Here is a 72,089-nt window from a genome sequence, read left to right as displayed (position 1 = left end):
GGGATCAGAGCTTCGGCACCATAGACTAAAGAGAACAGTGTTGCCCCCACACTAGATTTTGATGTCGTGTGGTACGCCCAAAGGACCTCGGGCAGTATATCTCTCCATTTCCCCTTAGCATCGGTCAATCTTTTCTTTAGGTTTTCAATGATTGTCTTGCTTGTTGATTCGGCTTGACCGTTTCCACTGGATGATATGGCGTCGATAGAATCCTTTTAATCTTGTGATCCTCGAGAAATTTTGTCACTTTGCCGCCGATGAACTGCTTTCCATTATAGCACACAATTTCGGCAGGCATACCGAATCGACATATGATGTGATCCCAAATGAAGCATATGACTTCATTTTATCTGACTCTCTCGAAATCTTGTGCTTCAACCCATTTAGAAAAATAGTCAGTCAAACAAAATAAACTGAGCTTTACCTGGGGCTGATAGTAGAGGGCCGACAATGTCCATTCCCCATTTCATGAACAGCTATGGGGATAAGACTGAGTGGAGTTGCTCCCCGAGTTGGTGAATCATCGGCGCATAGCTCTGACATTTGTCGCACTTTCGAACAAACGCTTTTGTATCATTTTCCATATCGGCCCAATAATATCCTTCTCTGATAACTTTCTGAACCAATGACTCGGCACCGGAATGATTTCCACAAGTGCCTTCGTGAATTTCCCGTAGGACATAGTCGGTGTCTCCTGGTCCCGAACATATCGCCAATGGTCCATCGAACATTCTCCTATACATTGTTCCATCCTCAACCAACGTGAACTGTGCTTCCTTTGTACGTAGAGTCCTCAATTCCTTAGAATCCAATGGAAGCTTCCCATTCTTTAGGTATTCGATATACTTATTCCTCCAATTGTAGGTCAGCCTTGTAGAGTGTATTTCGGCATGGCCTTATTCAATCACTGACCTCGAAAGTTGTACGACAGTCCCCGAGCTAAGTCCGTCATCTTTGATCGATGACCCCAAGTTGGCAAGGGCATCGGCCTCGCTGTTTTGTTCTTGAGGTACGTGTTGTATGGTCCACTCTTTAAATCGATGTAGAGCCACTTGTAGTTTGTCCAAGTACATGTGCATTCGGTCTTCCCGAACTTCAAAAGTTCTGTTGACTTGGTTTTCCACAAGTAGGGAGTCGTATTTGGCCTCGATGACCTCTGCTCCCAAACTTTTAGCTAGCTTAAGACCTGCAATCATGGCCTCATACTCGACCTCAATGTTAGTTAATTTTGAAGTTTTGATAGATTGTCTAATTGTATTACCTATGGGCGGCTTCAAAATGATGCCAGCCCGGACCCCTTTACGTTCGAAGCATCGTCTGTGAAGAGGGTCAACAACCCCGACGATGTACCCGATTTTAATAATAGTTCCTTTTCGACCTCGGGTACGAGGGCTGGTGTGAAGTTGGCCATGAAGTATGCCAAGATTTGAGACAAGATGGCCATTCAGGGTTGATACTCGATATCGTACCAGCTGATATCGACGGCCCATTTGGCCAATAGACATAAGAGTTCGGTTTTGTGCAAAATGTTGCGAGAGTTCGGGTAGTCACAACACAAATTGGGTGACACTGAAAATATGGTTTTAATTTCCTAAAGGAGCTTACTAAAGCAAGCGCTAATTTTTCTAAGTGTGGGTATTGGGTCTCGGCCTCACCTAAGGTCCGACTAACATAATAAACAGGTAATTGCGTACCTTGCTCTTCTCAAACTAAGACACCACTTACCGCTATCTCCGAGACCACTAAGTATAAGCAGAGTTGCCCGTCCGCTTTCGGGGTGTGAAGCAATACCGGGATCGACAGGTATCGTTTTAGTTCTTCTAAGATTTGTTGGCATTCAGGGGTCCATGCGAAATTTCTCTTCTTATTAAGCAGTGGGAAGAACCGGTGACTCCTATCTGAGGACCTCGAAATGAATCGACCTAGGGCGGCTATGTGCCCTGTAAACCTTCGTACGGCCTTGACATTATCCACGACTGTGATATCTTCGATGGCCTTGATTTTATCGGGGTTGATCTCGATCCCCCGATTTGATACCATGAAGTCGAGGAACTTGCCTGAGCCGACCCCGAATGCACATTTCTCTGGGTTTCGTTTCATGTTGTACTTTCTTAGTATGTCGAAGGTCTAATACAAATGTTTCAAATGGTCCTCTGCTTGCAGGGACTTAACTAACATGTCATCAATATAAACTTCCATTGATTTATCTTTTTTTTTCGAACATTCGATTTACTAGGCGTTGATAAGTAGCACCAGCATTGTTTAGTCCAAACGGCATTACGTTATAACAATAGGTGTCATATTTAGTGATGAATGAAGTCTTTTCCTGATCCTCCTAGTTCATTTGTATTTGATTGTACCTGGAGTAGGCATCGAGAAAACTGAGGATCTCATGGCCAGCCATGGCATCGATCATGCGATCGATATTCGGCAAAGGAAAAGAATCCTTAGGAAAGGCCTTATTTAAATCCTTATAGTCTACGCACATTCTAAGTTTATTTCCCTTCTCAGGGACTACAACTACGTTTGATAACCATTCGAGATACTTTACCTCCCGAATGGATCCTATTTTGAGAAGTTTGGTTACCTCGTCCTTGATGAATGCATGCTTTACCTCGGACTGGGGCCTTCTCTTTTGTTTTACCGGGCAGAACTTCGGGTCCAAGCTTAGTCGATGTGTAGTGATCTCCGGTGGGATACCTGTCATATCAAGATGGGACCAAGAAAAACAATCCATGTTATCTAAAAGGAACAGAATAAGTTTTTTCCTGAGCTCGAGAGTTAATCCCGTGCCCAGGTATACCTTTCGTTCGGGTAGGTATTCGACCAGAATTACTCGTTCTAACTCTTCGACTGTCGATTTGGTGGCGTCGAAATCATCAGGAATTATGAAGGATCGAGGGATCCAGTAGTCATCGTCCTCGTCCCTTCCCTGCCTCCCCAACTAAGTCTAGGATGGTGCATGTGGTTGCTATTTAGCCTCCTGTTTCCTTTGGACTCCGATTCTTTTATTGATGAGAGTGCTGATACCGGTATTACTTCATCGAATGCAAACATCTCTTTGGTGTCATGTTGTTCCCCATACACCATTTTTACTCCCTCTAGTGTAAGGAACTTTAGAGCTTGGTGAATGGTTGAAGGGACCGCCCTCATGTTATGAATCTAGGGTCTTCCGAGCAGGGCGTTGTATCTCATGTCGCCCTCGATCACATGGAACTTTGTTTCTTGAATGGTCCCTGCTACGTTTACTGGCAAGAGGATTTCTCCCTTAATGGTCTCACTCGCCATGTTGAAACCATTGAGAACCCAAGCTGCTGGCACAATCTGATCCTGCAGGCCGAGTTGCTCCATCACCCTCGATCGAATAATATTGGCCGAGCTCCCTGGATCAATTAAAACATGTTTAACTTGAATTTTATTCATAATAATAGAGATTACCAGTGCATCGTTGTGGGGTTGTGAGATTACCTCTTCTTACTCGTCATTAAACGACAAGGTCCCTTCTAGTACATAGTCTTGAGTTCGCTTTTCCCTAGTGATTGACACCTTGGTGCGTTTGAACACGGGCCCCTGTGGAATATCGACCTCACCGACGATCATGTGAATCACGTGTTGTGGTTCTTCCTGTTTGCGTCCCTGTCTCTGAAGTGATTTTTAGCTTTATTGCTTAAGAATTCTCGAAGGTGGCCCTCGTTGAATAAACGGGCTACCTCCTCCCTTAGCTGTCTATAGTCCTCGGTTCTATGACTATGGGTACCATGGTATTTGCATATTTGATTAGGGTTGCTTTGTGCTGGATCGGTCTGCAGAGGCCTAGGCCATCTAGTATCCTTGATCCGCCCATTGGCCAATACAATACCTAATGCGTCGATGTTGAAGTTGTATTCTGATAATCGTGGTGCTTCTGTGGGCTCCACATGTTTATCGAAGCCACTCTTACTCATAAGCCCTCAGGAGATATCTCCTCGATCATTCCTTCGATCATTTCGAATGGGGTCACGTCCTGGACTGCTGTTTTTACGATTTGTGTCGTATGTTGACACTGATCTCTATTCGATCAGGGTTCTCTATCGATGTCCCTTTGAATTCTGCCAACGGGCATGTTTGGATAAACGGAACCGGAAGGGGTCCCCAACTGATCATCCTCGACCCTGATTTTTGACTGGTACCGATTATGTACATCGGCCCAGGTGACGGCAGGATACTCAATAAAATTTTGGTTTAGCTGTCGTGATGCTACCGAACTTCATACGTTCAAACCTTGAGTAAAGGCTTGGACAGCCCAATCATCTACGACCGGGGGTAGGTCCATGCGTTCCATACGGAACTGAGATACAAAATCCCTTAACATTTTGTTGTCCTTTTGTTTCACTTTGAAGAGGTCTGACTTCCTAGTCGCAACCTTTATTGCTCCAACATGTGCTTTGACGAAGTAATCTGCAAGCATGGCGAAGGAATCGATGGAATTGGGTGGCAAATTGATAGCATCCTAGGAAGCTCAAATTCATTCAAGGACAAGAATGAAGCTTTGGAATCTCAAAGAGGGCCTTTAACAAGATGTCAAGCTAAAGAGTTGCAAAACAAGGTCATTAGACTTCAAGTGCAAATAAAGAAGTTGTTAATTGGGATGGAGAGCTCCAGGATAAAGGATATGAGTTGTCTAGGTATTATAATTATTTTATGGTCCAAATTCATGTCCAAGAAAAGGTGGATTAGATCCCAAGAGACATCCTCTGAAGAAGGTCCAAATCAGGCCACTATTAGACCTATTTGGCACCTAAAAATGGGTCCAAACTTGCAGCCCAATAAGTCCTACATGAAGCCACATTTTTATAACATAAAAAGGACTTACTTGCTGCCCAAGAAAGATTCAATAGGCGTGATAGAAGTTGGGTACAAGTTGGTTCCAAGTTGTTTGCAAGTTGCTTTCAAGATTTCCAAGATCTTATCCATGATTGGTTCGGGACTTTCAAGATTCTATCCAAGATTAGTTTTAACTTATTTTCATATATTTTGGTACTAGATTTATTTCTTTCCTAGGTAGTTAAGGTTATGTTTTCCTTTTCCTAAGATTGTTGGAGTTACTTTCCAAGATTGACTTGGTTTTTGTTTCCTAGTGTTTTTCCTTTTCCTAAGGTATTTGGAATTGTTGTCCAAAGTAGTTTAGGACTTTATTTCCTTGTTTTTAGGTAGGAATTTCGTGACCCCCTCTCTATATAAAGGGGTATCTTCTTTGCTTTTAGAGTTAGATTATTATAGACTATTATCAATAAAAATTGTGAGATTTTTCTTGCACTCTTGTGTGTGGCTACTCTTGAATTTATTCTTCAACCTTCAAGATCAACTTAAGGTGGTAAGATTAAACTCTTTCGAAATCTTAGATCACTTCTAGGTATTCAAGAAAGGTGATAAGTTTAGGCTTATTTTGTTCTTGTTATTCTAAAGGGTCGGGTTTCACAATCTATCTCTTGTTTTTAATTCTCTACCAAAGGCGATTAGTTCTTTGTAGCTAATTTTGTTGTTAGGATTCAACTTCAAGAATAGACTTCTTGAATTCAAGAAACTCTTTCTTGAATTCAATCTATCTTTAATTTTCCGTCATTTTTTTTGTTTCTTTATTTTATTTTAGCTTCCGCATGTTTCTTGATTTTCATTAGTAATTCTTGGACCCCTATCATGTTGTTATCACAAATTGTGGTACCATATCATCGCCTCCTTTGATAAAGTTTCTCCAAACTTCTCCAGCAGAACGGACTCAATCTCGTCATCTTCTAAGTCATTCCCCTTTATTGCGCATGTATAAGAATTGACATGCTCATTAGGGTCATGGGTCCCATTGTACTTGGGAATTGCTAGCATGCGGAATTTCTTGGGGATGGTCTTTAGAGCCGCACTTGGAGGGAAAGGCTTCTGCACGAACTTCTTTGAATCCAAACCCTTTAGAATCGGTGGTGCCCCCTGTATTTGGTCAACTCGGGAGTTGTATGTTTCTACCTTTTTGCAATTTGCCTCGATCTTCTTTTCCCCTGATTCGATTCGCTTTGTGATCTCCTGGAGCATTTTCATAATGGTGGGGTCAGTCCTCGATTCGTTGGCATTCGACCTCTCTGGTACAGGTTCGGACCTGTGAACAGCTTCTAGTGAGGGTTTGGGTTTACCCCTACTCAGTGCACGGTTCTGATTTTGTAGTTGCGCTATAGCAGCCTGTTAAGACTGTAACATTTCAAATATCGGTTGAAGGCTGACTCCGCCATCTTCTCTACCCTGCGTACCTCGACCACCTGATCGAACTTCCCTCCGTACGCTATTTTCAGGATCAACGCCCAAATTTGCATTTAGGGATACATGGGAACTGACATCGATGGGATTCGAGATTGGTGCTCCCTTGAGGTAAGCCTGAGGCACTTCGATCCCTGGGGTGGCTATATTGTCATTTTCTCCATGAAAACCAAGGCCGTTGTCGGCGTGTGTGTGTTCTGCTTGTGAGTTCGACATGAAGATCCTGAAATCAAAAACACTTATGAGAACAAGCGTAAAGTTATGTGTGTTATGAGAATTAATACCAGGCAATCACTATTATCCTTAGCCCCGCGGTGGGCGCCAAACTGTTTACCCTTAAAATCGGATAACAATTAAACTTATAATGTGGTTTTAAGGATATGTGATTTTACCAAATATCAATTGATAAATGCGATGATTAATAACAAAAATTAACAATAAAGTAAAGAAAACCAGTATTGAAATGCAATTCAGCCCTCGAGCTAGTGTGCCCTCGAACTGCCGAATAAGAGAGTGTAAGCAAGAGAGAGTGTTATAGTGCTTTTATATGTGAGAAAAATGTGTCTTACAAACGATTAGTGTCTTACAAATGATTAGAACCCCCTTTAAATAGTAGAGAAATTCTACTTATGGTATAATTCTAATTACAGAAGGAAATCCCATGATTAGCTAAATAATCATTCTTGATTTGATCTGTTTCGTCATTTCCGCCATGATCTTCGACCAGTCACGTATATCCCATCTTTCTATTATTATGCTATATTCGGTCTTGCTCGATGTCTATCTCATTTGGTCTCAATTACTACTGGTCTCGATCTCGATAGGTACCTCGACTCCCGAACTCGGTACTTTATCCTTAAGCCTTAATCTGATCTATTATGGGACCGACCTTTCGATTCATCCCCTGGTATTGGTTAATCAGTAAAATTGGGTGGGACCAATTTTAACCGTATACAATATGTAGGTTTAGTTATCATACGAAAATTCAAATTAAATGGTAATATAAAATAAATTGTGATGACCCGATAGATCATCTTATATTTTAGAACCTAATTCTGTATTTTGGGGTCTCAAAAACCTAATTTTAGCCTTCCTCGATTTGTGTGTGCAATCCGTGTATTCTTCCAGAAGGATTATATGTTAAAAAATGATAAAAATAAGAATTGTTTCCTTAGAAATTCATTTATGTTGACTTCGGTCAAGGTTTTGAGAAAACGAACCCAGATTCATGTTTTGACGGTCCCGTCGGGTCCGTACCGTAATTTAGGACTTGGGCATATGCCCGGAATCGAATTCAGAGGTCCCTAGCTTGAGTTATTGATTTTTGTTGAAAATTAAAAGTTTGAAAGATTTATGATTTTTAAGAATCGACTGATGTTTGAATTTATTGATATCGGGTCTGTATTTTGGTTTCAGAGCCCGGCAAAGGTCCACTATAATATTTATGACTTGCTTGTCGAATTTGGTGAGAAACGGAGTTGATTTGACGTGATTCGGACATTCGATTGTGAAAATAGGAGTTTAAAGTTTTCTTGAAAGTTTTATTTGATTTGGTGTCTGATTCGTAGCTCTAGGCGTTATTTTGGGGTATTATTATGGAAGCGAGTTTGTATGAAGTTTTAGGACTTGTGTGCATGTTAGGTTTGGAGCCCCGAGGGCTCGTGTGAGTTTCGGATAGGTTACGGGGTGAATTGGACTTAGAAAAATCTTGTGTTTTGCTGCATCTGGTGTTTTGGTGCGTTGTGCTTCGTAATCGCGAAGCCATTCTCGCGATCGCAAAGGGGATCTGGGCTGGGGAAGATTTTACACTATGCGAACGCGAGACCATGGTCGCGAATGCGGAGCATTGGGGAGTTTGCTCTACGCGAACGCGACCCGTCATACGCGAACGCGTAGCTTTAGCTAGGCTGGGCAGGGGATTTGGGGTGACTTTATGCGAACGCGAGCCCTGTCTCACGAACGCGAAGGTGAGGCAGGTTATACCTTCGCGAACGCGTTGTGTCTCCCGTGATCGCATAAGCCATTAGGGCTCTGCTCTTCGTGAACGTGTCTGTGTTCATGTGAACGCGATGAACACTGACGCCCAGTGATAAAACAGTCCCAATTTCTGGATTTTTCCATTCTTTCAAAAATTTCAATACTAAAAGACCTAGAGGCGATTCTTCCAAAAGCTTTTCTTCCCCAATTTGTTGGTAAGTGATTCTAACCTACTTTATTTCAATTACCCATTACATTTCATGAGTTTTCAACCTAAAATCTTGGATTTTCATGGTGGAAATTGGGGTTTGGGTAGAATTAGGGATTTTTGCATAATTGGAATTTAGACCTCAAATTGAGGTCGAATTTTGAAACAAATTACATAATCGGGCTCAGGGGTGAATGGTTGAATGGATTTTGGTCCGAACCTCGGGTTTTGATTAAGCGGGCCCGGGGTCGATTTTTGAACTTTTGGGAGAAAGTTTGAGAAATCTAAACTTATGCATTATAATTGATTCCTTTAGCAATAATTGATATTATTGAGTCAATTGTGGTTAGATACGAGTGGTTTGGAGGCGGATTATAGAGGAAAAGCTGTGATTGAGCATTAGGTGGCCTTTGGAGCGAGGTAAGTGTTGTATCTAACCTTGACTTGAGGGAATTAGGAACCCTCGAACTAATTGTTATGTGAATTTAATGTGAGCGGCGTATAAGTGAAATGACGAGTACTTATGCGCTGCCAAATTATTTATTTTCCCTGGGTTTTTTTTTTTGCTTTTCTCATGTTGTCTCTTTCCCTGTCCTAATTGTTACATGCTCTATTTGTGTTCCCGTACCTAATTGCAACTTCTTAGACATTGTTTCCTCCTGTTAAAGATATTAGTTCTTCCATAGTCTCATTATCTCCTATTAATTGCTTAAGCTAGTTTATTGGTACCTTTTTGTTGTATATTTTGAATTGGTCTCGCTGTGTAGTATTATTTATGTGAACTTTCATGGTGTACAAGTTTCCTATTTGTTTAGGTTTGAAGTTTAAGTATTGTGAAGGATTTCTGTGATTTGAACTGTGAAATTCTGTACATACTGAGTAATTAATATTGATATGGTGGGATCGGGTTGCACTCCGTAACAGGTGGAATAAGGGTGATATATTGAAGAGGAATAAGGGTGAATTGATATTGTACGGTGGGAACGGGTTGCACGCCGCGACAGGTGTAATAAGGGCGGATTGTTTGGTGGAATAACGGTGAAATAGGATTGTGTTATTGTGATATGGTGGGAACGGGTTGCACGCCGTAATACTTTTATTTGTATTTTGTTGTTTATACTATTATGAGGAAATAAGGGAGGAATATGAGATGTACAGTGGGATCGGGTTGCACGCCGCAATAACCTATGTGTATATGCTTTTCCGTAAACTGTGCTAGCTTTACGGTATTCTTAGTTGCACTTAAGGATTTGTAATATCTGAACGTTGTTGACTTACTCTGAGAGCTGTAGTTATTTCTTGCAAATTACTGCTTTATTCTATTCTGTCTTCCTTTTCTGCCTTTATCATATATACTGCGTACAGGCTGTTATGTGAGTGACCCGTCGTACACTCGTCACTACTTCGTCAAGGTTAGGCTCGGCACTTACCAGTACATCAGGTCGGTTATACTGATACTGCACTCTGCACTTTCTGTGCAGATTTTGGTGCTGGTCCGAGTTGATCGTGAGGTTGGCTTCAGGATTCATCTGATAGGAGACCCAAGGTAGATCTGCCAGCGTCCGCAGTCCCTGGTATCCTCTTCTATACATTACACTTTACTGTTTCTTTCATTTCGAAAACAGTTGTATTTCTTTTAGATTTTTATTTGTAGTGAAATCTTAGAAGTTTATGAATTGTGACTCCAGATTTTGGGTAGTAGTGTATATTGAGGTTGTTATATATTTTCGCACTCTTTTTAATTCGTGTTAGTTTGATTGCTGTCATTTACTGGATCGAACAAGGATTAGCTTAATAATTCTCTAACATTGGTTTGCCTAGCAAGTGAAATGTTAGGCGCCATCACGGTCCCGACGGTGGAAATTTCGAGTCGTAACATAAATGTTGCAAAACAAATAAGGTAGAAAATTAATGCTTATTATTATTTTATTATAATCATTCAAATTTTAATTGGTAAAATTATTTTTCTTCGACCCTTGAATTAGTAAAAGAGAAACGATAACTCAAACAATGGTAATATCACAATTAGTTTAGTTTTGCTTTGAATGGCAAATACTCACGTTAGTTTTGATTTAATAAATATGTTACACGTAAGCTAATTTTATATTTTAATATTTTTACATAGTTCAAATAAAAAAATATAATAAGTAAATATTTTAGCTAATTTTAAAGTCCTAAAATTTTTAATGTGAAATTTATTTTTAAATTAATTTTCTTGATTTCTTTTTTATACTTCTTATATTTGTCAACGGATATCTAATAATGGAAGTATAGCTTTTCTTTGGATGGAAAATAACTCACGCTAGGTTGATAATTAATGTGTTACATACAGGGGCGGCCCTTCCATAAAGCAAGTAAAGCAAATGCTTTAGGTCCCATATTTGTGGAGGGGGGGGCATGTTTTGTTACGCCTAATAGGCTATGTATAAGTTTAAAAATATATTATGTGAAGTGAAAATGTTTGATTTCTTTCTTTAACAAGTATAGAGAAGAAGGATTTGCAACTGCTATGATTTCTGCCAAGAAAATTGCACTTGAAATGAATATCGAACCCGAATTTCGTAAGAAACGTTTGATATATAGGAAGTAACAATTTGATGAGAATGTTGATAATAAAATCTCAAAATCTTTTGAAGAGTACTTTGGAGTTGATTACTTTATATATAGTAGACAAGGCTATTATTTCACTTCAAATAGATTTGAACAATTCGAAGCATATGAACTTATTTTTGGTTTTCTATTTAGCGGTAAAAATTAAGATCACTAGATGATAGAAATTTGAAAAAATATTGCCTTAATCTTGAATGTTCCTTAAAGCAAAATAATAAATTCGATATTGATGGTTTAGATTTATTTTCAGAATTAAAAATATTTTAAAAAAATAGTACAATTAGAAGATAACAGTTTAATTGATTCACTCGATCCAATAAAAAAATTGATTCTTTTTTCAGTGCCTATATTACTTATGGAATAATGTCAATAACTATTATTTCTGACGCTTCCGCGGAAAGAAAATTTCAAAATTAGAATTGATAAAATCTCACATAAGATCAATAATGTCTCAATAAAGGTTAAATTGATTAGCTATATTGCCAATTAAAAAAGACTTATTAGGAGTTATTGATTATAAGAAAATTATTAATAACTTTGTATCTAAGAATGCTAGAAAAATAGACTTCAAATAAATAAATAATATTTTTTTTAAAAAAGTTAAGGCCCCTCATAAAGTTTGGCTTTAGGCCACAAAACTCGTCGAGGCGCCCCTGGTTACATGTTGCTAGATATTATGACTTTTTACATCTATACTTCATATAAGGATTAAGGAAAGACATAATGAGAAAAATCTTAGGTGATTTTAAAGTCCTAAAAAAATTAGGAGTGATAGTAAAATGACTAATTTGTTTAGTATGAAAATAAGTTTTAAAGAGTATAAAAGGCGAACGATATTTCGCGAAGGGGTTTTGTGATTTTAATATAGTATAGATACTAGTCTCTATGAACGTGCTTTGCATGTTAACTTTAGACAATCATCACAAACAGAAATATCATGTAATATTATTTTAATTGCATTAAATTTATTTTATGGGGTACAGAAAATGTTATTAGATCACATCCACTTAATACCTCTCTAAACGTGATGTCTTGGTATATTCCTTTATTCTTCTTGCACATTTGAAAAAATATGTCATGAAAAATAATTTAACATTAGGATTGATCGATCATGTTATTTATTTGTTGTCATTATAAATATAAACATATTAAAAATATTTATTAAATATAATTTTAAAACAACCAGTCATATTTTGGCTTGAGAAGTCAAGTTCTGATGAGAAAGGCACGTGTGATAACTTATTGGTCCATCAAGTTCCACATAAATTATAACAGGCTGACCAAGTCAGCTCATTACATTCGTGTGATGACTACTTATTCTTCGGAGCATCTGGCTCGAGTTTATATTCGCGAGATTGTCAGGCTTCATGGCGTGCTGGCATCTATCATCTCTGACCGAGGTACGCAATTTATATCACGGTTCTGGAGGGCCGTACGGCATGAGTTAGGTACTCGGGTGGAATTGAGAATAACATTTCACCCTCAAACGGACAGACAGTCCGAGCGCACTATTCAGATACTTGAAGATATGTTCCGTGCGTGTGTGATGGAATTTGGACTCTTGGGATCAGTTCTTGCCACTTGCGGAGTTTGCCTACAACAACAGTTATCAGTCGAGCATTCAGATGGCACCGTATGAGGCTCTGTATGGTAGGCGGTGTCAGTCTCTAGTGGGTAGGTTCGAGCCGGGCGAGGCTAGATTACTGGGTACAGACTTGGTTCAGGATGGTGATTGGCTACTCGCAAAGCTTTATCCTCCAGGTCATAGAGTGACTTGGGATACAAAGAAAAAAAGCATTAAATATGGTGATTTCACAGCCTAAGAAAAAATATGGTTGTATATCATTGCGAGCAGAGTGTCTCCTTGTGGGAACGTGTCTGATGTCCCATATACCAGGGCCTTGTTAATTGCTTGCATCCTTGATGGAATTCCTTTGAATGCCGATCACTACATTGTTTGGGAGCTGAAGGAGTATGTACTTCAAGGTGGCACGTCATTGATATTTCCATCATTTTGGTTGTATTAGCTGCATTTAATTGGTACACTATTTGATTTTCTTTTAATAATAGTATTATAGTACAATATCTTGAAATAATTTATTATATTAATATGTGGTACATTATTTTTTTATTTTTCTCTTTATGCATGTGTGTTATATAATAGTAGTATAGTCATATAGTTGCTGGGAATTAACCAGTAAAACTGTATACCATGTTGGTATAGTTATATGCCATATTGGTATCATATGGTAGTTTGAACATTTGTTTTGTTGTTTTAGCTGTATTTTTTAGTGAATTCTATTTTGAAATTATTTATATGAACATGATTTGCAGTGATGGAATTTTTTTGTGTCGATGGACATAGATTATGTGTATTATGTAATAGTTTTTATAGTTATAGGCTGTAACGATCTGACCGGTTGTTTTACTTTCTAGAACCTCGTGCCCCTGAATAAGATTTCTCGTACTTGCTTTTATTGATTTATGACTTGTGGGATGGTTGGTTCGGAATTTTGAAGGGTTTGGGTTGGAATCGGAACACTTGGTTCCTTAAGGATGGCTTAAAAGGCCAAGTTTGACTTCGGTCAATATTCTTTAGTAAACGACCTCGAAATTGGGATTTGACGGTTCCAATAGGTTCGTATGGTGATTTCGGACTTGGGCGTATGTTCGGAATGGGTTTCGGATGACCCGGGAGCGTTTCAGCGCCAAATAGTGAAAATATGATTCTTGAAGTTTTAGAAGTTCTATAAATGTGGTTTGGGATGTGTTTTGGTGATATCGAGGTCCAAACGAAATTCTGAGATCGGGAAAAGTTCTGTAATGTCATTTAAGACATGCACGCAAAATTTGATAACATTCCGAATAGTATAAGTACGTTTCGTCTTTTGGAAGTAGATTTAAGAACTTAAAGTTCAAAAGTTTGATTCAATTGGTTTTAGGATGTGATTCTTGGTTTTAATGTTGTTTCGGGCGTTCCGAAGGTTTGAGCAAGTCCGTTTTATGATTTAGAACTTTTGGTATGTTTGGACGGGGCCTCGGGGACCCCGGATGCCATTCGAACGTCGCGCGAGTTGAGTCCAAGCTCAAAATGAGCTGCTGGTACACCAGTTCTGGTGCGACCGCACCTGTGGTTGGGCAGCCGCAGATGCGAGCTCGCAGGTGCGGGTGAAGCTGCGCAGATGCGGCCCAAGCGGAGCCCATGTTCCGCAGATGTGGTCCCTTTTCCTCAAAAGCAGAATCGCAGGTGCGCTCACCTGTCCGCAGGTCCGATCCTAGCCAGTCCTCCCCTTTCTGCCGATGCGGACGATGGTCCGCAGAAGCGAGACAGCAGGTGCGGTCCACGCGCCGCAGATGCGAAAATCTAATAGTAAGGAATTTCATTTCAAGATCATAAGAATTTGAAGGTTTCAAGTAATTTATTGTTTCAAAAGGATTGAGGAAAAGTATGTTATGTTTATATGTAACCGCTTCACAATTATATTCTGTGAGCGGGGTGATTCTTTCCACTACTCTCATGGGAACGGGTCGTTCGCCTCTGAAGGTTTATAGATGCATCTATGGTACGCGCCGTTCGACCCTTCGGCAATGCACATTTTAGTATTATGTTGGATCGGTCCGTATGTCCTCGGCATTATATGCGCATGCTATTTGCTTGGAACGTTTCCGTGGTTTTAAACTTTTTAAATGCCTTGGAATATAAATTGTCAACTGGAATGATAGTAATTGAAATACATATATTTACGGAAAGACTTATCATTTCTTGTCATTATTTACAGCGATTTTCGCATCTGCGGCGCGTGGATCGCACCTGCGGTCTCGCTTCTGTGGACCATCATCCGCATCGCTGGAAAGGGGAGGACTGACTAGGATCGCACCTGCGGACAGGTGAGCGCACCTGTGGTTCCGCTTATGCGGAAAAGGGATCGCATCTATGGAACCTGGGCTCCGCTTCTTGGGCTGCATCTGTGCAGCGTCGCCCACACCTGCGAGCTCGCACCTGCGGCTGCCCAACCGCAGGTGCGGTCGCACCAGAACTGGTGCACCAGCAGCTCATTTTGAGCTTGGACTCGACTCGCGCGATGTCCGAATGGTATCCGGGGCCCCCGAGGCCCCATCCAAACATACCAACAAGTTCTAAATCATAAAACGGACTCGCTCGAACCTTCGGAACTCCCGAAACAACATTGAAACCAAGAATCACATCCTAAAACCAATTGAATCAAACTTTTGAACTTTAAGTTCTTAAATCTACTTCCAAAAGGCGAAACGTACTTATACTACTCGGAATGTTATCAAATTTTGCGTGCATGTCTTAAATGACATTACAGACCTTTTTCCGATCTTAGAATTCCATTTGGACCTCGATATCACCAAAACACATCCCAAACCACATTTATAGAACTTCTAAAACTTCAAGAATCATATTTTCACTATTTGGCGCCGAAACGCTCCCGGGTCATCCGAAACCCATTCTGAACATACGCCCAAGTCCGAAATCATCATACGAACCTATTGGAACCGTCAAATCCCAATTCCGAGGTCGTTTACTAAAAAATATTGACCGAAGTCAAACTTGGCCTTTTAAGCCATCCTTAAGGAACCAAGTGTTCCGATTCCAAACCAACCATCACCGCAAGTTATAAATCAATAAAAGCAAGTACGGGAAGTCTTATTTAGGGGCACAGGATTCTAGAAAGTAAAACGACCTGTCGGGTCGTTACATTCTCCACCTCTTAAATAAATGTTCGTCCTCGAACGGATCTAGAATTATACCTGGAGTGCTGAACAAGTGTGGATATCTTCTCTGCATGTCCTCCTCGGGCTCCCAAGTCGCCTCCTCGACTGCTTGGCCCCTCCACTGGACCTTCACGGCGGAAACCCTCTTGGACCTCAACTGGTGATCCTGTCTATCAACAATGGCAACTGGCTCCTCTTCATAACCCAGACTCTCATCTAACTGAATCGTGCTGAAGTCTAACACATATGACAAGTCGGGATGATACCTCCAGAGCATCGACACAGTTGAGGTAAATCAAGGTTATAAGCAACCTCCCCAACTCATCTCAACACCTCAAAGGGGCCTATAAACCTTGGGCTCAACTTGCCTTTCTTTCCGAATCTCATAATGCCCTTCATCGGCGAGACTTTCAAGAGAACCTTCTCGCTGACCATAAATGATACATCACGCGCCTTCTGATACGTGTAACTCTTCTATCTAGACTGAACTGTGCGAAGCCTCTCCTGAATCAACTTTACCTTTTCTAAGGCATCCTTTACCAAATCAGTATTGTATAGCTTAGCCTCGTCAGGCTCAAACCACCCGATGGGAGATCGACATTGCTGAATATATAAAGCCTCAAATAGAGTCATCTCAATGCTGGACGGATAGTTGTTGTTGTAAGCAAACTCGACCAAGGGCAAGAACTGATCCCACTACCCTCCAAAGTCAATCACACATGCCCTGAGCATGTCCTCCAATATGTGAACTGTCCGCTCCGACTACCCGTCGTTATGTGGGTGGAATGTTGTGCTGAGCTCTACACGGATGCCCAACTCACTCTGTACGGCTCTCCAGAAATGCAAAGTGAACTGAGGACCTCTATCTGATATGATGGACACAGGCACACCGTGCAACCGAACTATCTCCCAAATGTAGATCTGGGCCAACCTCTTTGAAGTGTAAGTAGGGGCTACTGGAATGAAGTGTGCCGACTTGGTCAACCTTTCAACAATAACCCATACTGCATCGAATTTCCGCAAGGTCTGTGACAACCCAACTACGAAGTCCATAGTGATGCGCTCTCATTTCCACTCAGGTATAGTCATCTGCTGGAGTAGGCCTCCTGGCCTCTGGTGCTCATACTTAACCTGTTGGCAATTTAGGCATCTAGCTACATACTCCACTATATCTTTCTTCATTCGCCGCCACCAATAATGCTGCCTCAGGTCACGATACATCTTTGTAACACCTGGATGAATAGAATACCGTGAACTGTATACCTCCTCTAGAATCCTCCCCCTTAGGCCATCAACATTAGGAACACATAGACGACCCTGGAGTCGCAGAACATCATCCTCGCCAATAGAAACCTCCTTGGCACCACCCTGTAGTACCGTCTCCTTGAGAATTTCTAAATGCGGATCATCTAACTGTCGAGCCTTGATCTGTCCTAATAATGAAGACTGAGCAACAACGCATGCAAGGACTCGGCTGGGCTCTGAAATGTCCAGCCTCACAAGTCTGTTAGCCAAGTAATGAATGTCCAAAACTAGTGGCCTCTCCTCCGCTGAAATGAATGCCAAGCTGCTCATACTCTCTGCCTTCCTACTTAAGGCGTCTGTAACCACATTCACCTTGCCCGGATGATAAAGAATAGTGATGTCGTAGTCCTTCAGTAACTCAAGCCATCTACGCTGCCTCAAATTAAGGTCTCTCTACTTGAACAAGTGCTGCAAACTGTGGTGGTCTGTATAAACCTCACAAGACATCCATACAGGTAATGCCTCCAAATCTCAAGGGCATGAACAATCGCCGCCAACTCCAAATCATGCACGGGGTAGTTCTCCTCATGAACCTTCAGCTGACGTGAACAGTAGTTGGCTGAATTCATAATGGCCATATCTAGTACGGAAGGCAGTTTTCGGAATATCTGAGTCCCGAACCTTCAGTTGATGGTACCCCGATCTCAAATCAATCTTGGAAAACACCCTAGCACCCTGCAACTGGTCAAACAAATCATCGATGCTCGGTAACGGGTACTTGTTCTTGATGGTAACTTTGTTCAACTGGCGGTAGTCAATACACATCCGCATAGTCCCATCCTTCTTTTTCACAAATAACACTGGAGCACCCCAAGGTGATACACTCGGTCTGATAAGCCCCTTAGCTAGCAACTCCTCAAGCTATTCTTTCAATTCTTTCAATTCCTTCGGAGCCATATGGTACGGTGGAATAGATATAGGCTGGGTGCCTGGAGCAAAGTCAATGCAAAGAATCAATATCACGATATGGTGGCTTGCCTCGAAGGTCAGAAGGAAACACATCGGCGAACTCACGGACTACTGGTACTGAATCAATCATCGGAGACTCTGCGGTGATTTCCCGTACATAAGCTAGATAAGCCAAACAACCCTTCTCGACCATATGTCGAGCCTTCAGAAAAGAAATAACCCGACCAACTGTACTAACTGAGGAACCTCTCCACTCCAATCTTGGCAACTCGGGCATAGCTAAGGTAACAGTCTTGGCATGGCAATCTAGGATGGCGTGATAATGAGATAACCAATACATGCCCAGGATGACCTCAAAGTCAGTCATATCAAGTAACAAGAGGTCCGCTCTGGTCTCAAACCCATAGAATGTGACCACACAGGACCGATAGATCCGATCCATAACCACAGAATCGCCCACGGGAGTGGACACATAGATAGGAGTACCCAAGGACTCATGAGGAATATCCAGAAAATGAACAAACAGAGATGATACATATGAATAGGTAGACCCTAGATCAAATAATACGGAAGCATCCTTGCCGCAGACGGAAATAATACCTGTGATAACGGCATCTGAGGCCAATGCATCTGGTCTGGCCGGAAAAGAATAGAATCTGGCATGAGCGCCGGCTGGCTGGCCTCCACCTGACTGAACAGTAGTTGGCTGAACTCCCCCTGCATGGCCTCCACCTCTAGGGCGACCCCTACCAACCTATCCTCCACCTCTGGGTGGCCGGACAGCCAGTGCTAAAACCATAGGCTGATGACTCTGATGCACTGCCTTGCCCCGAAGCCTGGGCAAAACCTCTTTATGTGACCCGGATCTCCACACTCATAACAACGCCTCGGCGCCATAGACTGTTGCCCTGAAGACTGGCCCTGATGGTCGGAACACCCACTGGAGGAACCCTGAATGGCTGGAGGACGATATGAACCCTCTGGCATGGCACTGAAATAAGCACTGGAAGAACCCTGATGACCAGAATACCCGCCGGAGGAACCCTGAATGGAAGGTGGGCAATAAGAACTCTCCGGCATCGCACTGAAATAAGGCCTCACTGGAGCACCTCAAGGAGGTGGTGGTGGTGTTGAATATGGGGGCTTGTTGGGCTGGCCCCTTCCCAAACTGACCTCTGCCCCTAGCCGGGGCACCTCTAAACTCCCCAGAAAATCGGGCCCTCTTGTCCTGCTGCCCCTGCTCAAGCTTCTCAAACTGGTACCGCAGCTCTCCCCTCTCGGAGGGTGGGATATACCTGTCCAAGAATAGCTGATTGAACTGCTCCCAAGAAATGGGAGGAGAATCCGCTAGTCTGCCAAGAACATAAGACTGCCACCATTTACGGGCCCTGCCCTCTAGCTGGAAAGTAGTAAAGTCGACCCCATGAGACTCCAGTATCCTCATGTTGTGCAGTTTGTCCCTGCACCTATCAATAAAATCCTGAGCATCCTCATGACGCTCACCCCCGAAGACATGAGGGTGTAGTCTAGTCCATCAGTCTAATAACTTCTGCGGATCGCCGTCCGCAGTTGGTCTGGGCTCAGGTGCTACTGCTGCAACTGGTTGGGGCCCACCCGCGGGTAGTGTACCCGGAGTTTGATATACCGCAGTTGCATGTCCTGGGGCCTGGGCAGTAGGGGTCTGTGCCCCCCTCCCACTTGAGATGTGGTCGGGTCTGCTAGAAATAAACCAGATTGAGTCATGGTATCCATGAACCGCATCATACAACCCATGATCTCCTGAAAGCCCGGCGATGTCATAAAATCCACCAGGGCGGGCTCTACTGCAGGCACCTCGCCATGCTCTTTAACAATAGGATCCTCTGCTGGATCCACTGGTGGTGCAACTAGGGCAGCTCTGGGACGCCCTCATCCCCTACCTCGGGCTGGTGCCCTCCCCAGGCCTCTGCCTCGGCTTCTAGCAACGGGGAAAACAACTCCCCCCGGGTCTGGAACATCAGCCGTATGTGTCCTCACCATCTATGAGAGAATATAAGAATGAAATTTAGTACACCATCAACTGCACGATAGGAAATGAATAAAGAGTAGTTTCCTAACACCCTATAGCCTCCCGAAGATAAGTATGTACGTCTCTGTACCGATCCGCAAGACTCTATTAGGTTTACCCATTACTTGTGAGACCTACGTGAGCCTAGTTCTCTGATACCATGTTGTCACGACCCAATTTCTATTTTAGGTCGCGATGGCGCCCAACACCGATGTTAGGCAAGCCAACACTAATCGTATAGTGAGTCTCATTTATTTTACCAAAACCTTCCCAACATTTATGTAACTTAAATTGATAAGCATTCGATAATAACAAGTGATTAAGGCAAGTTATATTGTAATGACCAAAAGAAGTCAAATTTAAATAATTACATCCCAAAAGAATAGTCTACCAATGTGTGTACCAGGAACTAGTATCACAAGTATGTGGGCATCGAGTAGAATGTACAAAAGAATATATCTACCCTACTGCCTGAAATAGAATAGACACTCAAAACAAAAGAAAGACTCCAACACGCTGCTGAACGGCATCAGAAAGGAGCAGCTCACCGTGGAATCTCTCGCCAAATATCAAGAAGGCGCTCCGGACGGGTAGCTAGATACACCTGCCTCAAACCTTGCACAATTAAGTACAGAAGTGTAGTATAAGGACATAAACAATATGTACCCAGTAAGTATCCCGCCTAACCTCGAAGAAGTAGTGACGAGGGGTCGACTTGACACTTACTAGGGCCAAACACTATATTTAAGTATGAGGCTAGCATGAATATCAAGATCTAATAGTAAATAATGACAATAAATGACAAGTCTTTCCGTAAATATATGTATTTCAATTACTATCATTCCAGTTGACAATTTATATTCCAAGGCATTTAAAAAGTTTAAAACCACAGAAAAGTGCCAAGCAAATAGCATGCGCATATAATGTCGAGGAAATACGGCCCGATCTAACAGAATAATAAAATGTGCACTGCCGAAGGGTCGAACAGCGCGTACCATAGATGCATCTATTAACCTGCCGAGGCAAACGACCCGCTCCCATGAGAGTAGTGGAAAGAATCACCCCGCTCGCGGAATATAATTGCGAAGCGGTTACATATAAACATAACATACTTTTCCTCAATCCTTTTGAAACAATAAATTACTTGAAACCTTCAAATTCTTAAAATCTTGAAATGAAATTCCATTCAACACAAATAGTGCTTGTAATCAATTAACAGTGTTCATGAAGCATGGTACAAGCCTAAACTACCCGGACATAGCAAGAATAGTCACTACGTACGGACTCTCGTCACCTCGTGCGTACATGGTCCCCCACAAATATTCACATATCATATTAATTCACCTATGGGAAAATTTTCTTCTTACAAGGTTTGAAAGGAGACTTACCTCGTATCAAGCCTACTTTTCGATTCAAGAATGCGCTCAAACCTCCAAATTTGTCGCCCAACAACTCGAAACTAGTCAAACATTACATAAACTAATCAATCCATGCTCAAAAGTTCATAATTTCACCATTTAAGTGACTACCCAAACTAATTTGTACGACTCTTAAAATTCACCCCCGGGTCCACATGCTCGTATTTCGGAAATTCTTAAGGAAAGTTGTTACCCATAACCTTAGGATCAATAATATATGATTTTTACTTGATTCCATAACTAATTTCATGGTTAAATCATATTTTTATCAAAACCCTAGGTTTTACTCTAAATCCATAATTTTCACTAATTTACATATTGTAATCTATCCATAAACTATGTATTAAACTCACATTATGTAGGAATTACTTACCTCACAAAGCTAGGTGGAAATCTCCCCTTTTGAAGCTCCCAAATCGTCCAAGTGTTGAGTGAAGTGAGTCAAAAATGACAAACTCCCGTATTAAATGAAGGCCAATGCCTTTAGCGATTTTCGCATCTGCGGTGCGTGGACCGCACCTGCGGTCTCGCTTCTGCAGACCATCGTCTGCATTGGCAGTAAGGGGAGGACTGGCTAGGATCGCACCTGCGGACAGGTGAGCGCACTTGCGGTTCCGCTTCTGCGAAAAATGGACCACATCTGCGGAACCTGGGCTCCGCTTCTTGGGCCGCATCTGCGCAGCTTTGCCCGCACCTGCGAGCTCGCACATGCGGCTGCCCAACCGCAGGTGCAGTCGTACCAGAACTGGTGCACCAGCAGCTCATTTTGAGCTTGGACTCGACTCGTGCGACGTCCGAATGGTATCCGGGGCCCCCGAGGCCCCGTCCAAACATACCAACAAGTTCTAAATCATAAAACGGACTAGCTCGAACCTTCGGAACGCCCGAAACAACATTGAAACCAAGGATCACACCCTAAAACCAATTGAATCAAACTTATGAACTTTAAGTTTTTAAATCTACTTTCAACATGCCGAAATGTACTTATACTACTCGGAATGATACCAAATTTTGTGTGCAAATCTTAAATGATATTACGGAACTATTCTTGATCTCGGAATACCTCGATATCACCAAAACACGTCCCAAACCACATTTATAGAACTTCTAAAACTTCAAGAATCATATTTTCACTATTTGGCGCCGAAACGCTCTCGGGTCATCCGAAACCCATTCCGAACATACGCCCAAGTCCGAAATCATCATACGAATCTATTGGAACCATCAAATCCCAATTTCGAGGTCGTTTACTAAAAAATATTGATCGAAATCAAACTTGGCCTTATAAGCCATCCTTAAGGAACCAAGTGTTCTGATTCCAACCCAAACCCTTCAAAATCCCGAACCAACCATCCCCGCAAGTCATAAATCAATAAAAGTAAGTACAAGAAGTCTTAATTAGGGGCACGGGGTTCTAGAAAGTAAAACGACCGGTCGGGTAGTTACATAGGCAATTGTTGGAACGACCCCATACAACTATATACCCTGTTAGTATACGAAATGAGCAAGTTGCTTTGAGAATATTTAGCTTGCAATGCGAGCATGTAACTTTCTCATACTTTTATTGTATCCTTTAATGTTTTGGTACAGTAGTATAGTCGCAGATAGTTATAGCAATATTCTAGAGCAATCATATACTCTGTTGGTATACATGTATACCATATTGGTATCGTATAGTACTAGAAGTCTTTTTTTGGTACTTATATTTTTGTTGCATTTTTCAATATTTTATTATCATTTCTATTCTAACTAGTATATATGAAGATTTGGTGGCCGCAAATTATGTTTTCTTGCTCCATAACTGGTTGTGTTACTGCTAATGGTAGAGTGTGTACTGATATTTGTAGGGAAGGAGATCAAGGTTTGCATGGCAATCACGTGGAGTTAGAAAAGGAACAAGAAATAAAGAAAAAAAATAAAGAAGAAGTCAAATTTGAGTGTGAAATAAGTTATGGTAAAAATAACAATAATACGATTTGGGCAAAAATAAATGAATAAAAGAGAAAAAAGAAAAAAAGAAAAAAAGAAGAAAACGAGAAAAAAGAAAAGAAGATAAGAAAGAAAATAAGGAAAAAAGAAAAGAAGCATGGAAATAAAAAAGAATTGGAGAAAAAAGAGAAAATTCCCCACAAAAATTACTATGGGTAAAAAATATAATTAGTTTGATGGGTAAAAATATAAATGGATAGGTAAGGGTAAATAGTTTTGTTTTTGTGGGTAACTGTCATTCTTCCTAGTTTTGACGCAATTAAAGTAGGCAAATAGAAATATTGATATGGCCATCGTGTGGTTTGAAAAATATACGATGTCCCATAATATTTGACACCTTTTCACTTTCCAATACGCATATAAGCTTTTATTAAACAACTTAAAAATATACTTTTACTATTTTGGTATTTAGGAATTTACGACCTATATTACTCCAGGACGTTCTCACTATCTAATTTTTAACTAAAACTAGTCTTAGGCTACGCACGTTGCGCGTGTATCTAACTCAATAAATATAACTTCTTAAAAATTATGCAAATATTATGTAAAATATTACATTTGTGTTATACATAATAGCTTAAAAAGTGTCAGATAAGTGAAGAATAGTTAAATTAATAGTAATTTAATTAATTTGATTCTTAATATTATACTATAACCAATTGTTCTCTCATTTTTTGATTTCTTTTGTTGCCGATTCTCTTCTTAAAGGCATAATTTATGTACATATTATGTGAATATGAAAAATAATTTTATTTATATGATAAATGTGTAAACGAATTAAATTGAATTATTTCATTAATAGTTAATTCAGGCATGTAATTATTTATTCTCACATAAGAAAATATTTTATTTTCTTGTAGATTCGAATTGTTAATCCTAGCTAGCTCATACTAAATTTCAAATATTTAGTAATTATAATTTTATCTAATAATATTCTATTTTTAAATGGTAATGAAATTATCAATATTTTATTTTTGAATTTTAATGTTTGCGGATCTTAATTTTAGAAGATAAAAATATGAACGATATTTTCGCTAAAACTTCTTGCTTTTAATATAATAAAGAGAAATTGGGTGTTCTTTCGATGTAAGCATAACTTAAGATGTAACTATAAGTTAAGTCATCGATATATTTTCATTTTTACATTAAGGATATGGATTCCTCGATCATAATTCTTTATAAATTTCTGTGAAAAATATTTGTATGAGCTGAAGATGAAATTATCATCTTTGCCGAAGACATGTCAAGAGCCTAATACACAACATATCAAAATAACAATAGTCGTAACTTCCATTTAATATTTAATAATTTGTGGTAGTATTCCAAAAGGAATCAATCTTTGGAATAAGTTTTAATCTCATCACAGTTGATACCTGAAAGTCTTTCAATTACTGTAAATTTAACAGATCCTTGTTAAATTAAAATAATATTGTAGAATATTTTTATTACATTTATTAGTCGTTGTGGAATTTAATTTGGGTTACGAACTTAAAGAATTTTGTCGTTGATTTATGAAGTCGTAAGATTCAACATGGAATTACGCTACGGAGGAATAATTTGTGCTTTTATATACAAAGTGTTGGATATATAAAGAAATAATTCAAGAATGTATATGTATAAAAACGTTCCTAAAATTACTAAGTAAAAAAAAGGTAAAAATGCATTCCTAAGATACCTAACCTAAATAAAAAAGAAACATATTAATTGATTCTGAATCCTAAATATTAAGAAAAATTATTAAATAATATACTAATTGATTCGAAGTCCTAAATATAAGGAAAATAATTAAATGTCTGTTTTATCTAGTGTGAAATCTATTTACAAAAGGTAAAAAAAAAAAAGTGAACGACATTTCGCTAAGGACATTCGTACTTTTAATATAATATAGATAATTTAAGCTCTGGAAATTTGTCAAGTGCCAAAACAAATTAGGACGAAAAGAGTACTTAGGTCACAGTAGACAGTTATACCCCCCCCCCCCCCCAGGTCACAGCCACCCCTCACATCGTACTGCCTACAGAGTGATTTGGTTTATCATTGAGTCCTTCTGAAGAAAACAAGTCACACGAAGGAGTAAATGGTTAACCAAATGTTAGCAGCATCTATAACTATAAGAAAATATGGAATAAGATGATAGATGTTACATCCTATTTATAAAGCTCATTATTTTGGTGAGTTTAGTGTTGAAAAATATACACTCATAAAATACACTCTAATCCCTGAACACTTAAGGTTTGGAACATATACCAACCGCATTGTACTTCATATACACAAGTAAGCTCTACAGCATTGAAGCAAATTACCCAAAGAAAAGTATCTCAGACATGCGAAACTTCAAACAAGAAGTATATCGAGTTTTCAGCAGGCTGTGATTCGTATGAACAATGTCTGAGTTGAGACTGAAGTAGACTGCTGGAAGAAGATTCTGATTGGATCATTGGGGTCGACATAACTGCAGACTTGACAAACAAAAAAAAAAGGATTCGTACATCAGCTAGCATATTGAGAAATCGGATCTTCAACAATTTTCATGGCAAGCAATGTGACATACACGTCTGATCATCTCATCAATGGGAGTTTGTGCAGTCCACCCGTGGCTCGGCCCTAGACAGCTGCTGACATCAGGCAACAACAACGACGACCTAGTGAAATCTCACTAGTGGGGTCTGGGGAGGGTAGTGTGTACGCAGACCTTACCCCTACCCGAGGGAGTAGAGAGGTTATTTCCGATAGACCCTCGGCTCAAGAAGACGAGAAGAGGGAAAAAGGGGAAAAGAGGAAAATATGTAACGTACCATCAACAGAAATCATAAGAAAAGTTCATCCACAAGAAATTGTATACCTTGCATGAAGTTATCGTACCAAACTCTGAAAAAAGTTCCTTGAGCTTCTCATCATCAATGGTGTCATCCAAATTTTTTACATACAAGTTAAGACCTTGGTATTTATCAACCGCCTCCTTGGCAGTCTGCTCAAACTTGCGTTTCAATTCTTGCTCTCTTTCAGATTTCTTCTGTGCTTTCCCAACATACCTATCATCAAATTTCTTTCCATTTAAGGATTCAACAGCCTTAGCAGCATCCTCTGCAGTTTCAAAATTGACGAACCCAAAACACTTGTACTTTCCATCTGCATCTCTCATCACTACTGCACTAGTAATGTTCCCGAACTCACCAAAAACTTTCTTCAGCTCATCATCAGTCGTAGAGTCTGACAAATTTTTGACATAGACATTTTGGAATTTTGTCGTGCCAGTTGCAGATTCTCTTTCCTGTTTGCGGAGAAAATGCCCAACATATACTTGCTTATCATTCATGAGCATACCATTTAACTTATCTATGGCACCTTGAGCAGATTTCATTGTCATATTGTACAAAACCATAACCCTTTGACTGGCCATTAGAATCAGTAGCTATCTTGCAAGAAAGAATGCCAAAGCTTGAAAATGTGTCATGTAAAGGCAACTAAATTGAAAAATAATGGGACGAAAGTCCCCCAACCACCTTCCTAGAACAAATCTTGATTGCATGGAGTGCAAGGCCCTGTTCTCATTATCTGGAACAACCTGAAGTTGTCAGAATCAGTTATCTAAAGTAGCACATGTAGTCCAACTATGTGAATTTATCTATTCTACTTACCGGATCCACATGTCAGAAATGTTGTTGAGTGGAATAGTAGTTGCTTAATTTTTTAATCATCAACAAAGAGCTGCACAATGAAGTTAAATCTGGTCAAGCAAAAGTAGCTTCCATTTTTCCAATTTTGTTTTTTATTGGTCACTACCAACTAAAAGCAGGATTATTTTCAGAAGTAAGAGTTACAAAAATTAACAGAAGAGAAAGCAACAATATACAGGTTCAGAAAAGCATAAGATGCAGAAAAAGGGTCACCATGACATGAAGCAACAGAACAGAATACCAGCAAGCACAAAAGCAACCTTATCCCACAAAAAGAAAAAAGGCACAGACAAGATCGACTAACACTGGACAGAAATTTAAGGTGTTAAACGCAAGAAGTAGTGTTTACATTACATAAGCTAGCGTTAACCAGACAAGGAGATCATTAGATATGTTATACACATGGGGTCACAACGAATGCAAAATTCAAATGTTTAAATCCTCTACCACCTGCAGCCAGGTAAGTTGCTCTCGAGCTGCTTAAGCAACTTGGTATCTTAAGAATATTTTTTATACCTTGAAACCAATATCCTAAATTGCACGTTATGCATTTGTTGGTGCAGTTGTATAAGATTTTCAAGGAATGCTATACAATGTTCAAACTTCATTCCTGACTGCCGCTGCCTGCTTAAGACTAAAAGCTAGAAGTGAGACTTCTTTTCTACTGCCTTATCTTGTAAGCCTCTAAAGCTGTGTTTAGCGTAATCAATATAAATAGTTGAGTTAAGAAGAAGAAGAAGAAGAAGAAGAAGAAGAAGAAGAGGCGAAACCTCAACTACCATACACCTTTTAACTTTTGGAGAATTATCAAATGAGGAACCACAGATCAACATGTTATCCCTTTACTTTGATTGACCGCTATGTCCTCTTTGTTTTGGTTTTTCAAAATAACATCTTCATGTCATAGAAAAAGTAGCAGAAGAGGAATTTTGTGTCTCTTTTCTCTAATTCGAGAAAGAACTCCATCAGTCCTGACCAGCATTAGAGTTGGTAAAAAATTTGATGTGGACAAGGAGTTGGAATACAATAGATGACCCTGTTAGCAACAGCAAATTACAGATCTACGTCAATCCTCCACCACCTATTAGTCCAAACAAGCTTTTAAGAAACAAAACACCAAAAGAAAACAAAAAAGATGATTAGTTACAGAGAAATCTTTTAAGGTTTTTCTCCACTGTACTCACACTCAATGCAATATTATATAAACCTCAATTTAATTTTTCAGTAACTAGAACACATTATCTGTATGAGTTGACCAACTTGCCCCTTGATGACAATTGTCCAGGGAAGAATTAAAAAACATCATTTACATAATCAAGCTGCCTTTCATATTGCATCATATCCGGTGTTCCATGAGAAACTAAACACATTGAGATTGATCGTCACTTTGTCAGAGAAAAGATACTCTCAGGAGATATTGCTACAAAGTTTGTTAAGTCGAATGATCAGCTTGCAGATATTTCACCACGTCCCTCACTGGTCCTCGTATTAGTTACATATGTAACAAGCTCGGTATATATGATTTGTATGCACGGGCTTGAGGGGGAGTGTTAGATAGTTATGTAAATAACACTAGTCCCACGTGGAATAGGAGTAGAATAAGTATTGTGTAAAAGTTATAAATAGGGCTATTGTAAAACACTTGATAGATGATATCAATAATATATTTTTTTCTCCCGTACCTTCTCACATGATCAAAGTACCAATAAGCAATACCTATATTATGAGTTAGAGATAGAACATAACATCCAAAATCCTCTATAACCAATCTGCTCTATTAACAATTTTGCATTGAGGTGATTCAAATAATTAAACTATTCTGCATTAACCACCATAACCCACCTCCTTTTTCTTGTTGTTTTTCCCCATATTACTTGTCGGCGGATAAAATACAAAATACCTTTGTGTTCTGTTATTTGCAAAATTAAACGAAGAGCACTCGCAAACAGTTTTGAACACCTTGCATTTTAACTCTTTACATGTGAGTGCGATAATAAGTAGAAGCATAATTTCCAAGCTTAAAAAGATTAATAGTGGTTAAACTAATTGCATAATCTCACTTCTCTCTTCTCTGAATGGAATACTCTTTAGGGTTAACTATTATAAATCCGTAAAAATATTTCCATAAAGGTATTGCGAAAAGATAAATTTGAAAATTTTCCACAAAAGTATTGTCAAAATTATAAGTTTGACAACTTTTCGTACACATTTCACAAATAAATGCTATACTTTAGTGGCAGTCATGATTATTTTTCACTTCTAGCTTGTTCATAAGCGACACAACAGATGTTCAAGTTAGAGGAAATTGGTTCTGCTGAACTGTGAAATTACCACATACTGTACATTCAAAAAGGAAAAAGGATCAGCAAAATTGGGGTAAAGTGATAGTACTACTTCAAGCTCAGAATTAAGGTTTCTCATCACTCTTAGGGGTCGTTTGGTACATGTAATAAGAATAATAATCCCAGGATAAAGTTTGGATTAACTTTATCCCATATTTGGTTTGGGATATTAGCTAATTCCGGAATAACTTTACTCTAAAATGATGGGATTAGTTCCCATATAGAAGGTGGGATAACTAATCCCATGGGATATCCCACCCCATGTCCCGCCATTATACCAAACGATCCTAAAGTAACATGTTTGTTCCAGTTGCAAAGGAACCATATTTTACTCCAAGCCTATCATTTTAGTTAACATCATATAACCCTTCGATTCAGTAAGTCCCTATTTTAATTATCCTTCCTAGACAAGAGAAGGCTAAGGTTATCAGTTTCACCACACCCCTAAGAGGTCTCTAAGAAAGGCATGCATTTACGTCTTGGATTAATGAATACCATCACAAGAATGAAGGATCTAATAAGACTTAGTACCTGCTGTGGCAGGGGTTGTGAGAAGCTGAAATTAACTTTCAGCTGAACGGCAAGCTTGATATCATCAGAGTCAATGGCAACCTTCCCTGCACGCATGAGTAGACTTGAGCATCCGTCAGTAAATCAATTAAATATTGATGGTGCAGTTCTAAAACTGATGCACAACTCGAGGCTCATAGTCACCAACACCCATTGATTTTAGCAATGTTTTGACAACCTTTGCATCCCTTGGCAAGTCCTCTTCTCCACCTTCACAGCCATTGTTTGCAAATTTCAACCTTACACAGAGCCAAAATTCACCTTCAAATCGTTTCCCACACATCAGTAGTGCCTATTAGTGCCAAGTCCAACAAAGAATTGCAGAAACTACATCTCTACTGTAGATTCAGGAATCTAGTTCACAAATGGCCCCAATTGTGCTACTAATCATCAAATACCAAAAAGCTTGATCAAGCAAATGAGAAGCAGCGCAATACCACCTATTTTAGTTATTAGTATTCCTGGAAAAGAAAGCAGCACCTGTAACAAAATCCAGCAAACAAATTTTTTTTTTGTAAGAATACTTATACAGCACCCCGACCAGTTTAGAATTGGGGCGTTGTTGTTGCAAGAGTATTTCATACACGCAAGCCAAAGTAAGCGCTTAAGAGGACAAACTCTTAAGCCATCCTCAAGTCACTTACATCTTTTTGTTTATACTGAGAGACCAAATGCATAGACAAATATGCTTCACACTATTCATGAATATTCCTTCAGAATATCTTCTACTGCACTCTTGCCATAGTGACCATAGTTTACCATATAAAGAGAATCCATACAGCCGACCACAACTAGTTTGATTGAGGCAAAGTTACAGAATGAGAAATAGAACACCCTATACTTATCCAAACTAGTTGCAATAGCATTTCATTCTATATCAAATATAAATAAAATAGATGGTTCAAGGTGTACAAAATGATCACGATTCACCGTGCCACAATTCTCTGTGCCACAGCAGAGGAAGGGTAGAGAAATCTGAGGACAACACATATTACAGAGGCAAGAGATGAGAAGGTAGATGGGGAAAAAGGGTGGGTATGGGGGGGGATAATGGGGGAGACACCCAGAGGAATAAATGACGTGAGGAAACTAGATAAAGATGGAGATACGATACACTATTAGATTGAAAAGGGCCTTGAAGTGGGTCAAATGATATGTATCAAATTGGGTCTTCAACAGTCACTAATAATATCTTTAGAAGGAGCATTTTATTGTTCAGATAGCAAAATAGAAGGAAAAAAGAACAAATTATCTAGCAGTTAAGGTTAAGCTAGCACCTTCCAAATACATTACAAAAGTATCTCCTCATTGTTATCAGAAAATTGAAAAAATATAGTACAAATAAATATTCCAAAAAAGCATCAGAACAAAAGCTAAAGCAGAAAGAATTCGTCAAACAGACAAGCTATTCTCAATATAAGAAGCAAAGCGATCCAGCAAATATTTAGAGGTCTAAAGTAAGAACACCATGAACAGGACAAGAATAAAGATAAATTATAAATATAAAATGACAGCTAAATTCCATTTATTGAGACACAAACACTCATGCAAAGGATTCTACCCGCCGCTCGATGGAAATTGTACTTCAAGGCGGACACCGCGGCTCTTCCGCCGCGATGACTTAGCCAACGACATGTGCCCTTGGGGGCCAAAGGCCCCTACTGCGGGTCGGCAAGCGGACGGCGGGCGCATGCGTCGCTTCTAGCCCTAGCTCAATACCCAAAAGTGCGTTAAATGGAATAAATTAGGTCACCTTTATCCGCTTCAAGAGGCGTGGTAATGGAACCTTTCATCTTTTGTAATTTATGAGATGGAGGAACACGGTGTTGTTGGACCCTCCGTCTTGCCCCCTTGAATTCAGATATAAAACCATTTAGGGAGAGAGCCAGGGAAGGAAAAGCAGAGATAAGAACTATTATTTCTCGTTTTTTAGAAAAGCAAATAGAGACAAGTGGTATAACACGTATTTGGCGCAAAAATATCTCTCTCGCTTCCCAATACCAATAACACATGAAAAGAGCTATCTTTTCACCTTCTTTAGCTTCTTACTACTAATTTTAAGACCAAATAAAAGCTTCCACTTCACAAAGAAATTGAAAATGTAATACCACTACAAAGATAACCAGGACAAGGAAAATAGGTAAAAACTAAGTTGTATATCTGGAAGATTTGTAACGCCAAGAAACGGAGAAGGGAGAAGGCAGAAACCTCCAAGTGAGAAACACAATAATGATATCAAATGAACATAAAATGACATCTTACCAGAGCCTTAAAAACCAATTACTAAAGCTATAAACAGGAACTACACAAAGTAGTGTAATCCTTCATAATTACAAGTGAAAGACAGACAGAGTTCTTAGCCCTTAACATCTCACAGACCATAGAAATATATTAATCACAAAGGTAGGATCCACAATAAAAGGCCACATAACTAAACACCACTAGCTTGTCTATACTCTACAGTAATAAATCAAGCATATAGGGAAAGTTCTCAAAAAAAAAACTACATCAGACTCTTTCACTGTCCTCTTTAATCATTGCCGTTTTAACATCAAGTGTAAAAATATACTCCTGGTCACAACCCAGATAAGAATCGCACAGGAAATAGAGTGTGTAGGTCCTCGTTCCAGCTTCTGCAGGTGCAGAAAAATTGAGCTTGACACTGGACTTCCTTTGCAAGGTAACTCTCTTAATGGCCAGCAGTTGGTTGCTCTTTGCATCGCCGACAACAAGCCACCATCCTTCTTCCTTGGTTGTGGGATATCTAGGTGCAAAAACAGGTCCAACCTCTGTTCTACCTTCAAGATCTCGCTCAAGGGTTACCTGCACACTCACATTGTCTCCAGCACTCACATTATCACGGTTCAACACATCATATGTCAAATCAATGTTTGGAAACCGATTACAAAACCGGGCAACATCCATAAGCTGTAAGTCCGACATTTGCAAGAGCTCACGCCTCTCGTCATCTTCCATCTCCACTAAATCAAACACTGTCTCTACACTCTTTCCTGGATTTTCTTGGCACTTCTTAGCCAATTCATTTGTAAAGTGTGGAACCTGAAGAAGCATCGAGTCATGTTCCCACATTCCCTGTGTCACCATCTGGCTCACCTCCATTGCTAGAAGTGCTAGACTAAGCCATTTGTTACTGGAAACAACATCAACCATTGCTTGAAGCAGCCTAATAGCAGAAAGAAGCACCTCTTGCTGGTCAGAAGCAAGATTTCCACCCACCACTTGCCTAGAGAAATGGGCTTGTAAAAGAGCGCTAGCCTTGGCGTGAGGATCTGTGTATTTCGGATTCTCAAAGGAGAAACGCTGGTGATTAATCAACCTTCTTGTCAACTCCTCTTCACCTGGTCTTATCGGCAACCGTTCATACTCTGACGCTGAAGCCAATATTTCCAGTAAGCCCTTCAACTTCGTTTTGGAGGTCAGGGAAGAGCTAAATCGCTCTATTGTTGTGTAACTGATATAATAGTATGACGCTATCATGCCAAGGTTCAGAGGTGAAAGCAAAAAGTCATCCTCAACAGCAACGCATTTGCTTGCCTCCAAGTCACTGATAGCATTCTCCACCAGCTCTGAGAGGTGGTCCGACAGATGCCTGTGACTAACACCCTGCAGATTGTAGTAGTTTGGATTCTGTGTCAGCCTTCTATACATGAAGGTCCATGTTAGGTAATCCACCGCATCCTGCTTGTTCTGAATAACTCCCACAACCACCTCAGCAATCAAATTGTCATGGACATAGTGTTGCAGATGGCTTTCAACAGGGAATGCATCATACAAGAACTTCTTGTAGTAGTCCTTGCGTGGTGCATGGCAAAGGATGACACACTTCCCACAGCTATCTACAAGAGGTCGACTGGCATGACCCATCATCTTCAACAAATCAGGAACTGGATAATCAGTGTGCATATTTTCCCTACCATCATAGTACTGTGTTCCCGTCACCACCACCAAATGGGCAGATAGTGGTACTCCCCAACACATTGTACTGTTCATTACACATACTTGAATCCATCCAGTTTCAAACAACGTCTTCACTATTTCCTGATCAGTGCCGCTCAATCCGTCATGCAAGAAGCCCACACCATACTTGAGTGTCTCTTTCAGCATAGGTTCATTGATCCTCTCCACAAAAGGCTCCAGCTCTTCTGCAGATCGTAGCAGAAACATAGGTGTGTCTTCTCTGTCCATACTAGAATAACTCATCAGATCAACAGCAGTCAGGCGTGCATGCTTCCTCGTGGGAACGTACACAATTGCAGGCTTTCCTTTCCTTGCATGTTGGACAATTGCAGTATATGTGTGTTTTGTCATGGCTTGCATCCTAGCTTCAAAGTTGGCAATATCAACACCTTGAATGTGAATATCCAGTGGCACGGGCCTAACACCAGAAGGAAAGTTGAAGAGCCCATGAGATGTAGCCCCAATCCATTCTCCCAAATCCTTGGCATTAGCTAGGGAAGTTGACAAAGCAACGATGCGGATCTTGTTCTCAACCCGGCTTGAAATATATCTCATCCGAGAGACAATCACCTCCAGGATTGGGCCACCTTGACCACCAATCAGGTGCAATTCATCAATAATGAAAAGACTGACTTGCTGAACATGCTTTCGCTGTTTCCAGCGACGAGATAAAGCATCCCATTTCTCAGGCGTGCTGATAATTAACTGACCCTTCTCTAACAGCTTCAGATCTTTGGCAGTCTCCCCAATTAATTTAACAACTCTAATTCCCAGAGAGTCTGCAAATTTCTTCTTCCAATCACTGAACTGCTCCTTGGCCAGAGCCTCTAGTGGAGCTATATACACAGTACGACCGATATTATCAGGTCCTTTCTGATGATTCCTCAATATGGCAAATTCAGCGCAAATGGTCTTCCCACTACCAGTTGGAGCTGCAACCAAGACATTGTCATCTGAATTGTACAAAACGGTGAATACCTGAGTCTGAACCGGATTGAAATGCTTAAAATCTTGATAAAGTGCTTCATATGCTGGATGCCTCAATGCAGTAACTGGCAGAGGTTGTAAGTCTAGTAACTCAGTGGGAGGAAGATATTTTTCTGGCAAAGTCAGGTGTAGGAAAGAGACTGGCAAAACAGTCTCAGACCCTAACCACCTGTCAGAGACAACACGAATGAAATACTGAAGGGGCAATGGCTCATATATTGGGACTGTGAAGTTCAAAGTCTGGTCTTTATCAATATATTGCTTCTTCAGCATGAAATATTCATGATGAAGAATATATTCCCCATCATTGTCTTCAACAATCACCCAGAAAGGTTCTACAAAACCATGGACCGCGTCCTCCCACTGGAAATCCGGTGTAATGGTCAATTCTACCCTCAAGACTGACCGGGTAATTGGCTGAACATGTGCTGCGAGGTTCAGCTTCGGGAACTGATGAATACACTTGTGTAACGTTCTACCCTTCTTCGGGAACCGGATAAGCTCTCCCAACTCTTGTGATGAAAGATCGTAATAACGCTCCCAAGCAAGATCTTTCTTCTCCAACTTCATCAAGATCTCATTTGAAATGTCGTGGAATTGGCGGAGTGGTGTTTGTACGCTCCACATCCTCTTACTTATCATTTTGCACCATTTCAAGGTCTTCTCAGCTAACTTAGCCCATCCTCTCTTCAGAACAATCTCAAAAAGGGCTCGCATCAGACGTGCAGCACTTTGAGATATATAAACCATGTCGGATGATAGAGACAACCCTTCAAGCTTCAGCCGTGAAATATACGCCTGCAGTAGAACATTGATCTTGGCGCTAGGCTCCTCAAGACTCTCTTTTATCGGAATAGGGACACGATCTAGAAGCTTTGCCAATTCTATTTTCTCATCTTGTCTGACTGTTACATATTTGAATTCCTCACTAAGAGAGAAAAGCCTACAAAGTTCAATATCACCCGTGATGGGCTTCAAATGCTCATTGTACGCGGAAATTGTCCCATGAGTTATGTAATAATAGCTCGCAATGCGCCCCAGGTCAGTCACCTGGAAATATCCACTTCTCTTATCGTACTTAACCAAGTTACTCTTGTCCAGCAACGTAGCAGCAGAATAAACCAAGTCAGCACGCCTTCCCTCCAAAGCATAATCAGTTTCGAGGGCATCCGCAGCTAGACCATAAAGTGTGGGATTCTGTACCATGCGAACATAGAGGTAAGTATATAGGAGCCACTTGCATGCCTCTTTGACATTCTGTACTGTCCCAAGAACAATCTCTGCATTCAATTGATCAGCCAACTTGGATATAAATTGACTTTCAATAGGAAGCTGTTGATTCATCAAAGAAAGATAATATTGCAGTTCACTGTGTTCAGTTATGATGATTCCTTCACCATAAGTGTCATATTGAGGCCTTCCAGCACGGCCAAGCATTTGCATAACATCAAGAGGACTGAGTTCAGTCCATGCTCCTTTTTCAGGATTGTAAATCTTGGTACCTTTTATAATGACAGTATGTGCAGGTAAATTTACACCCCAAGCTAAAGTTGCAGTTGAGACCAACACTTGCACATGTCCATCAGCAAAAAGCTCCTCCACAAGCTGCCGATCAGTTCTGACCAAACCCGCATGGTGAATTGCAAAACCATATGGTAAAAGATCTTTGAGATCATTGCTCTTGATAAGCTCAGTTTGAGACTGTAAAATTTCCCGAGTTAAACCATCCTCCTTCAAAAACTTAGTAAGGGTGTCATTACCAAGTGCAGCATGCCGGATTGCTTGAGCTGTTTTAGTTGTTTCCTTCCTAGAATGAACAAAGATAAGCACCTGATGCTTTCCTGCAATACTAATCACCTTCTCATAGCAAATATCATTCATCAACTGGAACCTCTGCAGTGGCTTCTTAACAGTAATTCCAATATACTGTTGAGCTAACGGTACAGGTCTATAGCTATTGTCAAAATGGAAGAGTCCTTTATTCAGATCAACTCGCAAAAACAAAGCCACATCCTGATAATTTGGAAGAGTTGCTGACAATCCAACAAGCCGAATATGCTCTTTTGTGATTTCAATCTGTCTGATAGTTCTTGCAATGATACTCTCCAAGACAGGACCTCGATTGTCATGCAGGAGATGTATCTCATCAATAATAACAAGTTTAACAAGCTGCATATAGGTGCGATCGCCTGACTTTCTAGTTATAATATCCCACTTCTCAGGGGTAGTCACAATAATTTGAGTCCCTTCAATCTGTTGACGAGTTAATGTTTGATCACCGCTCAACTCTTTCACCTTGACACCGTAATGTTCCAAACGCTTGGAGAGATTGCCAACCACTTCAGAAACAAGGGCTTTCATAGGTGCCACATACACAATCTTATAATTGGTGTGGTTGAATGATCCATCTAAGTTGCGGTTTAGAGCGATTTGCTGAAGTATAGTGAGCATAGCTACATTGGTCTTCCCAGCACCCGTTGGAGCACAGAGCAAGATGTTCTCTGGGGAAAAGAGGGCAGTCTCATATACTTTACTCTGAACCCTATTCAATTGGGTCATCCCACTGAACGCTGGTTGAGCCCACACCGGAAAGGAGGAGATCTTCACAAGCTCTTCTCCAGGGGCTAGTGGCTTTGGCTTCAGTGCTGGCACGTGAACTTCCTCATACCCCTTCTTATGATTCCTATAAGACCCCACTGGAAGCTCGCATTTTTTATTTGCCATCGACAGACTACCTTGATGAAATGCAAGGCTGTCAAGATCAAGCAGCTGGTGTTTCCCCATTAACCAAGCATTATCATTATCTCTGTCACCATCTTTGAGATGCCGAGCTTCTTCCCTAATGCTTTTCTCCAAATGCAGCTGCCTCTCTTTTGCAGTAGCCCTAGTAGCGTGCAACTGCTCTAGTACCGCGGCATGATCCGGCCCCAACCGCAACATCTCTTGTTCAATTTCCTTCCTTTTCGATTGGTCTTCGGCCCGTGCAAGACGGGTACACCATACTACCTTTAGCCGATTCCTCAGAAGATATTTGATGAGACTGAACTTATCAAATTGGAGATGCAACAGTAGCTTGGTTTCTACTTCACGATCATCGCCTTCAGCAAGAGTTTTGAGAACCTCTTCAGCAAGCTTTTGGCTCTGTTGCGGATCGATCTGGGGCTCATAAGCTTGAGAGATCTTTCTTTGAAGCCAATAAGCATCTACGTCCTGAACATTCAAGGACATTCCGTCATCCGCCTCACGCATCTCATAATCAGCAATGATAGGCATAGCACTAGAACAGTCGGCATCCAGCACATCATTGTCCTCATCCTCTTCATCATCAAGGTCACTCTCTTCTTCTTCTTCTTCATTCTCCTCAAACTGAACAGCTACACCAACATCATCATCCATAGGTGCATCGCCATCATCTTGATAATCAGTGATGAGTCGCCCAATCGACACCAACTGGTCAAACACCTCATTTGATACGGAATTTAACAGGTTTTCAATCTGGTTTTTCTTCTTATCAGGGTTGGTAAAGTAGTCATTTTTTAAGACAGCCAATATCTCATCAGCTGCAGCAGTAACAATATTCAATGGTTGGTCACCAAGTTGCTGCTGAATGAGGCTGAGCAGGGCCTCATAAGCAGCCCTCGTTTGCTTGGTTTTAGGCTGGTAAACACCTTCTTCCTCAGTTGAAGTAAGAACACTTTCAAGTAACCGTCTCTTCTTGCTTTGTCTATGCCAATCAGAGACAAGTAGTGGTTCGCGCTTCCTAGCAGCCTTGTCAGGTCTACCCTTGTAAGCACGATCACCAAATGTTTTGGGGTCTATTTTCCCATAAAGAGACTCAGGTGAGTTGGCTCCGTATTCATACACTGCTTGTGCTTCCAAATGGCCCATCACAAAACCTACACCTAGTTTGAATTTGAATTTGAATTTGAATTGGAGGGAGGGAGAGATTCTGATGTGAAGTGAATTGGAGGGAGGGAGAATATAAGGGATGGAGTTGGACGGAGATCAGGTTCAATATATATACTAGTTGGCGGAGGAGCTCAATCCCAATTCCAGTTGGCCTACATTGCCGGTTTCAATCCCAATCCCAGTCGGAATTGGCGGAGGAGCTATGCGGTTTCAATCCCAATCCCAATTCGATTTGGATTAAAAATAAAAAATAAAAAGCTTTTGAGGAAATGTTTGAAGGAAAAATGTTTTCTTGTAAGTTCTAATTAATTTTTACGGTAATGTTTTACCTCTAATAATATCACTTCTTATTTTAAATGTAACTGTGAATTAATAAAAAATATTAATAGATAGTCTTTGAGTTATCTTATTTTTATATTACGTGTAATTAAATATAAAAGTTGAAGGATATGTAATTTATATATAATTCATATGTAATATATGTATAATCACGTATTGTCGGTATATCATCTATGTATATTAGCTATAAAAACTAAAATATAAATCTGGCCAGATATTTATGTAAATATTCCATAATATCTTGGTTACTTGATTTTATCCATGATATGACTTCTGTTATAATAATTTAAAAAACTCTCTACTAAAATTCAAAAATATCTTATCCTTTTATTTTTAAATTATGTTATATTTTAAATAATAATCTCATTTCGAAATAATTTATTTACATTTTTTAAAATACAATTCACGTCATACCAATTTTATTTTTTTAAAATATATATTTTGTTACACTTGAAAATCGATATAGAAAATATCAATTAGAAACTAATATCCCTCTTGTTGAAATTCGAGAAAAAAAACCTTTCATATAATCTAATGATTCACAACTAATATTCTTCAATGAAAAAAGTATTATACCCTTGCAATGTTAGCTTGACTGCAGCTAAATGAAAAAATCTCAGCTTATATCCTTCAATTCCTATAAGGTGCAAAATTGAAATTAATGATATCAATTGTATAGCTAAAGTTTTGCTATTTGTTTGATGTCCATTTATACAAATTGACTCGTCAGGCAAACATTCTTCAAAAAGAAAAAAATAACCTTTTTTGAATAGTGACTTATTTTTGTGATGTTTCTTTCTCTGGCATGTAGGTTTACTTCATTATATATGTAAGCAAAAGTATGAAGTAAACTTTTATTTGATTTTTAAACTCTTTTTTGTTATCTGGATAAACATAGACGTGTACCTTATATATTATATTTATTTTAAAAGAAATTTCCTTTATTCAAATCTAGCTATAGTATTTTAAAAAACTTTAATTATATGATTTTAGATGTAAAAGAGTTTTATAGTTATATGGAGTAGTTTTATTATTATTATTATTATTATTATTATTATTATTATTATTATTATTATTATTATTATTATTATTATTATTATTATTATTTTGCTAGAGGCGAACTAGTATTTAAATAATTAGAAAAGATAACAAAAGTTCCTAACATGATTGCATATGATCATTAATCGAATTAAGTATGGTACCAAAAGATAAATTTATTTTTTATTTTAATTCAAATTTAAAAACTTTATCTATAAATTAAAAATTATATATATATATATATATATATATATATATATATATATATATATATATATATATATATATATATATACCGAATGCTTTTTCATTTTGCAGCCAATGGCTTATAATCAACCCATAAGCGAGTTGATTATGCGCCCACTCGTGGATAATAAACCAAGAGTCGTTGATTTAAGGGAGCTGATTATCAATCAGACGTGAATAATATACCAATAATAGTTGATGATTGATCAAGAATGTTTGATGATTAACTAAGAATGTTTCAATAATTTTTTGGGGTTTGAAGTTTAGACTTTAGAGGTTGATAATCGACCACGAAGGTGGTTTTATTTGTATCAATGATTACTTAATCGACCATGATGGTGGTTTATTGCGCACTGGTGATTGATTACTCAATTGATTTTATGTAGTTGGTTAATGGTATCGTTAGATCATTAATTTTTTTATTAAAATATTCTTTCTAAAATATATTAACTTTTAAATTATGTGACCGTTGGTTGATTTCATCATCATGTAAGAGAACCATTAACAACCATTGGTTGAAAATCGATTAAGAAGAAGGTCAATGAGCGATCTCTAATTTATAATCGACCATGAGCCACTCAATCACTTTGCTCTAACAATAAACTAAATGCAAACCATGTCAAGAAAAGTTCCATAAACCAGCACCTTTGAGCTGATACCATTTAACATTTGAACCATCCCAACGTTACACCTTGTCAAACATAGCAAACTAGCTAAGACAATAAATTTAGGAATTTTTTATCCAATAAATTAAATGTTTAAGACAAATGATATTCAATCCATTACATCAAGTGGACTGCTGAAAATTTTAAGACTGAGGACTGGCAGCATAATTCCACGGCATACATCTAGCTAAACAAGGGCTGTGCCCATATCTTTTCTTCCTGAAGTTAACAGCACGAGAAAGCAAGAGACAATAGCATTTACAGCAAATCATCTTAATCTGGTTGTACTTCCTAGCCATAGCTATCAGAGAAGGCTCAATAATCCCTCCACCAAATGCAAAGTCGACTCTTTCTGGATGCAAGAGTATGTCCATCTTTGAGCTTCTTTCCAGCTAAGATTAATCGCCGCTGCTCTGGTGGAATACTTTCCTTATCCTGAATCTAAGCTTTGACTTTGTCAATAATGTCGCTCGATTCAACCTCAAACGTGATAAATCTCAACCTCTAACTTTTCAATTCCATATCTATCTTTTTCTCCATCTCTATCTCTAACCATTTTCATATGCTTTCAATCTACTCTAAATTCCTCGCAATCCCAACCGACTGCCTGGAAAAGCACGAATGCACACCTGGATACAACCAATTAGTTGTAAAATGCCTCCGAAATCAATATCCTGACAAATCATTGTTGTTTCTATTGAAGAAGTAACAAGTAAATAGCATAAACTGTTGTAAATAACTGCTAGAAGATGTAACAGGGGAAGGGGAAAAAAGGAAGAGGACCCCGAAAAACATAGTTTATCAGCATATAAATCGAAAAGGAAATACCAAGAGGGAACTCAAAGATTAAAGACCAGTAGGTTTCTTATCAAATGTACGGATAAAACCTTAAGACTTATAGGTAATCAGCAACCCCGAGGAGATTTGCAGAATAGCATTGCTGCTATTAATTTAAGGCTATATTAGATAACATGAAGACATGGAAAATGCATTCTTATTTTAGAGAAATTATTAAACAGACGAGATTACCAAAATGACTGAAAGAGCACTTGACATGCTACAAGCAAAATGCACCTCTTCAACCCAACCTTTGACATGGACAAATAAGTTGGCCTGCAGAAACAACTAAGTACAAGACAAGTACTTAGTTGACTGATAAACAAGCACTGCACAGCGTTGCTTCGCAATCCGTCTCTTTCACTTTTCATCATCAAATGGCTGCAAATAAATACATTATTCTTCTATATAGAAATAATGAGAAAGGCAGTAAGCAAAATTCAAAACAGAAATGTGTAGGATCCCTACGAATGTAATTCATTGTCATCTGCTGTAACAAATTGCATTGCCGAATCTGCTATTTTAAAAAGCTACCAGAAAACCGGGCCTAAATTTACAGGCTTAACCTAGGATAATGCTAAATTATTCAGATGCTTAGGGCTACACAATACACAGTACAAGCCAACAATAATGTATCACACTAATGGAAACTAACTGCAGACATATTTTAAACACATATTTTAAACTATAATTTTTTGTTTGAACTATGATTGGAGCACATGGAATAGGGATGGGGAAGGAATACTTTTATTAAAGCAAAAAAAGAAGCATTTTCCCCAATTGTATTAGCAAATCTGTTCACTTAGCTAGCTTGAATCATCTTCCAAGAAACAAGATCATTTTGTCATTTCAATTAGATACTATATAGAATTTCAGAATTGTCGTCTTGACTAACCTGGGTGATCCAAACAGGGAAATTTGCAAGAGACGAAGAAGAATAATTTGCAGAAACCACCACAAGACCAAATTTTTATGGGGAAAAAGGTAAATACACAGAGAGAAGAGAACGATGTGTGCCGGCGATTCCAGCTGAATAAATACATAAAGCGTGCTAAAGTGCATAAGTTAGCAGAACATATGCGAAACCAGTATATTACTTTTGAATCTAATAACTTAAACAATATTTGAAAAACTTCTCCTAGTACTTTGATAACCAAAACATTTAATTGTATAAAACTTCTCCTCGTACTTTACATATCAGTTACGCTGAAAATTAGAGTACTTATTTCTGAAAGTTACTTTTTTAGTCCTTAATAAGCTTAACCAAGGCCAAACACTACCTAAAATAGAATGAAATAGAATTATGAAGATCCTCATTATCTGTTTTGAATTAGATAATAAAGTGTGAAGTCTACTAGACAGAGTTACGGGAACCATATTACCAGCAACGGCTTCGCAAGCGAAGACATAGATTTAAGGGGAGGAGCGATAATCGAGAGAGTAGTTGAGAGGAATGCTGAATCGGTGATTGCGTAATCAAAGATCAGGGACCAGTGTACAAAGCTTCTGTATGTGGTTCGATGAGAGTTGCCAGCGAACGAAGGTCATAGAGAGTGTTTGCATAAGCTTATAAGCTGATCAAATTGGCTTATAAGAACTTTTTGACTTATCTACCCAAAGTGCTTATAACAACAACAACAACAACAACCCAGTATTATCCCACTAGTGGGGTCTGGGGAGGGTAGTGTGTACGCAGACCTTACCCCTACCCTGGGGTAGAGAGGTTGTTTCCGATAGACCCCCGGCTCCCTCCCTCCGAGAACTCCCCACCTTGCTCTTGGGGTGACTCGAACTCAAAACCACTTGGTTGGAAGTGGAGGGTGCTCACCACTAGAGCAACCCACTCTTGTCATCAAAAGTGCTTATAAGTGAAGTGTTTATAAGCCAAAATCAGCCAAAAATCATAAGTTGGTTACCCTTATGACTTTTCAGCTTATAAGCACTTATAGGTTGACCAAGACTTTTATTGTTTTATCCTTAATAATATTTTTCTAACTCAAAAAATACCTTTCCCAAAATAAAACTCCTAAATTTTCTTCATTCCATTAATTTGCCGCTCCTCCTTTTCTTTACAAAGCTACTTTTAGATTTATAATTTTTTGTAAAACAAAAGCTTATCGACATTTTTTTTACCAAATATATCACTTGCTTATTATCAATGTCAGTATTTCTATCCAAATACGTAACTACTTATTTATAACATCAGTTTAAGCACTTAAAAATTCTTTTCAGTACTTCAAGCCTATCAGTCATTTGCAATCAGCTAACCCATATAGGCTCGTGGTATAATCGACGAGCATGGTGATTAGTTTTGAGAGTGAAGGAGCATTGAAGGAGTAATAAAAGAGCAATTGTGTTCGAACTCGAAGATGACGAAGAAGTCAAGATATCTGATTTTAGAGATAGGATTTTTATTGTATATTTAGATTTAAAAACCCAGAAGTCTACTAATTCTAAATAAGGCCTCCATTTCACTTAAACCCCTCATTTAACAATTTCAGGGATGAAAAATAAAGAGAATATAAAATGGAGGTAGTAAATTAATTTAACACTTGAAAGGTCCTTTCGTTTCAATCTCCTCAAGATACTATGGATATTTATGTGCTTTGGTTTTCCCTGCTAATCATTATATAATAGTTCTTTGTTTTTGTATGTATAATGTTTAAGGAATAGTACATGGTTGAAGGATAAGTAGACCCGTCAACATTACAAGGTATGTTCATCTATAAATGTTGTTTGAAATTTGTTATGTTTTAGTTCATTTGCATGTTATGCCGGATGGTCATTTTAATTTTAAGAGATGAAAGACATACACCAGGTCTTATTTTCTTTCAAAAAAGAGGTACTCATCATATGGTCTGATGTTAAAATACGACAGAATTATCTAAAAGAAGATAAAAGTCAAATTTAGAGAAAAATCAAACAAGAGATGGAAATAGCTGAATAAAAAGTACACCCTTTATTTAATTTGGATGCAGCAGCTTCAATTCACTCTTTTGTTTCACTCCATCCTCATCAGAAAAATTACCATGCTTGATGTTAGGTCTAAGATAAGTTAGCCATCTCAATCTGCAACTATTCTCACATCTCTTTCATACTGATCCAAATATATATCCCATCAATACACACAGAGACACACACATTTGATTAGAAGTCTTTAATTACCAGCTTTTTGAGTAAGAGCAATCCAATATCCACCACTTCCATATTTACAATAAAATCTTTGAGCTTAGCATCTTCTTCAGGTGACTATCGCGGTATCGCCCTGTCTTCACATTAGCCTTATCACAACAAGGAGCTCTTCCCATTTTCCTCTTCTATTACGTCTTCCCCCCCCCCCCCCCCTTCATACTCTCTAGTTGTGATGCCCATGATGGAGGACGGGTCAAAGAGAAGGACTGGCAAGCTTCTGAAGAAGGGGTGCATAACACCTTAAGCGAATCTCACATCGGAATGGAGAGGAAAGTGAAGAGTGTTATACGGCATAACACAAATTCACACGGTATGCGCCCTTTTGGGCACGATGATGGCGTAATCTGTGAGGTCTGTTGCGCCAAAGCGGATGAGACGTGCCATTAGGGGTGTTCAGAAAACTACATCTAACCGAAAAGTCAAACCATACTGATTGAAAAACCCGACTAGGTTTGATTTGGTTTGGTATTGAGTAAAAAATCCGAATCAAACCGACATATAAGTATATAATTTTTATATATACTTCTAAACTTTTATTTAGGATTTATACTAAAAATGTCTAGAAATATTTGTGATCCTTTCATGAATGTAATATTTCATAGAAGTATAAAGTGCATCTATTTTTATTTACTTTAAATAATACTTGATTTTAACGTGTATCATTACTTTCTTATCTTGTGTTATTGAATTGCGTCAATCTCTTTGTTCTCCCATCTTCATATGTTAAGATCTATTAAAATCTTATATCTTTTTCAAATTTGAAATGGTGTTTTATCTGTAAGTTTTAAAATTAAACAGAACATATCATTACTTAGGCTTTATATGATTTTTGTTTTAATTATTAAAATTCGGTTAAGCTTGAAACGTACATCAATGAAAATTATTGTTAGACTAAAAAAATAACTATAATGTGTTACCAAAAAATTATCTCATAAGAATATTTTAATAGATCATATGTTTGTTAATTTGTTTAATTCATACCAAATATATATTAACTTATTAAAATTTTATCTATAACTTTAATAAAGTAATGAAATAATATTCATGTGGAAAAAAACGAAAAAACACGATAAAACCGACAAAATTGATAGTTCTTTGGTAAAACCCAAACCAACCCGACTCATGTGCACCCCAATATGCCATCAGCTTAGGCTGTGACAAATATAGTATCAAAGTCTGACACTCCCTCAGTACGGTGGTGAGGAGGACGCTGAGCCCCTCGGGGGAGGGGGGTGAATGTGACGCCCACGATGGAATGCGGGCCAACTTGACTCAAGTTTGGCTAAGAAAGAGTGTTGGTTGAATGCACATCTAGAAAAAGCAGGAAATCTGTTCATAAGGGGGGGTTGGCCAAGCCACAAGTCTCGCCAAAATTTAATCTTTCTTCCATCACCTACTTTTAAGGAGCATTGTTCCCAAAAGTAGCTCCAAAGGACTCGGATATGCTTCCGCACACCTAAGCCAAGAGGTGGAGAAGGGGATCTTGTCCATGTCATATTTTGTGCAAATGACCATTTTCCAGAGAGCTCTGTCTGGAAGATTGAGACACCAAATCCATTTTGCACAATAAGCTTTTACCGGGAGATTTCAAGCCCTCACACAGCTACCAATTTCTTTAATCAAGAATGAATGTATTCCATTTCACCAGATTAAAAGCTGTTTCTAGACACAAAATTTGCATTCAACTACAGGTGAAACTCATCCAAAAATGAAACGAGATGGAGATATAAAAAAATGTTCATGTCTGGTCCAGTTTTTCCCTATCAAAGAGTCTCTGGATCAGTTCAAATCTGTGGTGGACTTCAACCAACCAATCAATAAGAATTTCTCTCATTCTTCCGCTAATGTCAGGCCCTTTGAGGGTTAGGACCAACCAAGAAGCCATAAACTGATCAAACGCGGAGGGGATTTGCACCAACGTGAAGTGTCAATTATCATCAGTTCAATGAGCTCTTTAATCTAGATCTTACACAATCAGAGTAGACAAAACTTAGTGTATCTAGCAAAAAGAGGTAATTCCAATCATAAAGGCACATGTCATCTGACGGTAACCACTCCCAAAATAATTTATTAGGTCTTTTGAGCTTTGAAGCCTCTCTGCCTTCACTAGGTAGGGGTAAGTTCTGCGTGCACACTACCATCCCCAGACCCCACTTGTGGGAATATACTGGGTTTGTTGTTGTTGTTGTTTCGAGCTTTGACACATTCTTTTTTAGAGAAAAATTTATTCATGCTTCGGTTGCCCAAACCTTATCAAAATTTTATTTATTTCATGTACTATACTTGAACTACTGATTCTTAACGACAAAAAGGGAGCAACTAAGAGTAGTATAGGCACTTGGTTGAATATAGGTGCTACTTCCAAGTTCCAGCTTATCTTGCTAAACTCCCAAATTTACCAGTCCTTCAGAATAGTTCATAATTGGATTAAAAACAGCTCTTATTACTCCTATCAACTTTTCTCTTTCTGTCTCCAAGGACCACAAATGCATCATTATGAAGTCCCGGGTATACATATGACGGTTGAATTCTCAAAACATTGCTTTAACAATCACTGCAATCAAACAATAAATTATTCTGGTCACAGCTGAAAATTCCATTATCTGTTTAAAACATTAATAGTACTCTCTTGGTTCCTGTTTATATGACACTCTATCCATTTTGAAATGTTTCAAAGTATTTGACAGTAAATAATAAATATTACATATAACTATCACAACTTTCAAGAATTCATTTATTTTGGGACAATAGTGGTGCCCCACCAACCTGCACGCATCTGGACTATTTTTCACCACGAACTTGCATTCTCCTACCAACATAGGTATCGAGTAATAGTGGCCACTAAGACTTAGGCAGAAGAGAAGAAGTCACGTAACTCTTTTGCCTTAATGGGGATTTATACATAGCTTCGTCATTAGTGGGCCTCAATCTTGGTGCTATTCATCTAACCATTCAAATTTTAACTTTAGTGTATCAAATTAATTTATCAACCTTTACTTCAATATCAGGATTGAGTACTAAGCAATTCAATTGTTCTCGTATAAATGAAAGACATTAAAACAAGATCCTAATCTCACATGAAAAGAAAAGGGGGATATGGAGAAATTGGTAGATGCTACAGACTTAATTGGATTGGTTCTCGGTATAGGAACTTACTTTTGATCACTTTAAAATTCAGAGAAATCCTGGAATCAAAAGTGGACTTAACATCTTGCATTCCATGTCCAATCAAACACGCTAGGATAATAAAGTGGATGAAGTTTTACCATATGAAAACTATAACCAACAAAGACTACAGACGCTAAACACAAGGAGTAAATCCAGCAACACAAGGAGTAAATCCAGCCAATAAATTATAGGAGTATTTAACTACCTCTTCCGTCTCCTGAAGAATCACATTGCGTTGGCGATTTATCATATCATCCTCAAACCCTGAGTTCTGCAAAATATCAATTGCCACCGCGAGGTGAGTGTTCAGCTAATCGATCGTAGATCATGGCGTCTGGTGGAGGTGATGACGGTGTTTGTGGAGCTTTTGGTGATTCTGGACCGCGGGGTGAGTGTTCAAGAGCGGCGCGTGTCATTGATAAGGTGGCGCGTCGCCCTTGAAGATGGAATTGGCAAGAGAAAGAGTGAGTGACGATCCAATGAGAAAATTGGTAAAATCTGTAAAAAGCCCCTGCATTCTTCTGATTATGGCAAAGAAGCACCTAGATTTTCAGAAACACTGCAATCAATCCGAACTACTTTAGTCTATCCATATTTAGTTATTTACTAAAATGTAGCTAAAATGACACTATTTCAAAGGTAAATACTTATTCACAACAATTATTTGTATTTAATGAATGACTGAATTTTAATTATTCAAATATCAATTATTAAGTGTGTTTATTCTTAGTCTGAATTTTAATCATTTAGAATTCAATTGTTGAACGCATTTGTTTACTTTCTTTTATAATCACTTAATGAATATGAATAATTAAGATCTATAACAAATTCTCTTTTATATTAAAATGCTATATATTCAAGAATTTTGTAAGGAAAGCAATTCACTACTATTCCATCCATTTGCATCGCTGGCCTCTACCACTGTTGTTACTTACAATGAAATTAATACAAGGAATCAAAAACTAGAAGGAAATAAAAAGATAGATAGAAATTAAGAAACTCGTCCGCCACAAATATAGACTTGTAACCTACTAATTAGCATTCAATGATATGAATAGAATTCAAGGGGAAGAGAACTCATATATTGAAATTTTATAAGAAGAATTCGAGAGGATTCAATTGAAGAGGAATATGACAATTTCAGGGAGTATTTTTGAGAGTTCTTCATCAACTAAAGGTGGGAAGTGGGTCGGTCCCGGGCCTAAGTGGGCTGGTCCACACGGTCCTGGTCCCGGGCCGGTCCCAATTTAAATGGGCCAACCGGTCCCGGTCCTGGTGGTTTTTTGTAGGAATCGGTCCGAGATCGGGCCCACGAACTAATGGTCCCGGGCTAAACGGTTTCAGGCCGCGGGCTAAGTGGGCCCAACGAATATTTTTTTTATAGAAATTAGAGAAAAAAAGATGTTAATAAAAATATCTAAGGCAATTCCTTGTAAATTTTATTATAGAATTGTGACCTAAATTTTTTAATTCAAATTTAAAGACAAAAATATTGTAAAGAGATATTCAAAGCAATGCGTTATAATTTTATTATAATATTAAAAAAATATGACAATATCTTTCTTAGTCTTCCTCCCCTATATGGAATGAGTACAACACGGTGCTAATATCACCATTGAGAAGAAAAAGAAACTAATCAAGATGTGCCAAAATACAAGTTACATAATACATACTAATTTTTGTTCATACAAGTTACATGTTAATCTCTTACAAACTTCATAAATCCATCAAGGTCCGGAGGAATTTTCGTTGGTGGTGGTGGAAAAGAAGCTTGGTCATCACCGCTTCCGGGCGAAGCAACATCCTCCGCAAGTTCAACTAGCATTTCTTCGTAAGCTTTGTCTACCTCTGGTTGTGATTCAGCAAGTCCAAAATTTCTTCTTTCTGAACGGATCCAATCTCTGAAAAGTACTAATTTTTCCAAGCTCTCCCTCATAAACGCTCTATAATCACCGAGTTGAAGTCTTGCTTGACTGAAAGCGCTCTCCGATGCCACTGTTGAAACTTGAATAGTTAAAATGTCTCGGGTCATCCTTGAAATAATCGGAAAGTATTTTTCTTTGTCCTTCCACAATTCCAAAAGATTAAAGGAGTTGTCGGGATTCACTTCCTCAATTCCCTGTGACAAATAAATTTCAAGCTCATTTAATTGTGAAAAATCACTACTACTAGAACCTTGAGAACCCCTAAACCCTGTCCAAGCACTAAGTGCTCTTACTCCCGCATTTCTTTTAGATGATTGAGAATCAGAAGAAGAAGGAGTTGGAACATTAAATGGTAAATATGACAAATACATCTAACATGAAAAATGTTACTAAATGCATGACTTAGTGTAGTGGTAAGCAAGGCTATAGCATTTGTGTTACTAGTAGCATTATCCATTGAAACTGACATTATTTTATCACTAATGCAAAAATATCTACAAATATATGTAGCTGTGCTAGCAATAAACTGCCATGTGTGACGTGAATTAATTATTCTATAAGCAATAATGCGCTTTTGCATTATCCAATCCTCATCAATCCAATGATTGGTAATAGTAAGGTAATCGCAGTCGTTGCCACTTCTACCAATATCAGTTGTAATAGCAACACGCCAATTTATATGAGTAAATAAATAACGCAAATATTGTTCATATTCATGTTTATATTTATAAATATCGCTCTTTACGGTTGTGCGAGAAGAATATTTATAAGTAGGATTAATTATTTTTTTAATATAATGTACAAAGTTAGGGTGAGAAGGAAAACTATAGGGTAAGCACATAACAATAACCAATTTTGTCAATTCTTCCCGATCTTTTTTTGGATCATAATATAAAATATCACTAGTAACAGTGTTAATTTTTGACTAAAATTGATTTGACCCGGTACTAGGGTCAGCCTTACTAGGAGTAGATGTACACTTGTCCCCTCGGCCAAATCTTTGGAACGAAGATATTTGACTTTATCTTGAGGGTATATCAATATGTGTCTAGCCAAAGTTCCCGTCCTCCCACCCACCCCATCACACGATCCAAAATATTAAAAAGCTAACTCCTTGCCATAAGTTTTATACTTAGCCTTATTTTATGAAATAAGTTGAATAAAAAATGGCCAAACAAGAGATGTTTCCGTCCGTTTGGTACTTTGTCTAGAAAAAGTAGGGACATTAACAAAAGTATGAGACATCGCATAATTTGGATTATCACTAGTTGGGTTAACTTCAGGAGCAGGACTAGTGGGTGTATCGTCATCCGGTTGAGTTTCATCAAAATCTATTTTCTCCTCATCATTTTCATCAATAATTGGATTAGAATAAAGAGCATTCATTAATTCATGGTCTAATTGTTCACCAGTTCCAATATTATGGCAAAATTGACTCTTAGTAAATTGTAATAAACTATAATCGCTATCAAGAATAGTAGGTGTGGGACAGATATGGGGTTTGGGTCGGGGAGTCGGGGGCAGTGGAGGAGGAACAAATTGGCCACTAAATTCTCCACTCTTGAATTTTCCCTTATTTTTACCAAAATGTTTTTTAAGGAAGCCATCTTAATTAATCAAATAATAAAAGATAAATAAAACAAACAAAACTATAATATTAAAAATTATGAGTTGGAATGAGTTTACCGAATTGACGAACAACTTGTTGAAAATTAATTATTGTTGAAGACTTGAAGACTTCAATTCACCAATTTCATATTTTTTTTCGCAAATTGTAACAATAAAGTAAGCAATAGTAGCAATTATAGAAGAAAATCAGAGAGAGATTGATGGTTTTGTGAGAAAAATGAAAGAATGAGGGGGGTATTTATAGTTGAAAATAGGGAAAAAGTGTAATTATAAAAAGTTTAGGGTTAAAACAATGTTGGGAGGGGTGGGGGAGTTAAATGGCTATTTTGTAAATAGCCAACGACTATTTTTTAAAGGCCAACAACCAGATTTTTCAAAGCCCAACGAGTAAGTTTTTTTTTTGTTTTTGAATTTTGACCGTTGGGACCGTTTGAGCCCGCCAAGGACCGGTCCGGTCTCGGTCCCAAACGGTCCCGAGCCTAGCGGTCTTAAAGTGAAGAACCAGCCCGGAAGATCGGACTAGGCCCAGTCCACTGTTCTAACTGGTTCAGGCCCGTTTAGTCCCAAATGACCGTTTGGTCCGCGGACCCTGGCCGATCCCGGTCCTGGACCGGCCCACTTGCCACCCTTATCATCAACAATCATTGAAATTAGGTAAAACCCTACATTACTGATGTACTTCTATTTATACCATTAGCTAAATAATGAATTTGAACCCAATTCCAAGTACTTTAAATTAATAATGCGCGCCTTAATAAAAGCCCAAACATAACATAACAGAATGAAACACAAACCTAGTGGGCATGTGGGACCAATGATTTATAGAGAAAGGTATCATTGGATTAAACCATTCGTTTATGTAAGCTTTTCGACAAGAGTGGGTTGCTCTAGTGGCGAGTACCCTCAACTTCCAACCAAGAGGTTATGAGTTCGAGTCACCCCAAGAGCAAGGTGGAGAGTTCTCTTAGAGGGAGGGAGCCGAGAATCTATCGGAATCAGCCTCTCTACCCCAGGGTAGGGGTAATGTCTGCGTACACACTACCCTCCCCAGACCCCACTAGTGAGATTATACTGGATTATTGTTGTTGTTGTTGTTGTTGTTTATGTAAGCTTTTCAAGTTTCAAACAAATTCATAGGTGGCTAGTCTCTTAAACATTCAATTTAGAGCGAACCAAGGAAAACCCACACATAGTCGTATCTAACTTAAAACGAGATCCTTTAATTTGCTAAGCACAATTATTGCCACGTAGTCAATTCCAGATTCAAAAATATTTATAAAAAACTAGTTAACTCACTCACGCTTCGCGCGGTGAGATATAATCTTTTCTTTTTAATGGCAAGAAATTAGGTTGTGCTTGAAAGAAATCTTCTCAATCGGAATAGTAGTTGACACACCTTTGTTTTTCTTGAAAAACAATATGTAATGTATGTCCTATTGCGTCGTCTTCCTACTTAAATATTATTCACAAATAATAGTAATATTTGTTGTAAATAATATTAAGTATTAACTTTATATCTCCTATGAGATTTTAAAATAAGTGGGGAAAAAAGGTTGATACATCCAATCAATTTCGTAATGATGTTAGTAATCGTGAACTTTGAAACTTCCCAAATAAAATGGGAATGAAGACTTGAAAATATAACCTTTATAACTGTATAGGGTATGCTATGACAAGTGGTTGCTAAAAAGATTGACACGTGAAACCGAAGGCAATTATCCTGTTTGGTACCAGAAGGAAGGACACTCATAAAAGGTAATAAATACCCTCCGCCCGACGGCATTAATGAAGAACATTCAACATTGAGTGCTCTGCTCGTTACAAAGAATTTGTCATTTATGCTCATCGTTACATCTCCATCAATGGCCCTCATAATTGATATTAAAGAAGGGCACGATCCTAGGATCTTGTTCCCTAGACATAACTATAAATAGTGATCTCTGTTATCATTATAAAGGACACGAATTTTCTGGCAAACTGATACTATAATCTATACTAAGCTCTATACAACTTTGTCTTCTTATTTTTTGTTCTTATTATTGTTGCGCCCGAAATTACTACTTCTGCTATTTCATCTTCACATCATGGCTAAGTATTACATATTTCTTCAATTATTTCATTATTTCAGGATCGAATTAATTCACTTGTCTAGAAATCACGTATAAATTTAATTGTACCGTTTTATGGGTAAATAGTTTGGTGCCCACTGTGGGGCCTAGACATCGGTGTAATTAAGTTGATCCTTGCCTTTTTTACTGACGTGTTTTGATTATTTATCTTAGAACAATTCATAAGAAAATGTCAGATAATGGTGTTAACAACACATACAATCCTAAGGTTCGAGGAGACTAACCTCATTTCGAGGATTCAATCAGTGACATCTATAATGAGGGGAACGATTCCACGCCGGTCCACGACAGGTGATACCCGCGACATGTTCGCGAGGCAACTCTCGATGATGCTGAAGAGGAACATGTTGTTGATGCGGTAAGGGTCCTACAAGAGCAACAAACAATCATTTTAGGCCACCTCACACAACATGATAAGGTTATGACATAGTTGAAGTAGGCGTTGTCGGGGACTTCCAATAATGCAAATAGGCGAGATCCAGTTCTTCTCGGTGCTCCCGTAAATCAAATAACATAGAAGGTCGATAACAACACCCCAAGGGGCGAGGTTGGTTTCGATGGAGCTGGGGGGAGTGGATCCGGCCCCAATAATGAAAATAATCCCTTCAAGAATGAACTTTTATGGTTTATGAGAGAAGTGAACGCACGCATGAACCAAATCCTTGGCGCACCACCGATGCTGAAAGGACCGGACTCAAAGAAGTATACTCAGTTATCGTATAAACCAAGTGCCTCACCAGAATTAATCCCAAAGCAGTTTAAAATGGCCGACGTGCCAAAGTATGACGGGACTTCAGACCCTCAGAAAACCTATATAATGGCGGTGAAAGGGAATGATTTAGCTCCTCACAAGATTGAATCTGTTTTGCTAAAAGTTTTTGGAGAAACTCTCACGAAGGGAGCCTTGACGCGGTATTCACTGTTACCCGAAAATTCCATAGATTCCTTTGAGATTCTCGCGAATTCTTTTATTAAGGCTCATGGTGGGGCTAGAAAGGTGCAGGCCCGAATGTCCAACATACTGAGAATTGCACAAGGAGAATCCGAGTTGCTGCGTGAGTTTGTTACCCGGTTCCAAAAGGAGAGGATGTTGTTCCTGGCTGTTCCGGACGAATGGGCAGCTGAAGCATTCACCAAGGGATTGAATCCGAGAAGTTCATATGCTTCCCAAAAATTGAAGGAAAGTTTGCTCGAGTTCCAAGCAACGACTTGGGCGGATATCCACAATCGGTACGAGTCAAAGATAAGGATCAAAGATGATCAAGTTGGTTTCCCGTCGTCAGAAAGGGATGGAAGAAGAACAAAGAAAAATCAAAAGACGACTTCTACACGGACATACGGTCTTTGAGGGGCCGGTTTTTGCCCTACGAACGGACCGAAGGCTGCGATAAAAGTTTCCGATCAGCAGATAGATTCGCTAACGATAGGAGGTCTGATCGTGGTCGGAATAATAAATCATTGCAGGACAAGGAAGCGTCAGGTACGCTGGATCCTTCCTACCCCAGGCAATCAGAGTACAATTTCAATGTCAGCATAGTAGAATTGGTCTCAGCTATGAGAAACATCAAAGAAGCACGATTTCTGAAGATAATGAGATCTGATCCCAGCTAGAGAGATCCAACTTATGGTGTAAATACCACATAATGAATGGACACCGAACTGGGGACTGCCGACATCTCCGGGAAGAAGTGGCGACTCTATTGAAGAATGGACATCCTAGAGAATTCTTGAGTGACCGAGCTAAGAACAACTATGTTCGTAACCGGGACAATGCGGAACCCTCTAAATCAGGGGAAGATCTCCCGTGCCAGATGATTAACATGATCTTTGGGGGGGGGGGGGAACGAGATCAACGGGGTCACCTTCTAGGCAGTAAAAAAGATGAAAGTATCGATTACCCATAGCAATAGATTCCAGAACGTTGCTAAAGACGACATCACTTTCATGGAGGAGGACCCAGATGGATTGTTGCTACCATATAATGACGCACTGGTAATTTCTTTAAATGTGCTAGACTATAAAATTAAACGTGTTCTAGTAGATCCAAATTGTACGGTCTGCACAACCCAGTCTTCAGTCGCACTTGCAATTGTGCGGACCGCACTTCCATACCCTGCACTCTGATTTTACACTATGATCACTGTCTGTGTTCAATTGAATTACATCTGACTTCTCCTGTTGCTTGTTATAGAAAATGATCAGATCTCGAGGTTGTGGTGACACGTCAAAGGGGATGGGTGAGCCTTCTAGAGGCAGAGTCAAAAGCAATTTACCCCTCGCCCTCCATAGGGTAATCAGCAAGAAAGCCACAGTAGGCCGAGGAAGACAGCCCGAGCCCTCCGAATCTAGTTCATATGCCCCATATCGGGAAGCATCAGAGGGCGACTTAAAGCAAGGGAAGCCTGCGGTTCAATCACCCCCACAACAACCGTAGGGAAGGTACCAACTTAGAGACGAACCTTCCTCCTCACGTAGCACTTACGAGGGTTTGGAGAGCGCAAGTAAGGCTTTAGAGCCCTCTTCTACACCTGCACCTGAAGCACCAACAACTGTTGTGGGTGATATTCCGGATGATGGCAGAGGAGGTGATACCACAATTGTCGGCCTTGAGAGGTCGAAGAAGAAAGAGGTCTGGGAGGACCGGTTTGTGAGTCTGGCTGCCTTCACTAGTTTTCGTGAGTGGTGGCCGGTGAGATCGCTCACTCTTGAGCGACAATTCCAACTCAGAGATCTTGACAAGTACAATCCAGAAGTGTTGAGGCAATTCCGAGAGAGAAAGGGATAGATGTGGTTGACCCAGTCAGTTGTGGATGCAAAGGAATACTTGGTCTGGGAGTTCTATGCCAATGTGGCACATATCAAGAAAGGGACCAAAGTTACAAAAGTGAGAAATTTGAAGGTGCAGTTCGACCAGATCACACTGAACCCCTACTTGGGGTTTGAGGATGTAGAGCCAGTGTAGTACTTGAAAAAACTGGCGATGGGACATGCAGCTCGCCCTTGGCTAGATGAGCTTCTTGCAGCCCCAGGGGCACCACAACCATGGATCACAGCAGGGGTTCCTATTCAGTGGAACACCCTAAATTTGAAGGCGAAGGGATGACAGACCTTCGTATGTAGCAAACTAGACCCGTGCCAAAATAAGACAAACTTTCCTATTCCACGGGCTGTTCTAGTCGGCTCTATTATGGCCGGGTACCCGATCAATGTGGGTGCCGTGATGTCGGGCAACATGTTAGTGGTCGCCAGGTAGGCTGATACTTCCTACTCGTACCCCAACACCATCACTAATTACCTTACTGATGCATAGGTAGAACCTAGAGACTATGGCACAAAGGTTTAGGCAAAGAAGCCATTCTCTTGGTATTCTCTAATAGATGCACACAACCCCAAGAGAAAGGGTCAGCCGACTACCACCGTAGGCCATTCTGATGAGTCATCGGTGGTGGGTACAGAGACAACTGATATACCATCCACTTCAGCAGAGCCTTCTACCAGTGTAGCTGCCATTCCTCCACCTTCAGCCTCAGTACCTCCCTCCTCAGCTTTGAAGTCGGTACCGATGCCATCTTCTCCACTCTCTATGTTGTGAGTCTCCCAGACACTAGTGAGCCTCAAAACTGGATGAAGACAACTACTGCAAAGGTGACTGACATATCCAGTCAGGTTGTAGCACAGTCATCCTCTCTGGCACCACAGATTCCTCCCACAGTCGAAGAAACATTGAAGAAGATACTAGACAACCAGAACACTATCATGGCTACTCTGGTAGAACATGGGTCAGTGATTGAAGAATTGGGCAAATAAGTAAAGAATATGTAGAAGTCACAGTCTTCGAAGAAATCGGTGGATAATCTTCAGCGACAGGTCACCAAGCTTGCAGCAACTAGAGACATTCCATTCGATGTGTTTATAGACCTGCACCACCCAAGCATAGTTCCCACCACAACATCTAGCCAGTCTAAGGAGCCAGAACTTGCTGCTAACACTGCTGAGGCAGTCCGTCAAATGTTCACCAACCCAGCTACTCCCAGACTTGAGGATGATGAGATCCAATTAGAGACTGAAGTCGGTGCCACTGCTGGGGATACAGAGATGTCCACAAAGCCATAGAGAGTTTTCTTCACTCTCACTCTTCTTATACTCTTATTAAATTAAGCATTGGGGACAATGTTTATTTTTATTCCGGGGGGAGGGGGGGAGTTTCTTTGGCATTTTGATGATTCTAATGATGTATTTTGATAACTATGAGACAAATTAGCTTGTAATTAAATTAGTAATATTTTCTCCTTACTTCTTGTTATGTATATATTCTCTCTTATCCCTCTTATGTATATTCGTTTAGCTTTCAATAGCTTTTTGCTTTATTAAATTCTTTATCTTTATGTTTGTCTTCTTTTTGACTTGGCAGATTCTTTTTTATTTTCTTTTTGAAGTAGTAGTTTTTTTTGCTTTAATAGATTCTTTTTATGTTTTAGTGGTTAATAAGCCTTTGGTTTTATTAATACCACGGTTCTTTCCAAATGTGGTTTTTTGTGTGAACTTGGTGACTATTCCCAATGATGGATGACATGTCAACCTTCTTAAGGGATTGAGTCCGTTGTTGGTAGTTGGGTGATAATAGTAGTAATAATGAATAAAAAGACCTAATTGAGTCATGCTCGAAGAGTCAAACATGCTTCACTTGGTACCAATACACTTAACTACGTGCTTATGGTTAAAAATAAGTTTGTTAGAAAGAAATAGCTCTAGTTAGTGATCTTTTGACTCTTGTGTTGACTTAGGCAATCATCAAGTGGTTTAGTAGAACCATAGTGATTCTCAATTTTGAATATGGTCGTTGTGGGCCCTCGACTCTATCCTCTTTAACAATCCAGCTGCATGAGAGGTGAGATGTTGTTTTTGCCAATCCAAGTACCTGTGCAAATGGTCTAGAACTTCCCCGAATGTGTTTCTAGGCAAAATTTTAAGTTTTGCTTGCTTGAGAATTGATTGTAGGCTCTCATTGACCCGCTTGAAATTTTTCATGGCCCACCAATGTTGTTATCCCTAGTCAACCCAATTGAGCCTAAAAACTTTTTCATTTGATAACCACGTTACAAGCCTTTACCTATCTTATTGTGACCCTCTCTTGGCACCCGATCTTTCCTTAACACTCTTGTAAAATAATTGGCTAAAAACGTAAGTATGGGGAAAAGGCGAGGAGTTTGAAAAAGGTATCAAGACAAAAGAGAAAAGAATTGAGGAAAAGGAAAGGCAAGAAAAAGAAAGAACAAAAAGAAAAATACAAAAAGAAAGTGAATGCGTTGAAAAGTTGAAGGGATTAAAAGAAAAGTAATGATGCGAAGCATGGAAAAAAAGCAAGGAAGGAGAAAATGAATATCATGACCAAGAAGAGTGATGTTAAGTCTCTCTAGTTCCCTTAAGGAAAACAAAATGCCTCAAAGAGTTGGCAAAAATATGAGCCTATAAAAGAAAATGGAGTGCTTAAGGAAAGGTAAACTCGTTTTATCATAGCTTATCCAACCTTAGTCCAAAAGCCTTCATTGCATCCTGAAAAAGCCCTACATGATTTCAAGCCCAGTGATCTTACTTTAGTGGTGATTTACATGAGGGGCAAGCCTATGGTACTTAAAGCCGTACTTGCGACATTCTTTTGAGAGAGATGATTGAACCTTTCACAAATCTTTGAATTGAGTGTTATATTCTTAAGTGAGATAGGAAAACGGAGAGTAGAGGAGGAGGAGTTTGGAATCCGCAATGACCTACATGAAAGAGCTAGCTTCCTCGATGAATAAAGTCAACTCTTGATGCTCAAGTGTCACATTAGAACCATTCGCGCTTAAACGTTTAACTTGTTGCCTTGTGGATAATGCATAAGTATCGTAGGTAATTGTTGGTCCCAATTGATCTGTGATTGATTCACCTTTGATTAGCTGGAATGGCTCTTAACTTGTGAAGGATGGAACTACTTTATTTGCTCGAGGACAAGCAAAAGCTTAAGTTTGGGGAGTTGATAAGTGGGGATTTTGACTACTTATTAGCACCTTTTAGCTTTCGTTTTAGTCCAAAAATGCTTAATCGTGTTCCCAAAAACTGATGAAATATACTTAATTGCAGGAATATTGGAAGATAAGCCCTCGAGATGAAATCCAACTCAAGAAGAAGTAATTTGAACTCAATGACAAAATCAGGTACAAAAGATCAAAGTGCGGACCACAGAATATCATCTGCGGTCGCAGCTCGTGAAGCAATTCCATCAGAGAATGTTGCAAGATGCGGACCGCACACGAATTGTGCCTCCGAAGAAGCTGGGTTAGAGCAAAAGTTCAGAGAACCTACACCTCCAGTCCAACACAAGTGCGGACCGCAAAATTATTGTGCGGCCGCAGAAGAAGAGCTATGCGGCCGCACAATTCCATGTGCGGACCACATAAGAACAAAGTGTGGCCGCAAACATTATTATGTGGACTGCAGAAAGAGGGCAGTGCGGCCGCACTTCATATTATGCGGCCACAGATTTTCAACCTTTTCAAGCTAAAGCAAATTCGATCGCACATGGAATTGTGCGGCCGCAGAACCTCCGAAAGGGCATTTTTATCCAAAACTTTCAGCTTTGTATAAATAGAAGAGTTTTACTTTTTTAGGTCAACGTTTGACATCAACTGCTATAGTAGACGATTTCTTTTACTTTTTTTTAGTAGTTTTTGCTATTTTGAGCTTTTTGAATATTGATTGCATCATTTTAATTATCAATATGGGATTAATTATCATTTCTTCTCCTGTTTCTTCTAGTTTAAGTGAGTAGCTAAATTTTTGCTAGGGTTGTGACTCAACACTAGTGTGTAAACTTACTGAATGTTTGATTTATTTCTTGTTTATGGTTGGGTATTTATTATCTAGCCTTGTTCTTATTTTTATTTGAAGAATTAATGGTTGCAAACATTAATTCATGTCTATTTGACTTAGTCTCTACTTGAGAAAGAGAGACTTAGTTTAGAAAAAGTTGGCTAGCAAGAAATTGGGTCAATCGATAGATTGATAAGCCGAATTAAAGAGTTAAACCTAGAGATAGTAAAATCCGACTTGAGCTTCTTATCACCTATTTTGTTCAATACCCATTTGGACTTGAGAAAGATAAATTGGGCAAAATCACTCTCTCACCGACAGGTATTGAGTGAGTACTTGAGTGTTGATAGCTATAATATACCCCGACCAATAAAACAAGCTTTAAAGTTTACAACCCATTAGGCCAACACATGTGAAGGTCATAGCCCTATGCCTTTTATATCATTTGGAAAACAACCAAAATAATTTCCTAGTTTCATTCTTTGAATCGCAATCGTAGTTTATTTTAAATTTTTAAACAAAACCAAATATTGTGGAAGTGCAAATTTAGATATACAAACTCACGCACTAAGATATATACTACTAACACCCATTCATATAGCTCCCTGTAGAATCTGACCCCGACTCTTGTTGGGTATTACTATTGCATCGACCGTTTTCATAACCTCAAAGAGAGGAGTAAAATTGGACGAGATCATCCGCCAGTTACAAAGAATTTGTCATTTATGCTCACCGTTACATCTCCATCAATGGCCCTCATAATTGGCATTAAAGAAGGGCACGATCCTAGGACCTTGTTCCGTAGATGTAGCTATAAATAGTGATCTCTGTTATCATTTTAAAGGACACGAATTTTCTGGCAAACTGATACTATAATCTACTAAACTCTATACAACTTTGTCTTCTTATTTTTTGTTCTTATTATTGTTGCTCCCAGAATTACTACTTCTGCTATTTTATCTTCACATCAAGGCTAAGTATTATATATTTATTCAATTGTTTCATTATTTCAGGATCGAATTAATTCGCTTGTCTAGAAATCACGTATAAATTCAACTATATCATTTTACGGGTAAACAATAACCTTGTAACATTTATAACAAATAGTCATCGCTCACCTTTCCATTCTTCGCTTCACTCTTCATAGATCCAAAATTGATCTCTTTCTTTCTCGAGTTATATCAATATATTCATGCAACAAATTGCAATTGCATTCGAAACGTCATTATGCATGAGTATTATATAGTACATGTTTCTAAACATCCTGAATCTGAATAGGTCATGACTCATGAATGTACATGCTTGTGAAATTAAATACATATAGAGGGAGAAGGCAGAGAAAGCGTGGAGTGTTTACCTATGTCAATGTATGGTAGAGAGGAAGAGGATAGTTGAAAATGGCTTTGGAGTTTCTATTTTTATTTTATGCTGATGTCAAAACCCGCTATATCATATGATTCAAAATAATGGAATGAGAAATCACATTAAACCCTCAATTGAGGATTAGAATATATATGGAGCATAAATACAACAAATACGGAAAAATTGGAAGAAAGAACCAAACCTTTCAGCAAAATGATCATAGTTCATAGCCACTTCCTACTCTACTTTGATTCTCCTTTCTTAGATACATTGTAAAGAATAATTCTTTTCAATAACAAAACGTTAATTAAAGTGCTCTCAATTATACTACAAAGAATACAGTTATATTCCAATTATGGACTATGGAGTTAAAGATACACAAAGGTGCATAGAGAGACTCAAAGAGGAGTCATGTAAGAGAAATCAGTGATGGGACCAACACCAAAGAAGTGCCTTTAACTTTTGTCCTAACGATGGTTGGACTTTCTGGTGGATAGCAAAAGGACTGTGTTTATTCTTTTTCTCCTTTGATTGAGATTTCAGAGATTCTTATTGAATGAGGAGTATGAGAGGTATATACACATGTTGAGTAAAACTTTTTGAGGAATTAGTAACGGTAAAATTATATTTATTGGATCATTACGATATATTGAGTGATTTTAATTTGAAAAATGGAAAGAATGATAGATTTGTGGGAAGATATACTACATTCTGACCAAGAGAAAAAGATACTACATAGGAAGGGAACATGAACATACGTGTTCATGTCTCTTCATGTTTTGTTTTATTCAATGTCTTCCCTTTAATTGTCATTATATTTAAGACACTTTAAATTTTTTAAAAATCAAATAAACAAAGGATTAAGAGAAAAACCCAAAAATATGGAAGATATATGATTTTCCTAGTCACTGAGAGCACCACGTCCATCAGATTCATTCTCCAATAGTCAACATATTAATAATTACTCAGTTTACAGAATAAGTGTATAATATGTTGCATTACATGCTCAAAGAGTTCAGCTATCAAAAGTGGATGACTCAGCACTGTTATAGTCTTCGTTATTCTAACATTAGCAGCATCAACCTGCATATGTAGGCAGAGAAGATTGTGTAAGGTCAACAGTAAAAGAATAAGAGTAAAAATTTTTCCTTCCGTGTTTCAAGAGCCTATGCTGACAATTTCTTTTTCTGATTATGTTTGGCCAAGAATCATGTCAGTCAAATTCGTCATTCTCTAACTATTTGGCCTTAAATATATTATGAATGTTGAATATACCAATATTAAAAATAGTAGGAAAATGACAACACATTGTTCAACCAATTAACATGTCCGTTAAAAGACTATTATGCGGCGCAACCTATTAAAGACAGCACAACGTTTGTTTGTGAAAAATGCTTCTTGAAGTTCTAGTTGATTGAAATTTTAAAATAGAGAGGGAAGACATAGACAGAATAAACCTAGTATTGTCTGTCGTGAGATAAACTTCGAGTGATTACTCCTGTTCTTGTTGAATGTTTCCTTCGTCTAGATGGAAGTACCTATATACATATATAGATTGTTAAGCTTTGATATATCTAGCCGGAATAGCAATTCACTTATCCCAAAATACCAATCACATCTTTGTTTTTACTCTTATTGAGGAACTGACACTCTTTTAACACTTTAAAATTTTAGGTGACATCATTTGGCAGGAAAAATAAAAGAAAATATCTTTATATAATAAAGTGGAGAAGTAAATTGATCATTTAACACAAAGATAATCAGTAGTATGCCAGCAATTTATAGAAGATGCATTACAAAGAGTTGAAGTAATGTATCTTAATGTTTTTCAATTAAGAAAATAAACTAAGAGAACAGAGCATGAGGGAGAACAAAAAACACAAGATATGTTGAATCTGATGCCATATTTGCTGAAGAAGGAAGACAAAGAAGGATTGAATTGGGCCGGGTGAAAAGGAAGAAAATAAACCCAATTCATGGCTTGTGAATAGTGCCACATCACCTCCCTTTGTTCCTCAATTTTTTATATATATATATATATATATAAATTTTTATGTATCTCAATTTTTAATTGAAGTGGCATCATTTCTAGTGTTTATAAAAGTGAAGCTTAATCAAGTCTTTAACATATACTTTTATTAGTTCTTAATCCGAACTCTGTTTCTTTATTAAGAATAACTTTATACTTATTCTTTTTTCTTAAGTACTAAAATTTTTAGTGTTTGCTAACCGACACAAACTATAGTTTGTTTTAACCTTTTATACCTTTAATATTAGTAAGCAATAAGATAGATAAGGTTCCCGTCATACCTCTCGGGTGTCCTTAAGCCAATGGCCTGGGTCACCATACTGGTGATAATTTCATCAATATTCAATTATCTGCACTAATTAAAGTCTCAAGCAATATGTCTATATTTTCATTATATATATCTAAATATCTTTTGACATAATAGCTTCACTATCATATTATAAGAATACAGCTTGTCGCCACAACTCTATATCTAATAATAGATTATTCAGCCATTATATCTCTTTAGCGGTTAAAACAATAAAAACATTTTTCCATTGTGAAATGAATAGTGCACTAGTTATCTTTTTGTGTTGCACTTGTTATCCATCGCCTTACTATATTTTTAATATTAAAGAACGATACCTCTCCAATTATCATTTATCACTACTTGAATTAAAAATATATTTTGATAGTTTTAAAAACAACAACGATAATATTATCCTAGTGCAATGTATATCATACATTAAAGTTTCAATTGCACTAGGATAATATAGAGATATAATCTATATCTCTATATTATACTATTTATATTATTAAAAAAGCATGAGTACAATATTGATCGACACAAATATCTTTTGAAAATTAAATTATCTCTTCAATACAGTGTGCAAAACTTAAAATCAACTGATTAGTTAAAAGTCAAGTAACTCTAGTCTTCCACATAAAAAGGAGTTGTAATTGACATCAATATACTCCCTCCGTTCACTTTTACTTATCAAGTATTCTAAAAATAGATTATTTGTCATTTTCTCAAATCCATTAAAAATAAGCATCAATTAATATGAGGATCATGGTAAATTATGCACTTCATTTATTATTTTTTAAGAGGTGTGCAAATTCCATAGTGGACAAGTAAAAGTGAACGGAGGGAGTACTTAATACAATTCAGCGTGAGCTATAAATAGGGGTGGCAAACGGGCGGGTCGGATCGGATATGGACAAGTAAAAAATGGATAATGCAAAAAATAAAATTACTCGGCCCGACTCATATTTAATACAGATAAAAAAATAGGTTAACAGGCGGATAATATGGATATTATCCATGACTTCTTGAATATGATCACTTTTGAGAGAATTCTTAGTCTCCCAAACTTGAGAAATCCCCAATTTGAGGCTTTACAAATGTAAAAGTTAAACACATTAGTTATCCATTGGTTATCCATTTTCTAAGTGGATAATATGATTCTTATCCATATTTGACTCGTTTTTAAATAGTACATTATCTAACCCATTTTCTAATGGATAATATGGGTGGATAACTATTTTTTTAAACCATTTTGCCACAATTAGCTACAAACATTTATAACATTTAAAACAGAGTGAAAATTTCCAACTACCCTTTAAAGTCTTAATTGATAATGTACACAGTGTTTTAAAAGGTTTTCTTGGGACTCGCCTCGGGGTTCGCCCCAATGCGGGGCACTATGAAAATGCCTTGAGGCTCACGTGTGAGACTTAGTTCTGAGAGGCTTACGTCTCAAACGCTCGATTACGTGTCCGAACTAACGCTCAGGGCTCGCCTAATAGTTCCTAATACAAATCATATGTCAAATTTCCTAATTAGTACTGCCGACACTCAAAATTCTTTAACATATGAATGATTAAAATTCAATTCATCTATAAAGATATAAACATTGAAAGTAACTCAAAATAATGAGTCATGGTATTGCATATGTACTAGTTGAGAACATCGCGATGGCGAAAATCATTTAAATATTTTATCTAAAATAGATAGTCAAATTTATATCTTCACTTACTATAGGTTTTCATATCTTAGTTTTATGTCTATCAAAATTTTTACCATTTATTATTTTGGTATTTGCAAGCAAATTTATATTTACTCATAAGGAGTAATAATTTAAATTACATTCATGATGAAGTTTATCGATTTTAACCTTTTAGAGAGGTAAATTGTATAGTTTGATAATATTTTATGATAATTTTGTAAGAAAATATGCATAAGTTCTCCCCCGACATATAGCCAGATTTTCAAATATCCTATTAACCCCCTGAACCTTTTTAAAATGAAATAAATATATCCTTAATACTGGACAACTAGATTTCTGATGGAGAGTGTTGTGCACGCAATGCCAGCTAATATATATATTTTTCTTTTTCCCCTCCTTTTTTATCTTATTATATTCCAGTTTTATGTACATGGACGTCGGTGAATGTGAAACTATTTTCCGATTTTTGAGCCGGAGAACGTGAATTAGTAAATGAAAATCGTAGTTCGAGCCAGAGTAGTATCGTTGAGTCGTCGCCGGCGATAATGGTGGAAAACTCGCCACCGGTAGTGATGTTGGACTCATTGTAGTTGGATCTCAGCCTTGGTGGATCCGGTAATTTATTTAGCAGCTGTATGGGCAGGGTTTTTTGGCAGAACCATCTGTTTTACGATTTTCAGATTGCCGGAGGAATCGACAGAGGTGTGACGCCGATGAATCATGTGTACTATTTGGAAGCTTTGCAACGAGCGTGTGCGATTTCTTCATATCAAAAAACGGTTGCTGGAAAACGGCGGAGTTTATTGTCGATGTTGGTGGAGGTGGCTCCGGCGAGTCGGATTCGTCGTCGGTGAAAAAGGAAAAAGAGACTTGATTTAAAAAAAATACAATTAGTCTAAGTTATAGTGAAAACTAATTAAGTCTAAAATAATGATATCATTTTCAATTAAAAATTGCTATTAAGTCTAAAATAATGATATCATTTTCTATTAAAAGTTGCTACTTCTATAAACTAATCAGCTAAACTTAAATTTTGTCTCTCACTGCTTTCAAGAGAGTGAATGTATTCTCCTTGCCACATCATCATTTAGGGTGTATCAATCAAACTGGGACAAAAGTACTTCTATGTGACTTTAAATTCAATAGTAATGAAATAGTGCAATAGGATATGGCCAGGTAACTCCATTTTTATGACGAAGATAGTACATCAAGAGCAACAAATTTAGTGAAAAGGTTCATGATAGGTAAATAGTTTGTAAGGTTTATGCTTTTAAAGAGAACAAATATTTTCAAGAAAACCAGGAATTGGAAAAAACCAACAGAAAATTAACCCAAACAAAAAAATAAATAAAAGAATTGGCTCGGACTCCGCTGTTTAAAAAGAAAGTAAAAAAAAGAGTAGTATGAAAGACTATGAGCTGTCAAACTGTTTTTGGCAGGAGCAGTAAGGAGTGGCAGGGGAGACGAGCAGCATATGGATGTATTAAGCACTGTGTCAGCTCTAGGCTATTGATGAAGAAGCATAGCATTGCAAATAGATCTTTTCACCTTTCCTTCATTGAACTTCTCATCTGTATGTGTACTATGTGATTAAAAGATGGCAGTGAAGGGGGGAAACAAAATGCAGCAGCAGTGAGAATGAAATACAAGCTTAGAAAAACACACCCCTAGAAAAATTACATTTTTCCTCTGAAACCTCCTCTTCCAACAAATACAAGCTTCAATTAACCTTTGACCTGGACCCAGCATGGAGAATGAGAATGAAAAGATCATTGATATGAGAGGTCCACAGGTTAGAATCTTGCAGAATTTTGAAAATTTCAACTCTGATGAACAAGCATGGGAAAATGATCTCCTAATGCCTAAACTTCAACGCAACATTAGGCTGATTCTTGAACGGGCCCAAGCTAAAAGGCGTGACATAGAAAGTATTTTAAGAAATGAAATTGAGAAATTGGGTGAGTTGCAGAAGCTCCACGCTGAGGGAGTTAGCAAGAGAAGGAATCTTGATAATCTGAAAGTTATTTTAGCTGTATTAAAGCGCATAGAGAGTGCATCAGGTACCCTTACTCTTCACTCCCTCGCGAGCAAATTTGAGCAGTTGAGGGAAGATTACCTCATGGAGTTCTGGGAGCATGATTTTTCTGCCGTCGCATTTTCCCACGCTCACCCTCTGTTTGAGCAACTATTTGACGGATGGGATCCACTTCAAACTCCAACTCATGGGGTGGAGGTGGTTTCATTGTGGAAGAATCTTCTTGACGATGGTGACCTTTACACTCACCTATTCATGGAAATTGTATTCCCTGCCATATCAAAATTCTGCACCAATACCTGTCATGAGACCGACCCTACACTCATGGTTCGATTCTTGGACTCTTGGGAGAAACTCTTGCCCCCAGCCGCCCGTCATATCATACCGAAGAAACAAGTGCGCCCCCCAACCGCCCGTCTGAGAGGAACTCCCCCCTTTTTCCTCTAGTGGTGACACTTAATATGTTTAGTTACATTGTTTCCACTAGTGGTGACATATGTTTAGCAGCCGTCTGTGTTTTACATACTTCTTGTTGTTGTTTTAGTTCTTAATTTGTCGATTTAGTACTGTTGGTTTGACACCACAGCTTAGAGGCTTAGTACGCTTCATATGTTTAGCAACCCGTCTATATTTTACATATTTCTTCTTGTTCTTAATCGTTCTTCCTTTTCAATATGAAGAAGTACTAGTAGATTTTTAGTAGTCTGTCTAGTAGATTTTCTTACTAATGTCATATGTACGTGTGTGTTCTTTTCTTGTTTCTCATTTGAATTCGTAAAAGGTGTTTTATGATTGTTATAGACTAATATTATTATAACATAAGTGTATTCACTTGAACTTGGAATTTGTTTAGCAGTTATGGGCACTGGAACTTAGTGGAGCTTCAACATGTACAGAACTAATGTATATGGCATTCGTGGTTTGTCTTTTGTACATGCATAATTGGGATAAAACTTTCCTTCATTGAATTCATGAGCTAACTTCTCATCTGTATCTGTACAGTTCCAAGAGACTTATCGGATCTGTTCATTGCAAGTTATAATGAGCGCTTGGAAGTTGGAACAGAACAAGAAGAACTATGAAAATGAGCAAATAACAATATTGCCCAATGGAATAGACACATAAAATGCTACGCAACAAATAAAACAAACCTTTTTCTTCATCATAACTAAGAAACTGTGACCTCCTCGCACAAGTTGAGAGAAAACTTCATGGAAATATTTAGATATGCCCTTGAACATGCACTCATTCATCTTTCCTCGTATCCAAATCTGATATAAGTTCCTTCATTTTCTGCAAATATTGATGCAAGACGCAAATGGAGGAAGCCATTAACACACAAGTCCTATCAAAACATAAACACACAAGTTCAGATCCACGAATACATATTTTATTTACCTCATCAGCGGCATTCAGTTCAGCACCATTATGTTAGAAGGGTGTCGATGGCTACATGGAAAAGGTAACAAGTCTTTAGATTTTTCTTTCATGAAGCATAGATAAGGCAATTCTAACAAGCAGATAAGGACAATGGCTTACTGCCTCATTCTTAAATATGCAAAAACACACAAGTATGAACAAATACCTCCCGGGAATTCACCTCTTCTCCATCTTACGATTTCACCTTTTAATTCACAGTTTGTGATTGTTACATCACTAATGGTTGTATGCATATCTGCATGTTTCTGGTTTCTAGCCATGAAAAGCGAAGAACATATCTACCAAACAAACAATAACATAAAAGTCAAATGCCAAACAGGTTATACGCAAATTATAGAAGAGCGATACGTCTGAAAAGGTATCAGGAGATAAATAACGAGTCCCGGGATTTTCTTCGAGTACTCTTCTTTCTTGGAATGAAAGGTGTTTCGTTTACTTGGTAGTTGTTCCAATGGTGTTGCTTCATCCTGAAGTGTTGTCCCATACTTATCTTGGACCTATAACAAAATCATCATATTAGCACAAAGCTAATCAGGCACTGTAGTTGGAATATAACAGAGAATCCTTGCCTTAAGATTATCCTTTTCCAGTTTGATCATATTTGTAATAAAATTTGAACATATATGATACCAACAGCTACAAAATCAAATAAAGGTCAACTAGTGAGTCTCTCAACTCCACCCTGTAGCATACCAATGTCTACATACAATACATAGCCACTAACCCTTGTTTTTATCTTTCAAGATTTGTTTAAAGATTCATCTCAAACTCCTCTTATCTATTCTCAGTCTACAAAAGCCAATATAAAATTAGAACCAACTGATTTGTGTTGATATGTCATATAATTAATGACTTCAGAAATCCTAACGTCAACAAATCTCCATCCAATTTACCAATTTTTTGCTGCTCAGACCGCAAGTTCATTAAGTTTCTGGTCTATCCATTGGGAAAAGCTAAGAAGGTAAAGGGTAGACAGCGTGAACATCCTTAGAACGATGGATAACAAAAGTCGGTGACACCAAGAAAAGAGAACAATATGACCTTATTGTCATCTGTAACTTTCTAATCCACATAAAAGAATTATTTGCAACACTTTGAAAGTGAAAGGAGAAATAAGCAATGCATTAATCAGTAAAACAAAAAACGAAAGTTTTATCCCAATTATGCATGTACAAAAGAAAAACCACGAATGCCATATACATTAGTTCTGTACATATTGAAGTTCTAGTTACCATAACTGCTAAACAAATTCCAAGTTCAAGTGAATACACTTATGTTCTAATAATATTAGTCTATAACAATCATACAACACCCTTTTACGAATTCAAATGAGAAACAAGAAAAGAAACACTCGTACATATGGCATTAGAAAGAAAATCTACTAGACAAACTAATACAAATCTACTAGTACTTGTTCATATTGAAAAGGAAGAACGATTAACAATAACAAGAAATATGTAAAATATAGAGGGGTTGCTAAACATATGAAGCGTACTAAGCCTCTAAGCTGTGGTGTCAAACCAACAGTACTAAATCGAAAATTAAGAACTAAAACAACAAGTACGATGTAAAATACATACGACTGCTAAACATATGTCACCATTAGTGGAAACAATGTAACTAAACATATTAACTAGTGGAATAAGCGGGGTGTTCCTCTCAGACGGGCGGTTGGGGGGCACACTTGTTTCTTTGGTATGATATGACGGGCGGCTGGGGGCAAGAGTTTCTCCCAAGAGTCTAAGAATCGAACCATGAGTGTAGGGTCGGTCTCATGACAGGTATTGGTGCAGAATTTTGATATGGCAGGGAATACAATTTCCATAAATAGGTGAGTGTAAAAGTCACCATCGTCAAGAAGATTCTTCCACAATGAAACCACGTCCACCTTATGAGTTGGAGTTTGAAGGGGATCCCATCCGTCAAATAGCGGGGTAAAATACGACGACAAACAAATCATGCTCCAAGAACTCCATTAGGTAATCTTCCTTCAACTGCTCAAATGTGCTCGCGAGGGAGTGAAGAGTAAGGGCACCTGATGCACTCTCTATACGCTCTAATACAACTAAAATTACTTTCAGATTATCAAGATTCCTTCTCTTGCTAACTCCCTCAGCGTGGAGCTTCTACAACTCTACCAATTTCTCATATTCATTTCTTAAAATATCTTCTATGTTACGCTTTTTAGCTTGGGGCCGTTCAAGAATCAGCCTAATGTTGCGTTGAAGTTCAGGCATTAGGAAATCATTTTCCCATGCTTGTTCATTAGAGTT

At 38.4% G+C, this 72,089-nt stretch overlaps 2 protein-coding genes and 1 long non-coding RNA gene across 5 annotated transcripts; 1 reads left to right on the top strand and 2 right to left on the bottom strand.

Annotated features, from left to right (window-relative positions):
- Positions 1–26,715: 26,715 nt before the first annotated feature.
- On the bottom strand, positions 26,716–39,177 carry LOC104085815 (DExH-box ATP-dependent RNA helicase DExH12-like). 3 transcript variants are annotated; one of them, XM_070199717.1, is made up of 4 exons: positions 30,250–39,177; positions 30,033–30,118; positions 27,121–27,190; positions 26,716–27,047 (listed from the first exon to the last, which is right to left on the bottom strand). In XM_070199717.1, the coding sequence occupies exon 1, from the start codon at positions 38,922–38,924 to the stop codon at positions 32,580–32,582; it is 6,345 nt and encodes a 2,114-aa protein (XP_070055818.1). In that variant the 5' UTR covers positions 38,925–39,177; the 3' UTR covers positions 26,716–27,047; positions 27,121–27,190; positions 30,033–30,118; positions 30,250–32,579. The 3 variants fall into 3 exon arrangements, with proteins under 3 accessions (XP_070055818.1, XP_070055816.1, XP_070055817.1); XM_070199715.1 differs by having other exon boundaries at positions 30,033–39,177; XM_070199716.1 differs by having other exon boundaries at positions 26,716–27,037; positions 30,033–39,177.
- A 2,117-nt stretch (positions 39,178–41,294) lies between these two features.
- Positions 41,295–49,064, bottom strand: LOC104110138 (uncharacterized). Its single transcript, XR_689387.4, has 3 exons — positions 48,636–49,064; positions 42,263–42,451; positions 41,295–41,862 (listed from the first exon to the last, which is right to left on the bottom strand). It is a non-coding gene; the product is annotated as an uncharacterized lncRNA (long non-coding RNA).
- Positions 49,065–54,876: 5,812 nt separating this feature from the next.
- On the top strand, positions 54,877–55,461 carry LOC138909487 (uncharacterized). Its single transcript, XM_070200687.1, has one exon. It carries the CDS (start codon positions 54,877–54,879, stop codon positions 55,459–55,461), a length of 585 nt encoding a protein of 194 aa, XP_070056788.1.
- Positions 55,462–72,089: the final 16,628 nt, after the last annotated feature.

The sequence above is a fragment of the Nicotiana tomentosiformis genome, chromosome 4, assembly GCF_000390325.3.
Source record: "Nicotiana tomentosiformis chromosome 4, ASM39032v3, whole genome shotgun sequence".
Taxonomy (NCBI): Eukaryota; Viridiplantae; Streptophyta; class Magnoliopsida; order Solanales; family Solanaceae; genus Nicotiana; species Nicotiana tomentosiformis.
Note: the sequence above shows the minus strand (reverse complement) of the source record. Positions and strands in the feature narration are given on the sequence as shown.

What these genes read in the sequence shown, in the direction of transcription:
- LOC104085815 (XM_070199715.1), bottom strand. Translation starts at nt 38,924, where the DNA reads ATGGGCCATTTGGAAGCACAAGCAGTGTATGAATACGGAGCCAACTCA.
- LOC138909487 (XM_070200687.1), top strand. Translation starts at nt 54,877, where the DNA reads ATGGCCGACGTGCCAAAGTATGACGGGACTTCAGACCCTCAGAAAACC.